This window comes from Ranitomeya variabilis, chromosome 1 (assembly GCF_051348905.1).
Source record: "Ranitomeya variabilis isolate aRanVar5 chromosome 1, aRanVar5.hap1, whole genome shotgun sequence".
Classification (NCBI taxonomy): domain Eukaryota; kingdom Metazoa; phylum Chordata; class Amphibia; order Anura; family Dendrobatidae; genus Ranitomeya; species Ranitomeya variabilis.
In genome coordinates this window covers 834,816,391-834,888,479 of record NC_135232.1, presented here as the reverse complement: position 1 = coordinate 834,888,479, position 72,089 = coordinate 834,816,391, and positions in this window count along the sequence as shown.

The window sequence follows — 72,089 nt, the reverse complement described above, 5'->3', positions numbered from 1 at the left end:
CAACAAACTATTAGTGGCCGTAGGCTTCCGAAAGATGGTTGTGTTGAGAAGGCCATCACTCTGTCTCGAGATGAGGACGTCCAGAAAAGCAATTTCATCCTTTCCAATCTCATACGTAAATTTAAGGCCCTCAATATTACTATTGAGGTACCGTATAAATTCAGCGAAGGACTCTGTCCCCCCTCTCCAGAACACCAGAATATCATCTATATATCTGCCCCAGAAAATAATCCTGGGGCACCAGACATCATCCTCATCTCGAAACACAAACGTGTCCTCCCACCAGCCCAGGAGCAAATTAGCATATGTGGGGGCACATGGGCTCCCCATTGCTGTGCCCCTGAGCTGGTGGTAGAATTTCCCATTAAAGAGAAAAAAATTATGCTGCAAAACAAAACTCAATAACTCAATCAGGAAATCATTATGTGGACCCAAATGGACCCCCCTACTACTCAGAAAGAACTTAACGGCCCTCAGGCCATCTTGATGCCTAATGCTGCTATACAGCGCCTCAACGTCAATTGAGGCAATGATTGTGTCTGGATCAATTATAATACCCTCCAGTTTTGTAAGGAGGTCTCCCGTATCCCTGATATACGAGGGTAAAGCCGTCACAAACGGGCGTAATACTTTGTCCAAATAAATGCTACAGTTTTGTGCAAGAGCACCCACACCTGACACAATAGGGCGTCCCCTAAGTGGGGTGACACCCTTGTGCACTTTTGGTAGTGCATAAAACGTAGCTGTCGTCGGACATTTAGGCAACAGAAAATCAAATTCACTTTTGGAGATCAATTTTTGTTGTAAAGCTGATGTTACAATACCTGAGAGTTCCAACAAAAATTCTTCAGTTGGATCACGTCTAAGAACCTCATATGAGTCCTTATCTAAGACAATAGCAGAGCACATATCCACATATCCACCACAGTCCATCACGACGATGTTACCGCCCTTATCAGAGGGCTTAATCACAATGGAGTGATTATTTTTCAGACCTTCAAGCGCCCTCCTTTCCATATAGGAGAGATTGGGATAGGCAGAATCAAGGGATGGATCAATCTTGTTTAACTCCTCAGTGACCAATTTTTGAAAAATTTCAATTCTCCCATAATCACCCGGGGGGGGGGGGGCATTTTTTTACTGGTAAGTTTGAGTTCTGAAAAGGGGCCCTCACCCGGTTGCCTAGACCCCTCCTCAGCCAAGCTCTCAAGTGTCTCCAAATCAGCCAGGTCACTGAGTGGAATGCCCAATTGTTGACATTTTTGTGCATCATTTTTTTGAAAAAAACGCTTCCACTTTAGTTTTCTGGTAAACAAATTCAAATCCTTGATCCAATTAAATGGGTCAAACCTAGTAGTTGGGACAAAACTCAAACCTAACGCCAGAACTCTATTCTCAATAGGTGACAATACATACGAGGACAGGTTCATAATACGATATTTATCAACAGTCTCTATCTTGGTCTCAGATAGTACGGGAGGGTCCCTCGATCCTCTAAAAAAGAGGATGAGGAAGAGGCAGAGGTATAACCCCTTTCTGTACTGCGAGTCTGCCATCTCCGACCCCTTTTTCCCCGACCCCTCGATCTAGGTTGTTGCCGAGTCAAAAACACTCTTGGGGCTGAATCCACGTCAGAGGACTCAATATCTGACGATGATACCTCAGTATTCATTGTTGATGTAATTTGCAACGAAGGATATGCCCGTTTCTCTTTAAATTCGGCACAATCTTTTAAAAATCGTTTATGTTTCCTATCCTTAATCTCAAGATGGAACCTGTCCACCCCTATCTTTAAGGATTCTTCTCTAGTCACAAAATCAGGGTCAGTTTTAAATTTCAACGTTTTCTCGATTGATTCCTTTAAAGCCGTAGTTGTTTTTTCAAAGGTTTTTTTCTCCTCCTCAACCAAGATCTTCATAAATCTGATTGACGACGAGATGGATTCTTCCTCCCACCTCTTTAAAAGAGTTGGGGATGCACACCTAGGTGCTGGTACTAAATGTATTCTCAACCCAAACGGAATGATCTTATTTCTTATATAATTTTCAAGCGATTGTACCTCCCACCATGATTTAATATTATTTTTATATGCAGTAAGGAGGTCCGAAAACAAATTCTTCAGAGTGGGAGTAGCCGCTGTGCTCCCTGAGCCCTCAATGTCGGAGAAAGCCTCCCTCGCATCATCTAGCCATCTATTAGTATCTAGGGGTCCCGACAAGAAACCTGCCATACCAAACAATTTTATCAAAAAAAGACCACTCAAAAATTATTAGTGGAATCCTAGAAACAACCAAAAAACCAAAACACAAGGATCCCTAAAATGTAACCTTTATTGTTTATAAAAGCTAAAATCAGTTTGCTCCAATATAAGAGACAATAATGTTAGGAGAAAAAAATTCCAAAAGATTAAAAACTAACTTACCCTATCAGGTGTCCTAATTACTGCACCCTACCTGACAGCGGAGGTTGGCACCCTAAGTTTCTGCGGTAGGCGCCCCCACTCCTCGACGGCTGGCCCTAATAGCCCTATTTACACCCTATATTCCCTAGTAGAGACCTAATCGTTCTCAGAAAAAATGAAATAAATATAAAAAAACAAGAAAATGCACAAATGAACTAGAAAAAAGCAAAAAATTGAACTCAGCAAAAAAACAAAATTATTTTTATCATATTAGACAAAAAAGGTCCCTAGTAGGGCATAGCAAAACAAAATTATTGGATAACAATGCCAATATTTTGTAAAAATAAAAAATATCAATGTCTCGTTTATCCAACAAATATATCAGCGGGCCACTTCATCTCACACTGTTCCATATAGTCATATATATCCCGGGTTTTCAAACAATCAAATAGTACCCAAAGAAGATATAATGTCCCTAATAGGACTACAGCCCACAAAAACAAAAACATCCCCGCAGGGGACCACCAGAGCAGATTGAGCAGTCAAAAAATAATAATAATAATGTCACTCCACAGTATATTACTGTAGCATATGTTTCTACTCATCTGCATCCCAGAAGCGTTGTAGGTCCTGTGGTCATCCAGCTCCGCTGGTCTCCTGCCGGGATATTCACCCTAGATTGCCCGACGCATTTCCCCCCTGTGGAAATCCTGGGGGTTCATCAGGGGACATGGAACAATGCCACAAAAAAAGATAGAGATGCAGGAGCGTATTCCATACCATTGCCGTGTTATATGCCTGTCAGCTTCCTCCACGTGGGGATAGGCCACGCCCTCTCCTCGCGCACCCGGAAGTGTGTCATTGGAACGCACAAGCGTCGCCGGGCGCCTGATATGACGCTCCAAACAGGAACGCATACCAAGGGAATCACCCTCAATGGATACCTCTGCGCCTGCGTGTAGTCACAAACGAAAGTGCGTCCGCTGTCAGGTAGGGTGCAGTAATTAGGACACCTGATAGGGTAAGTTAGTTTTTAATCTTTTGGAATTTTTTTCTCCTAACATTATTGTCTCTTATATTGGAGCAAACTGATTTTAGCTTTTATAAACAATAAAGGTTACATTTTAGGGATCCTTGTGTTTTGGTTTTTTGGTTGTTTCTAGGATTCCACTAATAATTTTTGAGTGGTCTTTTTTTGATAAAATTGTTTGGTATGGCAGGTTTCTTGTCGGGACCCCTAGATACTAATAGATGGCTAGATGATGCGAGGGAGGCTTTCTCCGACGTTGAGGGCTCAGGGAGCACAGCGGCTACTCCCACTCTGAAGAATTTGTTTTCGGACCTCCTTACTGCATATAAAAATAATATTAAATCATGGTGGGAGGTACAATCGCTTGAAAATTATATAAAAAATAAGATCATTCCGTTTGGGTTGAGAATACATTTAGTACCAGCACCTAGGTGTGCATCCCCAACTCTTTTAAAGAGGTGGGAGGAAGAATCCATCTCGCCGTCAATCAGATTTATGAAGATCTTGGTTGAGGAGGAGAAAAAAACCTTTGAAAAAACAACTACGGCTTTTAAGGAATCAATCGAGAAAACGTTGAAATTTAAAACTGACCCTGATTTTGTGACTAGAGAAGAATCCTTAAAGATAGGGGTGGACAGGTTCCATCTTGAGATTAAGGATAGGAAACATAAACGATTTTTAAAAGATTGTGCCGAATTTAAAGAGAAACGGGCATATCCTTCGTTGCAAATTACATCAACAACGAATACTGAGGTATCATCGTCAGATATTGAGTCCTCTGACGTGGATTCAGCCCCAAGAGTGTTTTTGACTCGGCAACAACCTAGATCGAGGGGTCGGGGAAAAAGGGGTCGGAGATGGCAGACTCGCAGTACAGAAAGGGGTTATACCTCTGCCTCTTCCTCATCCTCTTTTTTAGAGGATCGAGGGACCCTCCCGTACTATCTGAGACCAAGATAGAGACTGTTGATAAATATCGTATTATGAACCTGTCCTCGTATGTATTGTCACCTATTGAGAATAGAGTTCTGGCGTTAGGTTTGAGTTTTGTCCCAACTACTAGGTTTGACCCATTTAATTGGATCAAGGATTTCAATTTGTTTACCAGAAAACTAAAGTGGAAGCGTTTTTTTCAAAAAAATGATGCACAAAAATGTCAACAATTGGGCATTCCACTCAGTGACCTGGCTGATTTGGAGACACTTGAGAGCTTGGCTGAGGAGGGGTCTAGGCAACCGGGTGAGGGCCCCTTTTCAGAACTCAAACTTACCAGTAAAAAAATGCCCCCCCCCCCCGGGTGATTATGGGAGAATTGAAATTTTTCAAAAATTGGTCACTGAGGAGTTAAACAAGATTGATCCATCCCTTGATTCTGCCTATCCCAATCTCTCCTATATGGAAAGGAGGGCGCTTGAAGGTCTGAAAAATAATCACTCCATTGTGATTAAGCCCTCTGATAAGGGCGGTAACATCGTCGTGATGGACTGTGGTGGATATGTGGATATGTGCTCTGCTACTGTCTTAGATAAGGACTCATATGAGGTTCTTAGACGTGATCCAACTGAAGAATTTTTGTTGGAACTCTCAGGTATTGTAACATCAGCTTTACAACAAAAATTGATCTCCAAAAGTGAATTTGATTTTCTGTTGCCTAAATGTCCGACGACAGCTACGTTTTATGCACTACCAAAAGTGCACAAGGGTGTCACCCCACTTAGGGGACGCCCTATTGTGTCAGGTGTGGGTGCTCTTGCACAAAACTGTAGCATTTATTTGGACAAAGTATTACGCCCGTTTGTGACGGCTTTACCCTCGTATATCAGGGATACGGGAGACCTCCTTACAAAACTGGAGGGTATTATAATTGATCCAGACACAATCATTGCCTCAATTGACGTTGAGGCGCTGTATAGCAGCATTAGGCATCAAGATGGCCTGAGGGCCGTTAAGTTCTTTCTGAGTAGTAGGGGGGTCCATTTGGGTCCACATAATGATTTCCTGATTGAGTTATTGAGTTTTGTTTTGCAGCATAATTTTTTTCTCTTTAATGGGAAATTCTACCACCAGCTCAGGGGCACAGCAATGGGGAGCCCGTGTGCCCCCACATAAGCTAATTTGCTCCTGGGCTGGTGGGAGGACACGTTTGTGTTTCGAGATGAGGATGATGTCTGGTGCCCCAGGATTATTTTCTGGGGCAGATATATAGATGATATTCTGGTGTTCTGGAGAGGGGGGACAGAGTCCTTCGCTGAATTTATACGGTACCTCAATAGTAATATTGAGGGCCTTAAATTTACGTATGAGATTGGAAAGGATGAAATTGCTTTTCTGGACGTCCTCATCTCGAGACAGAGTGATGGCCTTCTCAACACAACCATCTTTCAGAAGCCTACGGCCACTAATAGTTTGTTGAGGTGGGAGAGTTACCATCCGTGTCCTCTGAAAAGGGGTATCCCCAAGGGACAATTTTGCAGATTGCGGAGGAATTGTTCCAGGATGGGAGATTTTGAAACAAGGTCCTTGGACCTGAAACAAAGATTTGAGGATAGGGGATACCCCAGGGATGTGATTGATTCCGCATATCAGGCTGCATACAAGACTAATCGTACCTCTTTACTGGTACCAAGAAAGAAGGAGGATACTGCTCCCATCACACGGTTAATTGGCACGTATGATGACCAATCAGGTAGAGTCTGTGAAATCCTGAGAAAATATTGGCAGATCTTAAAATCGGATCCAGACATTGGCGGGCACATATCCCCATATCCCTCAGTCACATATAGGAGGGGTAAATCTATTAAAGACATGGTCGTACATAGCCACTATACACCCCCTAAAAGATCTGGTACCTGGTTAGAGAATAGGTCTTTTGGGACATTCAGATGTGGACACTGTGCATTTTGCAAATATGTTTTGCCGTCCAAGACTTTTAGTAGCTCGTCGATTGGAAGATCATTCCAGATGAGGTGTTTTGCAAATTGCAGAACAGTGGGAGTGGTCTATGTATGTACTTGCTCTTGCCCAAAAGACTACGTGGGGAAGACGAAGCGGGAACTCCGTGTACGTGTAGGGGAACACCTAGGGGACATCAGACACAATAGGGATACCCCATTGGCACGACATGTGAATGATACACATGGGGGGAATCCCGCGTCCCTTGTCTTTAGGGTGATTGAGGTGATTTCCCCTTCGGTGAGGTTGGGGGATTGGGACAGAAAAATTCTACAACGGGAGACGAGATGGATTTATCTGCTGAAGTCGGTGAGCCCTCTGGGCCTCAATGAGCAGATTTCCTTTGCGAGCTTCATCTGAAAACCATCTTGGTCCCTATGAGTATTTAACCTGTCGGGTAGATTCGTACCCTTAGGGCCCCTTCACACTGGTCGATTCTGCTACGATTACGACGCATTTGCGTCATATTCGACATCGCAGTACGAGCTCGTAGCCAGCGGTCACACTCTACGATGTTAACGCTTTTTCTGACGTAGTTGCGATGTGAACGTCACGCGTCGCAATCGTACGCTACCCTTCACACCGCCATAGTCCTACGACTCCGAGCGTGATGTATTACCAGCATGGGCGTGCTAAAACGTCACGCCCAATCAGGAGACAGGTATGCGGAAGCCCAACCCACGTAGTCGCATTACGAGCTCGTATGACCGCCGTCACATACTACGATTTCGACCGCCACAGCGAGACATTTACGACGAAAGAAAGTTCTGCTCTTTCTTTCACATCGTACGATGCTGGGCTGCGTCGCAAATCGTAACGCCATGTCACACTTTGCAACCTCGGAACGAGGACGGATAAACGTCACAAATCGAACGCTCGTTCAGACTTTGATTGCACAGTGTGAAGGGGCCCTTACAATAAATGGGGATATTAATCTCTTTCTTTTTTATGTATTAGTTTGTTCTTCTGTGTTTGTTCATTCTATTATGTTCTTTTTTGGAGTGTTGGTTCATCATGTTGCCGGTCTGATATCCAATGGGTGCTAGTTTATGGTATCTGGGCATAATATACCTACTTTTTGGTGAATGTCGGTTTATTCATTGTAAAATCTGTGTGTTCCTCTTTATAAGGAGTGAGGGGTTCGAACCTTTTTTATTTACATCGTGTAACAGTGTGCTCCCCATACCCCGTATCCGGCTTTGTGGTGGTTGGATCGGTGCATACGTTATTCTCTGGTGGGGTATGTAATTTGCAGCCCCGCAGCGTTGTATACCGCTACGCTATAGCTCCACGCATGCGTGGTGTGTTATATTAAGTGAGGGTGATTTCCTCGGTACACGTCACGTGAGATGGCTGGAGCGCAGGTGCGTTCCAGTGACGCACTTTCGTTTGTGACTACACGCAGGCGCAGAGGTATCCATTGAGGGTGATTCCCTTGGTATGCGTTCCTGTTTGGAGCGTCATATCAGGCGCCCGGCGACGCTTGTGCGTTCCAATGACACACTTCCGGGTGCGCGAGGAGAGGGCGTGGCCTATCCCCACGTGGAGGAAGCTGACAGGCATATAACACGGCAACGGTATGGAATACGCTCCTGCATCTCTATCTTTTTTTGTGGCATTGTTCCATGTCCCCTGATGAACCCCCAGGATTTCCACGGGGGGGAAACGCGTCGGGCAATCTAGGGTGAATATCCCGGCAGGAGACCAGCGGAGCTGGATGACCACAGTACCTACAACGCTTCTGGGATGCAGATGAGTAGAAACATATGCTACAGTAATATACTGTGGAGTGACATTATTATTATTATTTTTTGACTGCTCAATCTGCTCTGGTGGTCCCCTGCGGGGATGTTTTTGTTTTTGTGGGCTGTAGTCCTATTAGGGACATTATATCTTCTTTGGGTACTATTTGATTGTTTGAAAACCCGGGATATATATGACTATATGGAACAGTGTGAGATGAAGTGGCCCGCTGATATATTTGTTGGATAAACGAGACATTGATATTTTTTATTTTTACAAAATATTGGCATTGTTATCCAATAATTTTGTTTTGCTATGCCCTACTAGGGACCTTTTTTGTCTAATATGATAAAAATAATTTTGTTTTTTTGCTGAGTTCAATTTTTTGCTTTTTTCTAGTTCATTTGTGCATTTTCTTGTTTTTTTATATTTATTTCATTTTTTCTGAGAACGATTAGGTCTCTACTAGGGAATATAGGGTGTAAATAGGGCTATTAGGGCCAGCCGTCGAGGAGTGGGGGCGCCTACCGCAGAAACTTAGGGTGCCAACCTCCGCTGTCAGGTAGGGTGCAGTAATTAGGACACCTGATAGAGTAAGTTAGTTTTTAATCTTTTGGAATTTTTTTCTCCTAACATTATTGTCTCTTATATTGGAGCAAACTGATTTTAGCTTTTATAAACAATAAAGGTTACATTTTAGGGATCCTTGTGTTTTGGTTTTTTTGGTTGTTTCTAGGATTCCACTAATAATTTTTGAGTGGTCTTTTTTTAGACTCTTTGCATGGAACAAGACAACTACAGGACACAGTTTTATAAGTGGTAAAGTCTATATTATCACACGGTGATTCAAACAGGTGCAGAGAGAAACTCAAGTCCACAGCACTTGGAGCAAATATCAAATGCAGCTCAGCAGTCTATAGGAAACTTCAGAGGAAAATGCAATCACACAGAAAGTCTATGAAGCACAATTATTCTTGAGGATACTTGACACGAATAAGTCCCTGCTTAGTCCAAAACACAGATAGATATGCTTATAAGGCAGTTCAAATAATATCTTAGCTCAACTAGGAAGGTCTGGGTAATAGTCTCAGTTTCTTGCAGAGCAGCAACAGCTTACATGTCCAGCAAATGCAGATGGAAGTAAACACGAGCAGCAGATGAAGGAGGATTACTGGAACTGGTGTATGCAGCAGGAACTCAGAGCAGAATAGCAGGATAACCCACAGGTTTACAGGAGCAGTTATATAGCCAGGGAGTCACCAGAGGTCAGGAGCTGGATGCAAGGCAGAATACTCTAGCACAGACTGAAGGCTCGGGTGGAGTTTTATAGCAGGAAGACACAGTGCACATGAGACCAAAGACGTCATCTTGGAAAAGGGCAGTAATGCACAAAAAGGTAATAAAAAATGTTCAGAGTCCTGACATTATGACTATATGACATATCAGTACATCATATGTCGGTAGGGGTTAATCCTTCACATCTGTTGAAGGAATTTTAGGCCATACCTTCCTACAAAACAGCTTCAACTCTGTTATCTTTTTCAGTTTTCTCCAATGACCTGCTTGCTCTCATCCTTCCACAACATTTCTATAGGATTAAGATCAGAACTTTGACTTGGCCCAAAACATTAATGCCCAAAACATTAACTTTATTATTCTTCAGTTTTCTTTTGTAGAACAACTTGTGAGCTTCACGTCATTGCTGACAGCGGCATTTAAGTACCGCTTCCGGCCACGCGGCCGGAAATGCCCGCATCGCCGAACCCACGTGATCGGGGGTCAGCGATGCATCAGCATAGTAACCAGAGGTCTCCTTGAGAACTCTATGGTTACTGATGCCGGCTTGCTTTGAGCGCCACCCTGTGGTCGGTGCTCATAGCAAGCCTACAATTCAGCTACATAGGAGCGATCTGATGATCGCTGCTATGTTGCTGAGCCGATCAGGTTATGTCAGCTTCTAGCCTCCCATGGAGGCTATTGAAGCATGGCAAAAGTTTAAAAAAATGTTTAAAAAAATGTGAAATAAATAAAAAAAATCTAAAATAAAACAATAAAAAAAATCAAACATATACATATTTGGTATCGCCGAGTTCAGAATCGTCCAATCTATCAATAAAAAAAAAGGATTGACCTGATCACTAAACGACGTAGTGAGAAAAAAATTAGAAACACCAAAATTATGTTTTTTTGGTCGCTGCGACATTGCATTAAAATGCAGTAACGGACAATCAAAAGAATGTATCTGCATCAAAATGGTATCACTAAAAACATCAGCTCGGCGTGGAAAAAATAAGCCCTCGTCTGACCACAGATCACGAAAAATGGAGACGCTACGAGTATCGGAAAATGGCACAATTTTTTTTTTTTTAGCAAAGTTTTGAATTTTTTTTCACCACTTAGATAAAAAGTAGCCTAGAAATGTTTGGTGTCTATGAACTCGTAATGACCTGGAGAATCATAATGGCAGGTCAGTTTTAGCATTTAATGAACCTAGCAAAAAAGCCAAACAAAAAACAATCACGGGATTGCACTTTTTTTTGCAATTTCACCGCACTTGGAATTTTTTTCCCATTTTCTAGTACACGACATGGTAAACCCATGATGTTGTTCAAAAGTACAACTTGTCCCACAAAAAATAATCCCTCACATGGCTATATTGATGGAAAAATAAAAAGTTATGGCTCTGGACAGGAGGGGACACGGAAACACGGAAAATCCCAAGGTCATGAAGGGGTTAAACCCCTGTGCACAGTGAAAAACAAAATTTATGACTACAAGAATCTGCACAAGAGAGAATCGGATCCTGACAACTTTATGATTATGATGATGTTGTACTAAAAATATAAATTAAACTTGTAACAGATATGATTAATTTCTGTATTATATCAGGTCAGTAATGCCATTCCATGTTATATAACACAGAAATAGGCCGGCGTCACACTCAGCGTATGAAAATACGCTCGAGTTCATATGAAGACATCCAGCAGAGGGCGCATCAACGCGACTCAAGGTAAATACAGGACATTCCCCTGCTTTCCATTAATTCCCCGGGGTTTTACAGCCATGAGCTGGGTGTAAAATGAATTAACCCCTTCAGATGGATTTACATCGTGGGACATGACCTGAACAACGGAAGGTATGGGATATTGTTGTTTTTTTATTTTTCCTTTTTTTACAGAACGAGGGTCTTCAGGTGGATTACCAGTATAATAAAATATTACAACACCCTGTGTCTTTATTTCATTAAAGTACTTTGTAATAATGTGTGTGTTTTATTAACCATTTCGTACTATTGGATTAATAATGGATAGGTGTCATAATTGACGCCTCTCCATTATTAACCTGGCTTAATGTCACCTTACAATAGCAAGGTGACATTAACCCTTCATTACCCCATATCCCACCACTACACGGGAGTGGGATGAGAGTGGCCAAGTGCCAGAATAGGCGCATCTTCCAGATGTGCCTTTTCTGGGGTGGCTGGGGGCAGATGTTTTTTAAAACAGGGGGGCCAATAACCATGGTCCCTCTCTAGGTTATTAATATCTGCCCTCAGTCACTGGCTTTACCACTCTGGCGGAGAAAATTGTGCGGGAGCCCACGTCAATTTTTTCAGCGATTTAACCCTTTAAATTAATAGCTAGAGGGCCCAAATTTTGCACATACACACTACTAACATTAGTAGTGTGGAATATGCAAAAAAAAGGGATATGAGATGGTTTACTGTATGTAAACCATGTCTCATATCATGTCGGGTTTGGGAAGGAGAGAGCAAAAGCCGGCAATTGAATTACCGGCTTTTATGATATCTAGCGCTGTATGAAATATATATATATATGTGTCTCACTGACATATATATATATATATATATATGTATATATATATATACCTATTCTATGTGTAGACATTTATTCTACCTATTCTATTCTATTCTGTCAGTGTGATTTTACTGTACACCGCACTGAATTGCCGGCTTTTCTCTATAACACCGGTGCATATTTCTCGCAAGTCACACACATGGTCCGTGTGTAATCCGTATTTTTCTCGCCCCCATAGACTTTCATTGGCGATTTTTTTGCGCAATACGGTGACAAACGCAGCATGCTGCGATTTTGTATGGCCGTTCTAGACCGCATAATACGGATCAGTAAAATATGGCAGATAGGAGCTGGGCCATAGAGAATCATTGTACCGTATGCAATCTGTATTTTCTGCACCTCTCATACGTCCGTAAAACTTGCTAGTGTGATGTCGGCCAAAGGCCTACTCTTCCCTAGAATGTCCGCTAGGCTGATCCAGCCTAGTAGCGGAAGTTGACACCTTAGTATTATGGGATTTGGCACCCCTGCTCCACAGTGGCTTGCCCTCAATTGTTCTGATTGTCTCTAGACTATCAGATAACACGGAAAATAATCTAGTCTTAGGATTGCCAATAAACTGTCCAGAAGTAGGCAAGTGTTGAGATGTAACCCAGACAGAGAGTTGTAAGTGAGAATTAGGCTGTGACAGGTGTTGAGGAGCTGTTGGAGACACTTCAGGAAAATGGCACTATTTTACACAGTGCAGTAGAAAGCCACATGAAGCTTACATAACCTCGGGGGTGGTCAGACAAGCTTCTCTATAATTCCTTGCAGCTATCACATCACATTGCGTAGCACAGCCAATCAGCAAACTTTATCATAGAATGTATACAATCAGAATAAAAAAATGCATTTAAATAAGGACTTTTTTCTTATTTCCTGAAGGACAGCATTATAGGCACGTGCACAGACATGTCCTCAATTATGCCCCTTCATCGTATATACAGTTATTCATTCATGCTACAAACCAGTAACTTGACATCATTCCTTAACCCCTTCCTGACCAAGCCTATTTTGACCTTAATGACCTGGCCATTTTTTGCAATTCTGGCCAGTGTCCCTTTATGAGGTAATAACTCAGGAATGCTTCAACAGATCGTAGCGATTCTGAGATTGCTTTTTCGAGACATATTGGGCTTCATGTTAGTGGTAAATTAAGGTCGATAATTTTTGCGTTTAATTGTGAAAAAAATGGAAATTTGGCAAAAATTTTGAAAATTTCACATTTTTCAAATTTTGAATTTTTATTCTGTTAAACCAGAGAGTTACGTGACACAAAATAGGTAATAAATAACATTTCCCACATGCCTACTTTACATCAGCACAATTTTGGAAACAAAATTTTTTTTGCTAGGAAGTTATAACGGTTAAAATTTGACCAGCGATTTCTAATTTTTACAACAAAATTTACAAAACCATTATATTAGGGACCACCTCACATTTGATGTCAGTTTGAGGGGTCTATATGGCTGATAATACCCAAAAGTGACACCATTCTAAAAACTGCACCCCTCAAGGTGCTCAAAAAGACATTCAAGAAGTTTATTAACCTGTAAGGTGTTTCACAGCAGCAGAAGCAACATGGAAGGAAAAAAATAAACATTTAACATTTTAGTCACAAAAATGATATTTTAGCAACAATTTCTTTATTTTATCAAGGGTAAAAGGAGAAAGTGGACCCTGAAAGTTGTTGTCCAATTTGTCCTGAGTACACCGATACCTCACATGTGTGTTATGGACCTGGTGGTTAGGTGCACCTGGCATGACCTGATGGTTAAACTAGAAGACAGGACGAGCTCTGGGAAGTGGGAACTCTGCTGACCGCAAATCCTAATCCTATAACACAAACACTAGAAATAGCTGTGGAGCGTACCTAACTCTCCCTAGACGCCTCTTCACAGCCTAAGAGCTAACTACCCCTAAAGATAGAAAAATAAGCCTTACCTTGCCTCAGAGAAAATTCCCCAAAGGAAAAGGCAGCCCCCCACATATATTAACTGTGAGTTAAGAGAAAAGTCACAAACACAGGGATGAAACAGGTTTCAGCAAAGGAGGCCAGACTTACTAGATAGACTGAGGATAGGAAAGGGATCTATGTGGTCAGCACAAAAAACTAAAAAAAAGCCACGCAGAGTGTGCAAAAAGACCCCCGCACCGACTCACGGTGCGGAGGTGCCACTCTGCACCCCAGAGCTTCCAGCTAGCAAGGCAATATCATGTTAGCAAGCTGGACTAGAACTTAGCAAGTACTAAGAAATATATTCAGTACACAATGAACAACAAATGAACTAGCAGGGACTTAGCTTCTGCTGGAGTAGACAGGTCATCAGAAAGATCCGAGAGAGATCTGAACCAGTGCTAATACATTGACAGCTGGCATGGAGTAACGATCTGAGTGGAGTTAAATAGAGAAGCCAACCCAGCCGCAAACGAGAGCAGCTGAGGAAACAACCTCAGAACCAGCAGTTCCACTCACAGCCACCAGAGGGAGTCCACGGACAGAACTCGCCGAAGTATCATTCATGACCACAGGAGGGAGTTCAAGAACGGAATTCACAACACATGTGGGGGTAAACTACTGTTTGGGCACACAGCAAGGCTGGGAAGGAAAGGAGCGCCATTTGACTTTTTGAATGAAAAATTAGCTTCAATCATTAGCGGACACAATGCCACGTTTGGAGAGCCCCTGTGTGTCTAAACATTGGAGCTCCCCCACACTTGACCCCATTTTGGAAACTAGACCCCCAAGGAACTTATCTAGATGCATAGTGAGCACTTTAAACCCTCAGGTGCTTCACAAATGGATCCGTAAAAATGAAAAAGTACTTTTTTTCGCAAACTTTTTTTAGCCTCAATTTTTTCATTTTCACATGGCAACAGGATAAAATGGATCCTCAAATTTTTTTGTAAATGTCTCCTGAGTACAACGACACCTCATATGTGGGGGTAAACTACTGTTTGGTCACATGGCAGGGCTCGGAAGGGAAGGAGCGCCATTTGACTTTTTGAATGGAAAATTAGCTCCAACCGTCAGCGGACACCATGTCGCATTTGGAGAGCCCCTGTGTGCCTAAACATTAAAGCTCCCCCACAAGTGACCCCATTTTGGAAACTAGACCCCCCAAGGAACTTATCTAGATGTGTGGTGAGCACTTTGAACCCCCTAGTGCTTCACAGAAGTTTATAACTCAGAGCCGTGAAAATAAAAAATAATTTTTCTTTCCTCAAAAATGATATTTTATCACGCAATTTTTTTTATTTTCACAAGGGTAACAGGAGAAATTGGACCACAAAAGTTGTTGTCCAGTTTGTCCTGAGTACGATAATACCCCATATGTGGGGGTAAACCACTATTTGGGCACACGTCGGGGCTCGGAAGGGAAGTAGTGACGTTTTGAAATGCAGACTTTGATGGAATGGTCTGCGGGCGTCACGTTGTGTTTGCAGAGCCCCTAATGTGCCTAAACAGTAGAAACCCCCCACAAGTGACCCCATTTTGGAAACTAGACCCCCTCCGAACTTATCTAGATGTGTGGTGAGCACTTTGAACCCCCAAGTGCTTCACAGAAGTTTATAACGCAGAGCCGTAAAAATTAAAAAAAAAACATTTTTCTTTCCTCAAAAATGATTTTTTAGCCAGCAATTTTTTATTTTTACAAGGGTAACAGGAGAAATTGGACCCCAATAGTTGTTGTCCAGTTTCTCCTGAGTACGCTGATACCCCATATGTGGGGGTAAACCACTATTTGGGCACACGTCCGGGCTCAGAAGGGAGGGAGCACCATTTGACCTTTTAAACGAAAGATTGGCTGGAATCAATAGTGGTGCCATGTCACGTTTGGAGACCCCCAGATGTGCCTAAACAGTGGAAACCCGTCAATTCTATCTCCAACACTAACCCCAACACACCCCTTACCCTAATCCCAACTCTAACCATGACCCTAATCATAATCCTAATCCGAACACACCCCTAACCACAACCCTATCCCCAACACACCCCTAACCCTTCTCCCAACCCTAACTATAACCCTAACCACAAGCCTAACCCTAACCCCAACACACCCCTAACCCTAATCTTAACCCTAATTCCAACCCTAACCCTAATTACAAACCTAACTCTAATTCCAACCCTACCCTAAGGCTATGTGCCCACATTGCGGATTTGTGTGCGGATTTTTCTGCACCGTTTTTGAAAAATCCACAGGTAAAAACGCACTACGTTTTACCTGCGGATTTTCCTCGGATTCCCAGTGTTTTTTTTATGCCGATTTCACTTCCGGATTCCTATACAGGAACAGATGTAAAAGGTTGCAAAATCCGAACAAAGAATTGACATGCTGCGGAAAATACCAAGCGGTATTTTCCACACCATGGGCACAGCGGATTTGGTTTTCCATTGGTTTATATGGTATTGTAAACGTGATTGAAAAGTGATACGAATCCGCAGCGGATTGGCAGCCAAATCTGCACCGTGTGCACATAGCCTAATTCTAACCCTAATTCTAACCCTAACCCTAATTGCAACCCTAAGCCTAACCATAACCCTAAATTCAACCCTAACCCTAACCCTAATTGCAACCCTAACCCTAACTGCAACCCTAACACTAGTGGAAAACTAAAAATAAATATATTTTCTTTATTTTATTATGTTCCCTACCTATGGGGGTGATAAAGGGGGTTTATTTACAATTTTTTTTATTTTGATCACTGTGATAGAACCTATCACAGTGATCAAAATGTACGTGGAATGAATCTGCCGGCCGGCAGATTCGGCGCGTGCACTGCGCATGCGCCCGCCATTTTGAAACATGGCGGCACCCATAGGAGGGAGGGATACCAGGAAGGATACCGAGTCTCGGTAAGTATGGGGGGTGGGATCGGATGACAGGGGGCGGAGGGGAGGACAGGGGGCGGAGGGGAGAGGAGGGCACGGAGGACAGGGTGGAGGGGTAGGAAACACTGATGGTGGCTGCAGATTGCCGCCGTCATTCGGTGGCGGGGTCAGATCGGGGACTCCAGCCAATGACGATGATATTGCAGCATCTGCCACGGCTGAATTGTAATATTTCACCAAGTTTCATAGGTGAAATATTACAAATTGCTCTGATTGGCTGTTTCACTTTCAACAGCCAATCAGAGTGATCGTAGCCATGTGGGGCAAAGCCACCCCCCTGGGCTGAAGTATCACTCCCCCTGTCCCTGTAGGTCAGGTGAAATTTTAGTTAACCCTTTCACCCAATCTGCAGGAACGCCATCCTGCCATGATGCCACATAGGTGTCACTGGTCGGATTGGTACAGACTTTCATGACGCCTACGTGGTGTCACAGGTCGGAAAGGGGTAATTATTTGTAGGACATGTTTGACATCCCACTAAATTCTACCGAGCTATATGTGCCTCCCTAGGTTTATATGCTAAAGAAATGATTGTCTTCCAGTTGCTGCAATGCTTTGCTAAAATAATTTGTGTTCTCATTAGAAAGGCTAATCAAAAAAGTGGAAATACACATATAAAAGATCAATTGCACTTCCTAAATTTAAACAATGTAAATATTTATTATGTAGCAAACACAAAAACCTAGACAAGACAAACAAAAACATTTTAAATTGCGCATATTGTGCAAATTGACACTGGGAAATAACCAATATGTCCAGCATGATAACGAATAAAGCCATGCAGATGCAGTGGATATCTGAGATAAATATGAATGGACACTACAATAGAGCGAAAACTATGTTCTTTATAATAAGCATCTATGCCTAAGGAATCTCATGATCAGAGATGATCAAACTTGTTCGGAAAATGTTCGCCAATCTCAAATTTGGCACTAGTGATGAGCGCGTATACTTGTTACTCGGGTTTCTCCGAGCATGCTCTGGTGGTCTCCGAGCATTTCAGCGTGCTCAGAGATTTAGTTTATGTCAACGCAGCTGCATGATTTGTGGCTGCAAGACAGCTTGAATACATGTGGGGATTGCCTAATAAACAGGCAATCCCCACATGTATTTAAGCTGTCTAGCAGCCACAAGACGTGCAGCTATGTTGACATAAACAAAATCTCAGAGCACGCTGAAATACTCAGAGACAACTCGAGCGTGCTCGGAGAAACTTGAGTAACGAACATACTCTCTCATCACTATTTGGCATTAACGTTGCAAATTCGGATTCATGTTCGGATTCTCAAGCTTTTTTCCTAAAATTGCCAAAAGTCGGGCAAAGTTTGGTAAATGACTGAGTTCACTAAGAGCTGTTTCAGAAGTCATTGTAGCAGCACGGATCGCAAAACATCCCACACACACGTGCACAATGATGACACATGGATAACATCCCTGTTTCTTCAGTGTGACATGTTTCGGTGCCTGGAAATCAGCGATACTGTTTGCACTGTTCTCCATTCCTGGGTGCTGAAGATGACAGCTCACAATACAGAGCAGGCCAGAGCGAGCCATCCCCTCCCCCACAGATGGCGTACGTGCAGGCCGTCATGACAGGGATTTGGGAGCAGAAGGGTAGAGGGTGGGGTGATTTAGTGGGAGGGGGGACTTATGCATGAAGAGGGGGTTTATAGGGAAGGGAGGGGGTGGGGCTTACCAGTTCCCACTCTGGAGGCCACACGAAGATACCTGTAGGATGGCGTCTGTGGAAGGCGTGCTGCAGCAGCTGCGGGTTGCGGCGGAGAATCAGCCTCCCGGCTGGCTGGAAGCTCAGGTGGCCAGAATCCCAGGCAGCGGGGACGTACAGGCGGTGTTAGGCGGTGAGCGGCGCTCTCGGCGGGTACGGCCTCTGGAGCGGCTGTCCCCAGATGTGCTTCAACCCCAGCGCAGGTGCAGGAGCCCCTCCAGGGACCCTCCGGACCAAACGCCCGCCCGCAAGCGCCCAAGCAGGGCCCGGTCCAGGAGGAATCCACCTGCCGTGGTGGGGCCTGCGGTGGTGGAGAGGCCTACTTTGCCCTCACTTTGGGGGGCGGGGCCTCCACGCGCCGGACCGTCGACTTCCTGTGATGTCACGGCAGATCGCCACGGTGCTGCTCCCGCTGGGCGACCTGCTTCCACTGCAGCACAGAGACAGCGGGGGAGAGCCTCTACCATAGCGGCTGGCAGACCCGCCGGTTTTCCGGGGTTGCTGGGCCCATACAGTGAACCGGGATCGTCGCCAGGATCGTCAGCTGGATCTGGAAGGAGCCGTGGTCGAGGGTCTGGTGAGCCAGCATCCTGCGGTGGGCCTGCGCTGGGTGTCCTTTCCCACCAGGCCGCATCAGGATCGTCAGCAGCGGGCCTGGACAGGGCCGGATCTTCACGTGCCTCATCACGTGGTGAGCCGCAGCCTCACGGGGTTCCACGGAGTGGATCGGGAGCAAGTGACGGCTGGATGAGCGGGATGTCTGTGGCTGGGGGACCCCAGCTCCCCTGCAGCCTGGTGAGCAAGACTCTATGTCTGTTTTCTTATCGGCGCTATCTTTTTCCCTGGCTGTTCGGGTTAGTCAGGCGGGTGGGGCAGCGATTACGTGGGAATAGGCGAGAGTTCGGTCGGATTTGGGGAATGAAGGGGTGGGCGAGTTGTTGTCTAGCGTCTGTGAGTTGCTCACACAATTAGGAGGCATTAGGTCGGTGCCGTCCCCGTTGGCCGCATGGGTTGGTTCTACAGATTTGGGTTTGGGGGTGTCAAGTGGGGGTGCCTTGGCGCCGAGTAGCTCATCGGAGCCCGTGTCGGTGTCCATGCAGACCGAAAAGGAGAAGGAAGGCGGGATTCGTTTGGATGATAAAGCGCGGGGCGAGATTTATGTCTGTTTTGAGGGGCTGCTTTGGGCTCATTTGAAAAAGAAAGTGAGGGAGAAGATCTGGAAAGATGAGTACGTGGAAATTTTTTCGCTCCTTCCTTTGAAAAAATTTAATCTAGATAAGAGCAAGAAGGAGGACAGTAATAAGGAGGATGAGGAGAAACGGAGATGGCGTCTTATTCCGCAGACTTTTGTGAACTGGTTGCAAGCCTTTGCGATTCTGGCGAGCGTAGTTGGCAAAAAGGCGCCTGAGAATTGTTCAGAACTAGTGTTGAGCATTCCGATACAGCAAGTATCGGGTATCGGCCGATATTTGCTGTATCGGAATTCCGATACCGAGATCCGATACTTTTGTGGTATCGGGTATCGGTATCGAAACAACATTAATGTGTAAAAGAAAGAATTAAAATAAAAAATATTGCTATACTCACCTCTCCGACGCAGCCTGGACCTCACCGAGGGAACCGGCAGCGTTGTTTGCTTAAAATGCGCGCTTTTCCTTCCTTCCGTGACGTCACGGCTTCTGATTGGTCGCGTGCCGCCCATGTGGCCGCGACGCGACCAATCACAGCAAGCCGTGACGTAATTTTCAGGTCCTTCTAGGCATTCAGTATTTTAAAATTACGTCCCGGCTTTGTGATTGGTCGCGTCGCGGTCACATGGGCGACGCGACCAATCACAAGCCGTGACGTCACGGGAGGCAGGAGATGCGCGCATTTTAAAATGCGCGTGTGTCCAGCCTCCCGTGACGTCACGGCTTGTGATTGGTCGCATCGCCCATGTGACCGTGACGCGACCAATCACAAGCCAGAACGTAATTTTAAAATCCTGAAGGACCTGAAATTACGTCACGGCTTGCTGTGATTGGTTGCGTCGTGGCCACATGGGCGACGCGACCAATCACAAGCCGTGACGTCACGGGAGGCTGGACACGCGCGCATTTTAAAATGCGCGCGTCTCCTGCCTCCCGTGACGTCACGGCTTGTGATTGGTCGCGTCGCCCATGTGACCGCGACGCGACCAATCACAAAGCCGGAACGTAATTTTAAAATACTGAATGCCTAGAAGGACCTGAAAATTACGTCACGGCTTGCTGTGATTGGTCGCGTCGCGGCCACATGGGCGGCACGCGACCAATCAGAAGCCGTGACGTCACGGAAGGAAGGAAAAGCGCGCATTTTAAGCAAACAACGCTGCCGGTTCCCTCGGTGAGGTCCAGGCTGCGTCGGAGAGGTGAGTATAGCAATATTTTTTATTTTAATTCTTTATTTTACACATTAATATGGTTCCCAGGGCCTGAAGGAGAGTTTCCTCTCCTTCAGACCCTGGGAACCATCAGGATACCGTCCGATACTTGAGTCCCATTGACTTGTATTGGTATCGGGTATCGGTATCGGATTAGATCCGATACTTTGCCGGTATCGGCCGATACTTTCCGATACCGATACTTTCAAGTATCGGACGGTATCGCTCAACACTATTCAGAACTATTCTGTTATATGGATTCGATAGGCGAGGCACACAGGGCATATAGGGGTCAGGCTTGGCTCTGGTGCGATGAACAGTTTAGGCAGTGGAAGGCGGTTCGTCCAGTGATCAGGTGGGATCAGAAGGACATTTGTTTGTGGTTGCGGGTAATGGCACCGACAAAATTTGGTCATTCCTCTCAGGGCGGGGCCAGAAATGCCGGCCAAACCGCTTCACAAGGAAGTTCTTTGGGATCAGGGAGTCAGTCCGGACAATCAGGGGGCCAGAAGCACGGTTTTTGTTGGCAGTTTACCGACGGCCAGTGCAAATTCGGGGCTACTTGTAAGTTCAAACACGCATGCTCACATTGCAGTGGATCCTCCCATGGCGCCGCCAAGTGCTTCAAGAAAAAGGGAAAGCCCGAAGGCAATTCAAAAGGGGGTGACACCGGCGAGGCTGGACGCGATGGTCCCCTATCTAAATAGGTTCCCCGATAGGCGGAAAGCAGAGTTGTTGTTACTGGGTTTTCGTGATGGTTTTCGGATACCCGCCCCCCCATTTGGTATCCCCCAAGTTTTGAGGAATTTGTGATCAGCCATGTTGCACGCTGCGGTGGTTTCTGAAAAGTTGAACAAGGAAGTTGCATTGGGGAGGATGTCTGGTCCTTTCCCCGTCCCATCCTTTGAGGATTTCGTTGTTTCTCCGTTGGGTGTAGTTCCAAAGAAGGAGCCTAACAAGTTTAGGTTAATTCAGCATTTGTCATACCCTCGGGGGTGGTCAGTGAATGACGGGATAGATCCAGAGCTTTGCTCTGTGGTTTATACATCTTTTGACGAGGCAACACGCTTGGTGCGTAGTTGCGGCAGGGGCGCATTGTTGGCCAAAACCGATATCAAGTCGGATTGTAGATAAGAAGTCCCTTTCCTGCCTAGTGCCACTTCCACTTGACTGATGTCTTCTTTGCCTGTAGTCACAAAGCATAGAGTCTATTAGTCAAGCAGTAAGTGGCTATGATGGGTGGGGAATAGAGCTGGAGTGGCAGATGCTTCAGATCTAACATAGCCCTTCAGCTTCATTTGCATATCATTTCAGGTGCCAATTTTTCAGTAATGGAGGGACGAACTGGCCATGTAAAGGTATTTCTGAAATTGTCTTTGAAAGAGCTTAATGCACATCTAAATAGTTTGTGAGGTGAAATCCTGCTGACAGATTCCCTTTTATAAATATAAGATAAAGTTTAATATTATTTATCATCTTAAAAAGAGCTTTAAAAAGTTGTGAGCTGAACATGAAAATCTACTTTTCAATTACTACCATCTAAATCAGAGGAGTAGCTAGGGTTTTGGTTCTGGGGAGCGAAGCTTCCGAGTGGGCCCCTAACCAGGAAACCTTAATTACAACTTGGTGAAGCACCCTAATAGTGGATGACTGGAAGAGAACCTCAGTAGATGACCACACTGTTGCTGAAAATAAACTCTATACAATAATCAACATTGATATTACTGCCATATGATGAATGGTAAATACCAGCCCTACAGAACATATACATGATTACAGCACATGGTGATTTACAGAGGACGTTCTTTCTGATGGAATCGTTCACTTTTCCCATCTTTTCCATCTTTTCCAGATCCACATGACAACTTCATCCAGTCAGTACTCGGCTGCAGAGATTACAACAAAAGACTTATTTCACTTCTCATATTCCAGCCATCACCATCTATTCCCAACTTGCACAAACTGCTTATCCTGCTGATACCCTAATGCTGAGCTGCTGCTGCACCTACTGTGTGGTTCTGTATGCCCTCTAAATTCTAAAGCAACACTCTAGAATATAGAAATGTCTGGTGCAAGTGCCCTAGAAAACAGAGCCCACATTTTGCCCACTAGAAACCTAGAAAGTAATAATGCCTTGTGTGCCCCTTTGACAGTCACAGTAACCCAAGTTCCCCTATAACAATAAGTGCCCACTTTACATTTAAGAATGTCCCAAGTCTCCTCCCTGTACAGCTCCCCTTTACACAGTACAATGACCCCTCGCTGTATAGTACCACACACACAGTATACCCCTTCGTAGCCATAAAACGATTTACTGGCTGTAACACTGTATGATGTCCTCCTAGATATCCACCATATAGTATAATGTGCCAGATAGTTCTCAATATAGTATAATGCACTCCCCATAGGCCTCCATATAGTATAATGTACTCCCTATAGGCCTTTATAATATGATACATTCCCAATGTGCACACTCTATTTAGTTTAATACACTCCCCATAGGCAGACTCTATAGTATTCTGCACCTCCATAGGCAGAATCTATAGTATTCTGCACTCCCCATAGGCAGACTCTATCTATATATATAATTGTCTAAGGGTTTTTCCGTCTGTCTGTCTGTCTGTCTGTCTGTCTTTCTGTCTGTCTGTCCTGGAAATCCCGCGTCTCTGATTGGTCGAGGCCGCCAGGCCTCGACCAATCAGCGACGGGCACAGTATCGACGTAGATATCATAATGGTTGCCATGGCGACAATGATGTCATAAAGGTTGCCTCGACCAATCAGCGACGGGCACAGTCTGCCGCGAATTCTGGAATCATCATTGTCCATATACTATGGGGACATGAATATTCTAGAACACCCGATGCGTTAGAATCGGGCCACAGTCTAGTATAGTATAATGCACCCCCATAGGCAGACTCTATATTGTATAATGCACTTCCCATAGGCAGACTCTATATTGTATAATGCACTCCCATAGGCAGACTCTATATTATATAATGCACTCCTAATAGGCAGACTCTATATTGTATAATGCATCCCCCAAAGGCAAACTCTATATTATATAATGCAGCCTCCATAGGCAGACTCTATATAGTATAATGCACCCCCATAGCCAAACTCTATATAGTATACTGCACTCCCCATAATCAGATTCTATAGTATAATGCAACCCCCCATAGGCAGACTCTAGTATAATGCATCCCCCATAGGCAGACTCTATTGTGTAATGCACCCTCCATAGGCAGACTCTATAGTATAATACACCTCCCCCATTGGTAGACTCTAAAGTATCATGCAACCCCCCACACAGGCAGAATCTATAGTATAATGTACCCCTCCATAGGCAGACTCTATAGTATAATGCACCTCCTCGATAGTCAGACTCTATAGTATAATACAGCCCCTATAGGCAGACTATATAGTATAATGCAGCCCATATGGGCAGACTATATATAGTATAATGCAGCCCCTATGAGCAGACTCTATAGTATAGTGCAGCCCCCATAGGCAGACTCTACAGTATAATGCAGCCTCCCGTGGGCATACTCTATAGTAGGCAGACTCCATAATGAACCCCCCACAGGCAGACTCGATAGTATAATACAGCCCCCCTTAGGCAGATTCCATAAAGCACTCCCCCACCGGCAGACTCTATAGTATAATATAGCTCCCCACCATAGGCAGACTCAATAGAAGGCAAACTCCATAATGCACCCCCCACCCTACCCCACCCCACCGGCAGACTCTATAGTATAATGCAACCCCATAAAAACAATAAATAAATGCTCACCTCTAGTCCTCCTGGTTCCTCCGCTGCTCCGAGTGCCCACACATCTCCGGAATGCAGGTGCTAAGTAGTGATGTCATCGCGCTCCCTGTTAGTGTCGGCATCGGTGACGTCAGACGCTGAGAGGTGAATGACTGGAGAGGGAGCGTAATGCTCCTTCTCTCATCGTTACTGTCAGCTGTATTGGCATCTAACTGATAAGTTGAACCTGTAATGACGGGCAGCGGGCCCACTGCTGGCACGAGGGGCCCACTACTGGCACCGGGCCACCCCGCCTGCTCAGGGTCCCAATTACGGCTGGGTGGCAGGGCAGGGAGATCGTGTCTCCCTGCTCTGCCATAGCATAACTGTATGGGTGCGTTGTACATGCCAATACAGTACAGTAGCGTAGCTCTGGGTGGGTCCCCTCACAGCGTGGGACCCGGGGAGACCACCCCCTCTGCCTCCCCAGTAGCTACGCTACTGAATTTTACATCACTGCTCTCTTGCAAGTTTAATGGAAACCTGTCATGTGAAAAAAAACACCATTAACCTACAGAAATGGGATAAATGTGCAAGTTAATAGCGTTCTGAATTTGTGAGGCCGCCGCACTGAAAGCCAGGTTACCAGGAGCAAATGAACTTTATTCCTCCCGACAGCCTCGGGGTTTCAGTCTTAGTGGTGCAGCCAATGTGGTTTCAGTGACCACTCAATTCATAGTTAGAGGTGGCTGTAACCACACTCCGGCAATGACTAATGTACTGATGCACTTCTGAGCCAGCTGTCAGTCATAGTGTGGGGCGTTGTTATGGCCGCTGCTCAAACTGTACTGAGTGGTGATTGAAACCGTGCCGGCTGTGCCTCTGTGACTGAAAGGTTGTTGGGAGGAATAAAGTTTATTTTCTGCCAGTGCGGCAGCCACACGGCTTCAGAAAGCTATTAACCTGCAGATTAACCACGTATCGGCAGGTTAATAGTGTTTTTTCACATGACAGGTTCCCTTTAAATACTAGAAGGTTGTCTTGAGGAAAAGTCTCACTCTTTATGATAAAATCTTGGTAATATTCCTTAACTCCCACAGCTTAATATAAGAGACACAGCTAATTGTGCCCTTTGAGTGAACACATCTTTATGTATCCTTTCTCTTTGCAAAGGGAAGATATGCTTTACGGGGTAAGACTACTGATTTTCTGGTGGATGAAGTCAGGCTATGATGGTGTGAGACTTCCATTACATTTTCAGCTAGTGTCATCTATTGTATCTTTGTCCAAGCAGCAGTCTCATCCCTCATCCTCCATTTCACAGGTAGAATAGCTTGTCTAATTTGCTAAGTGCACTTTGTCCACACATAAAAGAATGTGTCCAGTCATTGCATCTTTCTGTACCAAAGCTCTTATAAAATAGTCTCCCGCCCCCATCCTCTATACAGCTGCAACAGGATTGCTGTATCACACATCATTGTAGGAGTCCAGACTAGGCAAATAGGAAGATGAATGATTATTCAGGCAAATTTGGACCACCAGGATGGGAAAGGTTCGGAGAAAAAACATTATGGCTAGGACTCCATTGAAACAACTCGACAGTTGACAGATGAGCATCTATAAAATGACAAAGGCTCCCTGTGTAAAGCCCCTTGCTACCAACGCCTTCTCCCTGGGAAACTAATTACCTTCAACTGTCAGCGAAAATGTTATTTTTCCAGCTATCATTCTGAAGCCTTTAACAGCCACCAAATAGCTATAAATATACATTTGCATCCCCATCTTCCTCCTTCGGGTCTGTTAGTGTCATTAAGTATACTTTAATGATCATTTATAATTTACTAATCATTTCTATTAGGTAAATGAGAAAAGTAAAAACAGCATTTCCAGCACAGCTAGGGCACTCTCAATATATTGACCAGTTCAAGAATAGTTATCGGTTTGTCCCTTCCACTGTGCTTTAGCAAGCAGCAAAAACAGATTTCACTATTTTAACAGCAACAGGGGTTCCTGCAAAATCAATTTGTCAGGAATGTAGGGCAGTCTAAATGGGTTGTTACATGGTGTGACATAAAACAGTAAATGAAAAGCAGAACTGATGTTATGTTGCAATAGCAAATTTGATAATATTTTACTTTAATTGAATAGGAGGAAACTGAATTTTTCAACCCGTAGTCAATATTTTAAAAGCCATCATTTATTATAAACTTGTAATAATTGTTAACTTTCACTAGACATCTTCATAGAAGTTGTATTTAAAAAAAAAAAAAATAATATCCCATTAAATGTCTGCAATCATTTTCGTAGAATTTGATAGAAATTGCTCGAAGAGGAGTTTCCATTTAAAATACAGGCTTATTTGAGGATTGGATATAGCGTGGATGGGGATATATGATCTGATCTTGACAGGTACATGTAATATTTTATTATACATTTTTGCATTCATTTGGAACTAGTCAGTTATCTTTTCATTAAGTTTAAAAAAAATGGCTAAAAACTCATCACTATATATTTTTAAGTTAAAGAAGATTTTTTTTATGTAGTTTCATGTTTCTAGACTAATATACAAAACCTTATAAAAATGGTTCATGAAGTTCTTTAATTACTGTACATTACTTATTACCTTTCGACATGACAATTCCAGAACTGAAACTGCCCATATTTACAGAGATTCCAGCGATATGTCATTTACTGGGCTGCTGGCTGGAGTTTTGATAAAAATCACTGTTTTATATGCTGCAGATCTACCAGTTATCTTAAAGTCGCCCCACAGCTGATTTACAGCTTTCTGTGAACAATGTGGTTAGGCTGATCTGGCAATCAATGGTGGGAATGGGGATAGAGAGATCTTTGATATGGAGGACTTGTCCTCTAATGATGATCTCCTGAAGATAAAATAGAGATTTTTTTTATCAAAACTACAGCAAGCAGCCCAGTAAGTTATGCATTGCTGGAATCAAGGTTTTCATCTTTACACTTTGTTGCTCTCAGATTAGGTGTCAAAAACCTGGTAATATATTCCTTTTAAAGGGTTATAGCCATCTATAGAATAATCACCTAGCCAAAAGATATGCAATAACTTCCTTATCGGTAGGAGTATGTCTCTGCGATGATGTGGCTCTACAGTACCCTACATGAATGAAACAGTGACCTGGAATGCACACCATCACTCCATTCATTCTTTATGGTACTGTTGGAAAACGTTTAGCACTGTACTTTGCTACAGTATCTCCAGTAGCCCCATAGAGAATTAATGGATGTCTGGTGCACATGTCTGACCATCACTCCATTTAGACAGGGCTCTTCAGAGCCTGATACTGGTGTCAGTGGTTGGACCCCACCACTTAACAAGTTATTATCATCTATGCTGTAGATAGGAGACTACTTCTAAAGATGGGTATAACTCTTTAAGGTGGTCACACACATCAAATAGTTGGACGCTCAGCTTTCTCTCATGAAAGTAGTACACATGCCACAACGGAGAGAGAAGTAATCTTTTGGCATACACCAATGCAAGATTATCTGTAGGGAAAATAAAAGGATTAAATGATCCTTCACTCCCAATATACAGCTGGTGAAATAAGTATTGAACATGTCACCATTTTTTTCCTGTTCATTCTCATTATTACACATAACAGTTCTCATTATTACACATAACATAATTTCTGGACATCTATGGTTTAATTCATTGTCTGTGTAGATTGGATGTTTTGTTACTGATATCTGGTGAGAATTTCATGTCAATAGCACCTTCTGAACTATATTTACTTAGAAAATTGGTGACATGTTCAACACTTTTTTCCCTTTTTTATGGGGAGCAAAGGAACATTTAATCATTTTATTCTCCCTAGAGATAATGTCACAACTCTGTTGACGGATGTCCCGGAACAAGGGGCTCCTTCCCTATCCCTAATGCTAGGGGCACCTTAGCTTGGCCTACTCTGCAGATTACTTCTGAAGGTGAAGACGCTGGGGCCAAAGTACCTTGTCTTAGCTCCTGAATCCGCTCTCATGCACCGGGAGTGGAGGATGGGGTTAAACCAAAGTAGGAGAAGAATGGGAGTTATCACACACTCAAAACCTAGCAACAGTCACAGATAAATCCCCCAAACGCATTCTTCAATAATAACCAACAACAACCTCCAGCCATGCGGCATAAGTTTGCTCTGAAAAATGAGTGCTAGCCAGGTCCCAGATTATATAGGTGATGGGAGTTCCTAACAGGGCAAAGCTGAAAGCCTTAACTAAGCCTTTCAACTGAGCATATTAACCCCTGCACTGGTAAAATAAATTTACACTGTTTAATGAAGGTAAAGCACTTCTAATCAGTGCAAGAGTAGGCAAAATAAGATGCTGTTGTCTTCTGGCTCCTCTATGTCACGGTAAACCCATGACAGTACCCCCTTTTACGTGGGAGCTCTGGAACATCAGAACCGGGTCTATAAGGGTGTGCCACATGAAAAGCTCAGATCAGCCCGGCCGCATTGATATCAGTTGCTGGTACCCACATACTCTCTTCAGGACTGTATCCCTTCAAGTGTACCAGATACTGAAGCAACAATGAACTAAGTGAGAATCAACTATCTTGGCTATTTGAAATTCCATATTTCCATCCAAAATGACTGGAGATGGTGGAAGCAGTGATGGTACAGAGGAGGCAACATATTTTTTGAGTAGAGAGCAATGAAACACTTTATGGATCCTAAAAGTGAGCGGCAAAGCAAGGCAGAATACTACAGGATTGACGACAACCACAATATTATAAGGACCAATGAACCTGGAACCCAGTTTCCAAGAGGGAACCTTCAACTTAATGCTACTTGAGAATAACCATGCCAAGTCACCAACACATAGGTTCGGACCCAGCAAATGTCTGCGATTAGCCACTCACTTATAATTGGATCCTATCTTCCTCAAATTATTAATCACCCACTGCCACACAGACCTAATTGATGATGAAAATTGTTCTTCTTCAAGTATTCCAGAAGAACGATTCCTATTAAATGAGATAAACTGAGGATTAAACCCATATGCCTTGAAAAACAGGGACTTACTAATAGAATCATGACAACAATTATTTACCGCAAATTCAGTTAGCGGTAAGTAGATAACCCAATCCTTCTGATTCTAAGACACAAAGCACCTAAGATAAGTCTCAAGATTCTGATTATCCTGTTCAGTTTGCCCATTAGACTGTGGGTAAAATGCTGAACAACAGGTGTATCCCCAAACCAGTGCAAAACGCCCTCCAGAATTTGGAAATAAATGGCACCCCCAGGTCAGACACAATATCGGTAGGGATCCCATGTAATTTTACAACCTCACTGATGGAAATCTGCGCCATAGTCTTGGCGTTAGCACAATTAAATGTGACATTTCACTGAATCTGTCCACCACCACCAACATTACAGTATTACCTACCAACATGGGTAGATCAGTGATAAAATCGACCGGTAAATGAGTCCAAGGTCTACTGGGAATCGCCAATGGTTGGAGACACCTGGAAGGACAAATATGAGAAGTTTTAGAATGCGCACAGATACTGCAGGTGGCCACATTCTCCCAGACATCCTGATGTACCTCTGACCACCAAAAACGCAGAGTAAGAAGATCTGTAGCAGCTTTATTAGCTGGATGTCTGGACAAAACCGAATCATGATGCTCACTAAGAACTCAGAGACGGAGATTCACAGGCAAAAACAGTTTACCTAATGGACAGGCAGCAGGGGCATCCCCCTGAGCGTCAACAACCTCTTTTTCAAGATCGAAGCATATAGACGCAATAACCACCCCTTTTGTACTATAGGAATCGGTTCATAATTGTCTCTATCCCAAGCAAAACGACGCGATAAGGCATCCGCCTTAATGTTCTTGTTCCAATCTATATGTAATAAAAATGTTAAACCTGGTGAAGAAAAATGCCCATCTTCCCTGTCGAGGCATTAGATGTTTCGCAGACTCTAGCTATATGAGATTCTTATGATCCGTGATTACCATAACTGGATGAACTGCCCCCTCCAGAAAATGACACCACTCTTCAAAGGCCCACTTGATTGTCAAGATTTCCCTGTTAGCAATATCATAATTTCTCTCCACAGATATCATTTTTTTTAAAGAAAAGATTGCCCATAGATGCCATTAACCAGGAGACACACCCTGCAACAATATAGCTCCCACCTCCACTTCAGATGCATCAACTTCTACAATAAGAGCCTGAGTGACATCAGGCGGCACAGATTAAAAACACTCCTTCAAAGTATCAAATGCCTCCCTGGCTGGACTGGATCACTTGGAAAAGTCTGTCCCTTAACTGGTGATAACTGTAAGAGGCTTGGCCACTGCTGAAAAGTTTTTGTTGAACTTATGATAGGGGTTGGCGAAACCCCAAAACCTTTGTAACGCCTTCAAATCCTCAGGACTATCCCAATCCAATACTGCCTGGACTTTTGCTGGATCCATGCAAAAACTTGTAGATGATAACACATATCCTAGAAAAGGGATCTCCTCACATACATTTCCCTGGTTTGACAAATAATTTATATATTTGTATCTGTATGACCTGCTTGACATGTACCTGATGTTACTCAAGGTCAGGTGAATAAATTAATATGTCATCAAGATAGAAAACAACAAATCTACCTACCAGGTAACTAAAAATATCAGTTACAAAGTGCTGAAAGATGGCGGGAGCATTAGTCAACCCACAAGGCTCTCATAGTGTCCCTCAGGCATATTGAAAGCTGTTTTCCACTTATCCCTTTCTTTAATACAAATGAGATTACACACTCCCCTGAGATCCAGTTTAGAAAATCAGTTTGCTCCTACAATCTTCATGGCTTGACTCTGTGAACCAGAGATATTATATAATCTGCTCTTTGGCAGCTTGGCCCCAGGGACAAGATTAGCATCCCAGTCATAAGGATGATGGGGAGAAAGATCTTGGCACCCTTGCTTCGAGAACACATCCCCAAAGTCAGACAGTTATTTAGGCACAGACTGGGTATCCACCCTTGCAAGTTGGGTGCCCAAGCAGTGTCTTTGACAATATTCACCCCACTTTACCACCTCCCAAGTCTGCCAATCTACTACAGGGTTGGGCAGAGTGAGCCAAGGAACTCCAAGAACCAAAGGAGGTAGCAGACTCTCTAACACATAACAGTCAATATCTTCTGAGTGCATGGCCCCTAGAGATGAGCGAATATTTCAATATTCGATTCAGCTCACAATTGCTGAATTTGAAATATTTGCCGATGTAATCGCCAAATATAGCCGAACATACACAGCACAAAAGCTAGTGTTTCCCACGCTGTGTGACAGCGTGGAAAACACCAGAATGGCACTTCTGATCGGAGGTAACGTTATCGCCGGTAGATTGTTACCACAGTCAGAGCCCTGCGGGGTCACGCTGTCAGATGTTGTCGTGACCCGCAGAGATTCGGTTACTCGCGGTAACAAACTTACCGTAACTCAGCAGGCTATGGCTGATGAGATAATACTTCTCCCATCAGCCTGCATCTGACAGCAGGTGCCACTGATAGGAGAAGTAGTCTCTCGTCAGCCGGCACCTGTGGTCAAAGTTAAAAAAACCTTACCACTGTCAGATTGCTGCGGGGTCATGCTGTCAGATGTCAGCGTGACCCTGCAAAGATACTGTGTCCTGCAGCAGTGACCAGGGGTAAAAAGCTTACTGCAGGTCAGTCCGCAGAGGCTGATGAGAGACTACTCCTCCCATCAGGCTATGTCTGCTGTCACTGATAACAGTGATATCAGGAGCTGCTGATGAAATAAGTAGTCTCCCGACAAGCCAGCGCCTGTGCTCAAAGTTAAAAAAAACAAATAAAAAACACATTATACTTACCTAACACCAAATCTCCGACGCCCTCCTATGAAAAATGTAAAATAAAAATAACAGCATATACTCAAGCCTAATTCTCGATGTCCATGTCTCCTTGAAAAAATAAAAATAAACCATAAACTCACTTGTCCACCGTAGTCCATGTAATCCCGAGTGTCCCACAGCAATCTCACTTGTAGAACAGTCACATCAGGTGATGTGACTGCTCTACCTGTCCGCCAGAGATACACTGACAGGAAATAATCACTCCTGCAGTGTATCACTGAGCTGCCGTGAGAGAGGTCACATGAGTTCATGATGAACTCTGGTGAACTTTCTCACGCAGCAATGGTACCATAAGTGAGCTACCGGAGTTCATCAGCTGATGAACTCGCGTGACCTCTCTCATGTCAGCTCAGTGCTATACACTGCAGGAGCGACTACCTCCTGTCAGTGAATAGGTGGCTGTCTTTGAGAGCAGTCATATCAAGATCACTGTGGGATATTATGGATTATCTTCTCTATGGACAGGTGAGGAATATTGTGGTTTATTATTTATTTTTGCTGCAGGAGACGTTGGCTTTGGTGGATTAGATGTTCGGTGAGTATGGTTTAATTTAGATTCAATAAAGGAGTCGGTGTCATTATTTCAAATAAAGAACTTTCCTCTGGGTGTGTTTTTTTTTATATCACTATGGGGATGCCTCTCCAATATCCATTACTAAACTGTGGGCTTGATGTCACCTGTATAAATAACAAATGGGTTGGTGTAGTGATCAAACATATTATTCAAAAACAACTATTACCAAAAATACCTTTATTTAGAAAATTATTTAAAATTGTAGTAGACAAAACCCGTAGCCCTACAACAATGTGACCAAAAATTTAAAACCAAGTACTTAGGACTACCGTTACCATATCCTTTCTTAATGTACTTTTCTTATCTGTTAGGGGTGATACCACATCTGATATCTCATATCACCTCCCTACTTATTAGTTGTTTGTACCCAAAACAATAGTCGGCCCTAATGCTCCCGGGACTACAACATATCCCATACCCATAGGGGCATGCCGCTACAGAAATGTGCAAACAGACGATAGATGGTACAAAAAGAAGAAATGTGCAATAATGATAACAAATTGTCACGATACCACAGACCTCTTGCTTTATCTATGGTTTAAAGTACACACTAGCCTAGTATTGTCAGATGATGATCGGACACCCGCGATATATGGAATAGGGGTTAATAGTGTGCTGTTGAGGTGCTATAATCTAGCCCTACCAATCCCTATAACCCCTGTCCCTACCTATCATGCGGAGGTTGGCACCCCTAAATAATCACGCAAATGGCGCCCCCGGTCTCGTCGACTATCCCTTAATAACCCTATTTTGCTTAACCTGACCCATATGCATACAATGGGATAATGGGTCTTAGAGAGGGGATAAGGGAGGATAGGTATGGGATAATAATATAGGGACCAAATATAACACCGGTAGGTATGGGGAGTATTTAGATACGAATATGGTCAAAGCACAGAAAAACGTTACTTAATGCCACACTGATACCATCATTCCATGTCATGTGCATCCATTAGTATACTCATATGCTTTGTGTTCGACCAACCGAACCACCTCCTATTGTTATACCCTACCCCGCACTTAAATGTACCACATAATGAGTGATAATGTTATGCATTTATCTTATCTGGTGTCCAGACGATCATTTTGTGCCTCAACGCGTTTCCCTGCCACGATACCAGTTCATCAGGAGGCAGATGGGGAGACCGCTATGCAGAGATGCAGCATACGGCCATCATCATACACTGCTTGTAGGCGTGCAGTGCCCCTAATTGTGGGGATTTTAAAGTTGCCGCTGTTATCTAAAGGACCGCCCACCTCCAACATCCAGTCGGCGCTAGGGGGAATGTGCAAACGGGCGATATATTATACTGATGTCCTCTCATTCAAAGTGCGCATGTCCAAACACCCTATGCGCTAGAGGCACATCAGTTTCTTCCCTGTTCCAGCTCATCTTACGTCGCTCTGCGCGGTCATGCGCAGTACACACCCAGACGCTATAATCACGGCCAGTCTGCTTACAGCGGTGGCTATTACTTCATCATCAGCCCCACTCACCGCTTAGCATATGCGTCTAAGTAGCGTTTGTTACAGTATATCTGCTGCAGTGCCATCTAAGCTTGGTCCCAGCACACGTCAGGACCAATTATAGGCGCTATATGTTAATTAGAGAGCTATTCTCGGCTGGTTACATATATGATGTAAATGTACATATCAAAGGGGAAGTATATTTCATATTAACCCTTACTTCACTGTGACGCCCAGACCCCACTCGCCGCTTAGCGCATGCCTATATGTAGCGCCTATTACAATGTGCCTGCTTTAGTGCTACATGGCCTAGATCCCAACACAACTCAGGACTAATTATGAGCGCTATATGTTAGTTAGAGGGCTATTTCTGGCTGGTTGCACATATATTGTGCCTGTACATAAATAGGGTGAATTCATTATCTGTTAACCCTTACTTTACTGTACTGCCCAATTCTTCATATATCCCCGACCTTAGGGGTCACTGAAAAATTTGTCAAAATACTTTATAATACTTTATAGTACTCGTAATCAGATACATACATAATGGGAACACACAGATGGTTAGTTATCCCCTGATCAATTATACACTCACTCTCTCCTAAGTGTGTGTATCCAAGACTGGATTTCTAAAATACGAGGGTAGAGTGGTCAGTACAGATTGGCCTGACCAGACAAGCACAGTAATCTCAGATAAAGCAGCTATAGGTCAGTTGTTCATTTAGCCCCCTGGGGGTTATTGACTCCATTCTAAAGATCCACTGGGACTCTCTTTGTAATAGCAGCCTGTCCCAGTCGCCTTGTCTACCATTTGGCCTAACAACCTCTAGAACACCAAATCTTAGGGTATCCGCATCTCCCTGATGGCGCTCCCAGGTATGCCTAGCCACCGGCGTATCCCTTTTATTTCTTACATCGCCTAGATGTTCCCCTATCCGTTTCCTTAATTCCCTCTTTGTCTTCCCTATATAATTTAGGGGACAGGAGCAGGTTGCCATATAAATAACTCCCGTACTTTTACAATTGGCGAAGTCTCTCAAGAAATATTGGCGATTGGTTGATGCACTAGAGAAGCATTTTCCTGGTGTAATGACCCTACAAAACGAACAGTTTCCGCATTTGAACATGCCACATATCTTTGTATCTAGCCACGTGCCTTCTGATTTCTGTCTAACATAGTGGCTATGTACTAAACGGTCCCTGAGGGATCTCCCCCTTCTGAATGTAATCTGTGGCCTAGGGGGGATAAACTCTTCCAGAGTGTCATCAGCCCTTAGGATCTGCCAATGTTTTCTCAAGATCCTATAGATGTTGTCCGAATGGGAATCAAACGTTCCGATCACTCTGCAAATATCTTCCCCCTCCTGTTGTTCTCGAGGTCGAAGGAGTGTACCCCTATCTTTCTCGAGGGCATTTCTAAAAGCTGGATTGAGTACCTCATCAGGGTAACCCCGTTCTCTGAATCGGCTTCTCAAGTCATATGCCTGTGCTCTAAATGTTTCAACCTGGGAACAATTCCTCCTTAGGCGTAAATATTGTCCTCGTGGGATGCCTCTCTTGAGGGGCACAGGATGGTGGCTGTCCCATCTCAGGAGGGCATTTGTAGATGTTAGTTTGCGGAATACCTTGGTTTCCAACTGGCCCAAATCATTTTTGCTAATCATGACATCCAGGAAGGGTAACTCTAATTGTTGACATTCAAAAGTGAAGTATAGGCCAATAGTATTGATATTTAGCTCTCGTATTAAGGTCTCAAACTCATGCTCCGATCCATTCCACATTACAAAGACGTCATCTATATAGCGATACCACGCCAAAATTTTGTCATTCCACCAACATTCAACATCAGGAAAGATGGTTGTTTCCTCCCACCAGCCCAGGAGGAGATTACTAAACTGTGGGCTTGATGTCACCTGACAATACAAAGGCCCCCAACCATTACCCCACTTGTCACCGCTACAGGGCAAGTGGGAAGAGTGAGTCTAAGTGCCAGAATTGGCACATCTTAGAGATGCGCCTTTACCGGGGCAGCTGAAAGCTGATGTTTTTAGCCTGGGGGGCAGTATCCATGGCCCCTTCCTAGTCTATTAATATCAGCCTGCAACTGTCTGCATAGCATTTGCTGGTTATTAATTATAGGGGACCCTACGTCATTCTTTTAGGGTCCCCCATTTTAATAGCAGTAAAGGCTGAGTATAAAGTTGTGAGCTACTTTTAATAGCCGGGGTAGCTCCATGGGTATTACCCCCTTCCCAGACTATAAACATCGGCCCCCAGCTGTCGGCTTTCCCTCTACTGGTTCCAAAAATTATGCGGGAGCCCAAGCCATTTTTAAAAAAGATTATTATAGTAAAATAATCTTTTTTTAATTAAATATATCATACAATTTGTTGTTAGTGATGAGTGAGTATATTCGTTGCTCGGGTTTTCCCGAGCACGCTCAGGTGATCTCCGAGTATTTGTTAGTGCTTGGAGATTTAGTTTTCCTTGCTGAAGCTGCATGATTTACGGCTACTAGACAGGCAACCCCCACATGTACTCAGGCTGGCTAGCAGCTGTAAATTATGCAGCTGAGTCAACAAAAACTAAATCTCCGAGCAGTCACAATTCACAAATACTCAGAGACCACCCGAGCGTGCTCCAGAAAACCCGAGCAACGAGTATACTCGCTCATCGCTATTTGTTGTGCAATTTCTCCTGAATACACAGATACCCCATAATTAAATATATGTACAGTAAGCTGCACACACTGCACTAATTGTATTTGTCACAGACATCTATATATCTACCTATTCGATGTGTATTTACTGTATGTAATCCATCTATTCTATACTGTCGGCTCATGCTGTTGAAAGGGATAAAAGAAGAGACCAATCAGTGGCTCTCCCTGCTGAACCTCCAGCCGGGTCTCATTGTGTGCAATAATGGGCGTAACTTGGTGGCGGTTTTAAAGCTCAGCAAGCTGGTACATGTTTCATGCATGGCCCATGTGCTGAACTTGGTTGTACAGCAGTTTTTAAAAACATACCTTGATTTGTGTGAACTGCTTGCCAAGGTACACCGTGTCAGTGCACATTTCTGAAAGTCATTGCAGGATTTTGCTGGTCTAGCTTCGCTGCAGCAGAGCTTTAATTTGTCTCATCAATGACTGATTTGTGACCTGTCCATATGTTGGCAAGGCTTAGTGAGCAACAGAGGGCAATCTTTGAATTCCAATAACCACCCACTCCTCTGTTTATTAAAACGTTCGCTGCAGAAACTGAAAGAGGAAGCTTTGAATGCTGAGCAGGTGGCTATGGAACAAGATTGTACAGTGGCTGATACCACACAGCCTAGCCTCACACAGTATTCTCTGGCCACATTGGGTGATGACGAGGAACAGGAGGAGGAGGATGAGGAGGAGGAAGAGCAGGATTTTTTGCTCTGCACTGCAGAGTGGACTCCCAATCCCAACGTCATGCCTGTCCAGCATGGATGGCAGAGGAAAAGGCTATGCATCGTGAGGAGGAGAAGATGCTTAGTGTTGTTCCTGGTGAGAACACTGAACATTTGACTCTGTAGTCTGCCACACATGGCAGAGTTCATGTCTAGATGCCTTTCCCAAGACCCTCATGTGAAAGACATTTTTTCCACCATAAAATACTGGCTGTGCACCTTTCTTGACCCACGGTACAAGGAGAAATTTGCTTCACTAATGTCAGAGGCAGACGTGCCATTTTCAGTGCATGCATGCCAGCGGGCTGTAGTGGAAGACTTGCTCAAAAGATTACCCTCAAACAATGCTGGTAGCAGAGGTACCGGCTCTTTTCACCCACAAGGATTACAGTGGAGGAACAGAAATGCCTGTTGCACCTCAGGGGGGGAATATCCACCACCTGGGCCATTTTCATGAGACCTTCCCATCAGCAAGGGTTATCTGTGGTCATAATTCTGACGAGGAGGGAGAAATTGTCCAAGATGGTGAAGGACTACTTAGGTGTTCATACCAGCATTGGTTGTCCAAGCTGCACATTTGGTCCGGCCTCTCCATGTATGTCTTGGAGGTGCTGCCATGCCCTGCCGCAAGTGTGCTGTCTGAGCGGGTTTTTAGTTCAGCTGGTACAGTCATAATGGATAGGCGCATACAGCTGTCAATGGAAAATGCAGACAGGCAGACTCTTCTAAAATTGAACAAGGGTTGGGTTTTCTCTGTCTTTGTAAGCCCTATGACAGCAACATTATGTAAATGCAGGCCAAATTTTTTTTAGAAATTGTCTTAACATCCATCTCTTACCACCCAAAACTAATTTGTTCAGGAAATCGACTCCTCCTCCTCCTGCTTCTGCAACAAGTACTTAGTATTCTGTTATGAACTGGTGGTTTAGGAGCAACATGGGACGTGCTCTGGAGGAGGTGGTACCTGTACTGACCGCAGTTCCTGAGCTTAACACAACACTAGAAGTAGACATGGGATGTTCCTGTCACTCCCTAGACACCTCGTCACAGCCGGAGGACTAACTACCCCTAAAGATAGAAACTGGAAAGCTATCTTGCCTCAGAGAAAATTCCCAAAGGACAGACAGCCCCCCACAAATATTGACTGTGAGTGGAGAGGGAAATGACATACACAGAATGAAACCAGGATGTAGCAAAAGGAGGCCACTCTAGCTAGATAGATAGAACAGGACAGAATACTGTGCGGTCAGTATTAAAAACTAGAAAAATCCACCACAGAGTTTACAAAAATCTCCACACCTGACTAAAGGTGTGGAGGGTAAATCTGCTTCCTAGAGCTTCCAGCTTAACTGAATAAATCCATACTGACAAGCTGGACTAGAAAAAACATATAATGTGCTGAACGATTAAGTCCACAAAAAGTGGACTGCAAAAGAACAAAGCAAGGACTTATCTTTGCTGAACTGGTCAGAATATCAGGGAAATCCAAGAGAGATGTGAATCCAACCAGGAACCATTGACAACTGGCACTAGCTGAAGGATAGAGCCAGGATAAATAGCCGAGCCAGAAAGACGATCAGTGGAAGCAGCTGCTGACTGCTAAATCCAAGGAGCAGCAGTTCCACTTTAAACCACCGGAGGGAGCCCAAGAGCAGAACTCACAAAAGTGCCACTTTCAACCACCGGAGGGAGCCCAAGAGCGGAATTCACAACAGTGTTCATCCATGTATACCCCACGTGGGTATTGTTTTGTACTTTTTGAAACTTTTGCACATGGTGCAATGATGAAACTTGTACTCTCCATCTCTACCTCTTGTAATAACTGCTAAGTGTATTGTTATGTGCCATCATGGCGTCTTTCAGCTGGTCTGAGAGAGAGACCCCTTGGCTAATTTTTTTCAAAGATTTTCACATTGTGAAATAGTGAAACTTGTACTCCCTGTCTTTGTCGCTTGTAATAACTGCAAAATGTATTGTGAGGTCCCCATCACGGTCTCTTTCAGTGTGTATGATACAGCCCCCTTGGGGAAAATTTTGGAAACCTTTGTACATTGTGCAAAGTTCTATGTCAAATGTCTACTCTCAATCTCTACATATTCTATTATTATACTTTTTTTTATTGTGTTGCCCTTCTCACGGTCTCTTTAAGCGTGTATCTGGTAGCCTGATGTTTTTTGGGTCTGCACTTGGACATTTTTGAACATAAATGCATTAATATGCTCCACACAATTCTTCAGGTTTTAGTCTTACACAGAATAATAATATAAATAATGAAACATGCTCTATATACACTCACCGGCCACTTTATTAGGTACACCATGCTAGTAACGGGTTGGGCCCCCTTTTGCCTTCAGAACTGCCTCAATTCTTCGTGGCATAGATTCAACAAGGTGCTGGAAGCATTCCTCAGAGATTTTGGTCCATATTGACATGATGGCATCACACAGTTGCCGCAGATTTGTCGGCTGCACATCCCAAAGATGCTCCATACAAGGCAGGATGGATCCATGCTTTCATGTTGTTTACGCCAAATTCTGACCCTACCATCCGAATGTCGCAGCAGAAATCGAGACTCATCAGACCAAGCAACGTTTTTCCAATCTTCTACTGTCCAATTTCGATGAGCTTGTACAAATTGTAGCCTCAGTTTCCTGTTCTTAGCTGAAAGGAGTGGTACCCGGTGTGGTCTTCTGCTGCTGTAGCCCATCTGCCTCAAAGTTCGACGCACTGTGCGTTCAGAGATGCTCTTAGGCCTACCTTGGTTGTAACAGGTGGCGATTTGAGTCACTGTTGCCTTTCTATCAGCTCGAACCAGTCTGCCCATTCTCCTCTGACCTCTGGCATCAACAAGGCATTTCCGCCCACAGAACTGCCGCTCACTGGATTTTTTTTCTTTTTCGGACCATTCTCTGTAAACCCTAGAGATGGTTGTGCGTGAAAATCCCAGTAGATCAGCAGTTTCTGAAATACTCAGACCAGCCCTTCTGGCACCAACAACCATGCCACGTTCAAAGGCACTCAAATCACCTTTCTTCCCCATACTGATGCTCGGTTTGAACTGCAGGAGATGGTCTTGACCATGTCTACATGCCTAAATGCACTGAGTTGCCGCCATGTGATTGGCTGATTAGAAATTAAGTGTTAACAAGAAGTTGGACAGGTGTACCTAATAAAGTGGCCAGTGAGTGTATATGCTGGTAGTTCTAAAATCTTACCCACACAACCGTTTATAAAAGAAAATTCTAAATAATACCTCTGTTAGCACACGCCGTATACTGCTTATATACGCAGCACCCTAGTAGGTGGGCGGAATGCCTGGGTACAAAATATGTGTCTGACAGTGCATAGACTTGTGCAGATTCGTCAGTGGCACTCCTGTCTATTTAGAAATTTGAAGAAAGTTCATTCCAGCTCTTCTTGATAAAAAATTATTGACTATATTTCATAAGATTAAAATACAAACAGCCCCTCGGACATAACTATAACGTACAGGAGGACATGAGCTACGTGTTTCGATCACTGCCGTTATCATTTTGAACTCCTGTTTATTTCCCTTGAGGAGGCTGTTTCCAAGTAGAATGAGGCTTGAGCATGTTCGTGACTTGGGTTTTAGGCCTGACAGACTGACCACAATACAGGCCCTCACTTGCATACACTGCATTCCAAATTTAATTCTAATGCTTTTGGTGTTTGGTAGAATCATATTTACTGATATTGATCATACAGCTCACCCAATTCCTGTATTATATTCACCTTACAGCAGCTTCACCCGCTGTGACAGTGGTTCAATTGGGATCCGGTGGCAGAAATGAACTGTGGACCTTGCAAAATGCAGGTTTCATTGCACCTGCTGGCCCTCTGAAAATAAAAAGCAAGGGCCGCATAATGACATGGTGGTGTTGGTGGGCAAAGCCCAAAGTTCAAATGGGCATATTTGAAATGGCATTATAAAGTGATGGGGAATATGTATTCCACTATGTGGCTAACTATTTGCCATGAGGGAGGGACCTCCTGAATGTAGGAATGAGAGCTCTCCCAAATGTATGATACATGGCCACCTGAGGGCCCATACCAAACTCAGGTTTCTCGGCACCTGCTGGCACTCTGCTAATTGTCACCGAGGATCATATAATGACATGGCGGTGGACATGGTGGTGTTGGCGGACGATGCCTAAAATTCAAATGGGCATGTTTGAAATGGCATTGTAAAGGGATTGGGAATATGTATTCCACTATTTTACTAAGTTTTTGCATGAGGGAGGATCATCTCGAATGTAGTAGTGACAGCTCTCACAAATGTTAAAGTAGAACATAAAGCCAAAACACTCTGTGTGAACATATACTAAAAGAGAGGTATAATTTTTTTTTGCGTTATATATCGTATATACTCCTGTATAAGCTGAGTTTTTCAGCACATTTTTTGTGCAGAAAATGCCCCTCTCGGCTTATACACGAGTCATTGTCCAGAAAGCTGGAGGGAGAGTGGCGGAGCAGTGGCAGAAGACGGCGGCTGTGGCTGTAACTGTGCAGCTGCTAAGGAAACATTAATATAAATTTCTCTTATAGTGCACAGTGACAGCTGAAGCTGCAGCCGCCGGCTTCCAGAAGACATCATACTCACCCTCCTCTGCACCGTCGCAGCATCTCTTTGGTCCTGGTGTCTGCAGCTCTTCCTGTGCTGAGCGATCATGTGATACCACTCATTGAGGAATGAAATATACACTTGTCTCCCCTCCCATAGCCATGGAGGCGCATATTCATTACCTTAATGAGCGGTGCCACATGATCGCTCAGCACAGGAAGAGCTGCTGGAAGTCGGAACGACGTGGAGGGTGAGTAGGATTTCTTTTTTGTAATAGGAAGCATGCTTACCAGGACAGGGGGAGCCATGCATGCAAAGACGGGACTGGGAGAGCCATGCATACGATGGGACCAGGGGATCCATGCATACAATGACGGGACTGGGAAAGCCATGCATACAATGATGGGACCGGGGGAGCCATGCATAAAATGATGGGACGGGGGAAGCCACCGATACCAGGACACAACAGGGGGAGCCACGCATACCAGGACAAGATGGGGAGTGAGCCACGGATACGGGGGAAGTCACACATAGTAGGACAAGGATGAGGGGACAATGCATACCCGGCTTATACTCGAGTCAAAAAGCTTACCTAGTTTTCCATGCCAAAAATTAGGTGCCTCGGCTTATACTCAGGTCGGCTTATACTCGAGTATATACGGTACAAGTTATTATGAAGGAAATAATGTTTCTTTAAAAAAAGGTAGGTCTTTTTAAAAATCCATAAAACCAGTGTAATATTCTGACAACATTATTCCCAGATACCATATGTGATTCAGAAAGTCATGCAGGCATCTTCTCCATGTTGTTCCCATTTAGTTTTAGCTCTTTCACATCCATTTCTGTTTTTTTCTCATGCCCTTAGACCTGTTTGTTGGGTCCAGCAGAAAAATATTCTGCTTTCCCATTGACTTGCATTGGATTCATTATTCGGTACGAATACACGGATATTAGAAATTATATATGCCAATTTTTCCGAATCCAAATATTTTACTATTCGATCATCACTAGTCTTTACCCTTTCCCCACCCAGGGAAGAGGGGAGTAGTAGCATACCATAATACACCCACCAGACTAACAAGATAATATGAACAGGCTTAATGAAAAATACCAAACATAGAAATATGCTCACATATACAACAGAGGAATGCACAGAGGAGTGAGGGACTGGATTAAACCAAAGTAGGAGAAGAAAGGTAATTATTATACACTCAAAACCTAGCAACATTCACATATAAATCCACCAAACACCTTCTCCAATAATAACCAACAACAACCTCCAGCCATGCAGCATAAGCTCTTTCTGACTATGAGTGCTAACCAGGACCCAGTTTATATAGGAGATGGGAGTGGCTAACAGTGCACAGCTAAGAGCCTTAACCCCTTCCCGACCCATGACGCCACATAGGCGTCATGAAAACCTGTGCCAATCCGACCCATGACGCCTATGTGGCGTCATGGAATGATCGCGTCCCTGCAGATCGGGTGAAGGGGTTAACTCCCATTTTACCCGATCTGCAGAGACAGGGGGAGTGGTGCTTCAGCCCAGGGGGGGTGGCTTCACCCCCCCGTGGCTACGATCGCTCTGATTGGCTGTTGAAAGTGAAACTGCCAATCAGAGCGATTTGTAATATTTCACCTAAAAAACAGGTGAAATATTACAATCCAGCCATGGCCGATGCTGCAATATCATCGGCCATGGCTGGAAAACCTGAAGTGACCACCCCCCACCCCACCGATCGCCCCCCCAGTGCTCCGGTGCGTGGTCCGGTCCCCTCCGTCCTGTGCTCCGCTGCCCCGTGCTCCTGCCCGCTCCCCCGTCCTGCTGTCCGCTCCCCCCGTCCTCCGATCACCCCCCCTGTGCTCAGATCCACCCCCCCACCACCCCTTCATACTTACCGATCCTCCCGGTGTCCGGCCGTCTCCTCGCTGGGCGCCGCCATCTTCCAAAATGGCGGGCGCATGCTCAGTACGCCCGCCGGCCGGCAGATTCCTTACAGGTACATTTTGATCGCTGTGGTAGTTTCTACCACAGCGATCAAAATAAAAAAAATAATAAATAAACCCCCCCTTTATCACCCCCATAGATAGGGACAATAATAAAATAAAGAAAATATTTTTTTATTTTTTTTTTTTCCACTAGGGTTAGGGTTAGAACTAGGGTTAGGGTTAGATCTAGGGTTAGGGTTACGGGTAGGGTTAGGGTTATGGCATGTGCGGATTTGGCAGCGGATCCGCAGCGGATCGGCCGCGGATCCGCAGCGGATCGGCCGCGGATCCGCAGCGGATCGGCCGCGGATCCGCAGCGGATCGGCCGCGAATCCGCCGCGGATCGGCCGCGGATCCGCCGCGGATTGGCCGCGGATCCGCAGCGGATTGGCCGCTGCGAATTCGTAGCAGTTTTCCATCAGGTTTACAGTACCGTGTACACCTATGGAAAACCAAATCCGCTGTGCCCATAATGCGGAAAATTCCATGCAGAAACGCTGCGTTGTATTTTCCACAGCATGTCAATTCTTTGTGCGGATTCCGCAGCGTTTTACACCTGTTCCTCAATAGGAATCCACAGGTGAAATCCGCACAAAAAAACACTGGAAATCTGCTGTAAATCCGCAGGTAAAACGCAGTGCCTTTTACTTGCAGATTTTTCAAAAGTCGTGCGGAAAAATCTCACACGAATCCGCTACGTGGGCACATACCCTTAGGGTTAGGGTTGGAATTAGGGCTAGGGTTGGAATTAGGGTTACGGGTGTGTTGGGGTTAGGGTTGTGGTTAGGGGTGTGTTGGGGTTAGGGTTGGGATTAGGGTTATGGCTACAGTTGGGATTAGGGTTAGGGGTGTGTTGGGGTTAGTGTTGAAGTTAGAAATGAGGGGTTTCCACTGTTTAGGCACATCAGGGGTCTCCAAACGCAACATGGCGCCACCATTGATTCCAGCCAATCTTGCATTCAAAAAGTCAAATGGTGCTCCCTCCCTTCCAAGCCCCGACGTGTGCCCAAACAGTGGTTTACCCCCACATTTGGGGTACCAGCGTACTCAGGACAAACTGGGCAACAACTGTTGGGGTCCAATTTCTCCTGTTACCCTTGCAAAAATAAAAAATTACTTGCTAAGACATAATTTTTGAGAAAAGAAGAATGATTTTTTATTTTCACGGCTCTGCGTTGTAAACTTCTATGAAGCACTTGGGGGTTGAATGTGCTCATCACACATCTAGATAAGTTCCTTGGGGGGTCTAGTTTCCAAAATAGGGTCACTTGTGGGGTGTTTCTACTGTTTAGGCACATCAGGGGCTCTGCAAATGCAACGTGACGCCTGCAGACCATTCCATCAAAGTCTGCATTTCAAATGTCACTACTTCCCTTCCGAGCCCTGACGTGCGCCCAAACAGTGGTTTACCCCCACATATGGGGTATCACTGTACTCACAACAAACTGGGCAACAAACATTGGGGCCCAATTTCTCCTGTTACCCTTGTGAAAATAAAAAATTGCTTGCTAAAACATCTTTTTTGAGGAAAGAAAAATGATTTTTTATTTTCACAGCTCTGCGTTGTAAACTTCTGCGAAGCACTTGGGGGTTGAATGTGCTCATCACACATCTAGATAAGTTCCTTGGGGGGTCTAGTTTCCAAAATGGGGTCACTTGTGGGGTGTTTCTACTGTTTAGGCACATCAGGGGCTCTGCAAATGCAACGTGACGCCAGCAGACCATTCCATCAAAGTCTGCATTCCAAAACGTCACTACTTCCCTTCCGAGCCCCGGCATGTGCCCAAACAGTGGTTTACCCCCACATATGGGGTATCAGCGTACTCAGGAGAAACTGGACAACAACTTTTGGGGTCCAATTTCTCCTGTTACCCTTGCAAAAATAAAAAATTCTGGGCTAAAAAAATATTTTTGAGGAAAGGAAACACATTTATTATTTTCACGGCTCTGCGTTATAAACTTCTGCGAAGCACTTGGGGGTTCAAAGTGCTCACCACACATCTAGATAAGTTCCTTGGGGGGTCTAGTTTCCAAAATGGAGTCACTTGTGGGGAGTTCCTACTGTTTAGGCACATCAGGGGCTCTGCAAATGCAACATGACGCCCGCAGAGCATTCCATCAAAGTCTGCATTCCAAAACGTCACTACTTCCCTTCCGAGCCCCGGCATGTGCCCAAACAGTGGTTTACCCCCACATATGGGGTATCAGCGTACTCAGGAGAAACTGGACAACAACTTTTGGGGTCCAATTTCTCCTGTTACCCTTGCAAAAATAAAAAATTCTGGGCTAAAAAAATATTTTTGAGGAAAGGAAACACATTTATTATTTTCACGGCTCTGCGTTATAAACTTCTGCGAAGCACTTGGGGGTTCAAAGTGCTCACCACACATCTAGATAAGTTCCTTGGGGGGTCTAGTTTCCAAAATGGAGTCACTTGTGGGGAGTTCCTACTGTTTAGGCACATCAGGGGCTCTGCAAATGCAACGTGACGCCCGCAGAGCATTCCATCAAAGTCTGCATTCCAAAACGTCACTACTTCCCTTCCGAGCCCCGGCATGTGCCCAAACAGTGGTTTACCCCCACATATGGGGTATCAGCGTACTCAGGAGAAACTGGACAACAACTTTTGGGGTCCAATTTCTCCTGTTACCCTTGCAAAAATAAAAAATTCTGGGCTAAAAAAATATTTTTGAGGAAAGGAAACACATTTATTATTTTCACGGCTCTGCGTTATAAACTTCTGCGAAGCACTTGGGGGTTCAAAGTGCTCACCACACATCTAGATTAGTTCCTTGGGAGGTCTAGTTTCCAAAATGGGGTCACTTGTTAGGGAGCTCCAATGTTTAGGCACACAGGGGCTCTCCAAACGTGACATGGTGTCCGCTAATGATTGGAGCTAATTTTCCATTCAAAAAGCCAAATGGCGTGCCTTCCCTTCCGAGCCCTGCCGTGTGCCCAAACAGTGGTTTACCCCCACACATGGGGTATCATCGTACTCAGGACAAACTGGACAACAACATTTGGGGTCCAATTCCTCCTATTACCCTTGGAAAATTAAAAAATCCTGGGCTAAAAATCATTTTTGAGGAAAGAAAAATTATTTTTTATTTTCACGGCTCTGCGTTATAAACTTCTGTGAAGCATCTGGGGGTTATAAGTGCTCACTATGCATCTAGATAAGTTCCTTGGGGGGTCTAGTTTCCAAAATGGGGTCACGTGTAGGGGAGCTCCAATGTTTAGGCACACAGGGGCTCTCCAAACGCGACATGGTGTTCGCTAACGATTGGAGCTAATTTTCCATTCAAAAAGTCAAATGGCACGCCTCCCCTTCCGAGCCTTGCCGTGCACCCAAACAGTGGTTTACCCCCACATATGAGGTATCAACATACTCAGCAGAAATTGCCCAACAAATTTTAGGATCCATTTTATCCTGTTGCCCATGTGAAAATGAAAAAATTGAGGCTAAAAGAAATTTTGTGTGAAAAAAAAGTACTTTTTCATTTTTACGGATCAATTTGTGAAGCACCTGAGAGTTTAAAGTGCTCACTATGCTTCTAAATAAGTTCCTTGGGGGGTCTACTTTCCAAAATGGGGTCACTTGTGGGAGCGCTCCAATGTTTAGGCACACGGGGGCTCTCCAAACGTGACATGGTCTCTGCTAGCGATGGAGATCATTTTTCATTCAAAAAGTCAAATGGTGCTCCTTCCCTTCCGAGCCTTGCCGTGCACCCAAACAGTGGTTTACCCCCACATATGAGGTATCAACATACTCAGCAGAAATTGCCCAACAAATTTTAGGATCCATTTTATCCTGTTGCCCATGTGAAAATGAAAAAATTGAGGCTAAAATAATTTTTTTGTGAAAAAAAAGTACTGTTTCATTTTTACGGATCAATTTGTGAAGCACCTGGGGGTTTAAAGTGCTCACTATGCTTCTAGATAAGTTCCTTGGGGGGTCTAGTTTCCAAAATTGGGTCACTTGTGGGGGAGCTCCAATGTTTAGGCACACGGGGGCTCTCCAAACGCGACATGGTGTCCGCTAAAGATTGGAGCCAATTTTTCATTCAAAAAGTCAAATGGCGCTCCTTTCCTTCCAAGCCCTGCCGTATGCCCAAACAGTGGTTTACCCCCACATATGAGGTATCAGCGTACTCAGGACAAATTGGACAACATCGTTCGTGGTCCAGTTTTTCCTTTTACCCTTGGGAAAATAAAAAAATTGTTGCTAAAAGATCATTTTTGTGACTAAAAAGTTAAATGTTCATTTTTTCCTTCCATGTTGCTTCTGCTGCTGTGAAACACCTGAAGGGTTAATAAACTTCTTGAATGTGGTTTTGAGCACCTTGAGGGGTGCAGTTTTTAGAATGGTGTCACTTTTGGGTATTTTCAGCCATATAGAACCCTCACACTGACTTCAAATGTGAGGTGGTCCCTAAAAAAAATGGTTTTGTAAATTTTGTTGTAAAAATGAGAAATCACTGGTCAAATTTTAACCCTTATAACTTCCTAGCAAAAAAAAAATTTGTTTCCAAAATTGTGCTGATGTAAAGTAGACATGTGAGAAATGTTATTTATTAACTGTTTTGTGTCACATACCTCTCTGGTTTAACAGAATAAAAATTCAAAATGTGAAAATTGCGAAATTTTCAAAATTTTCGCCAAATTTCCGTTTTTTTCACAAATAAACTCAGAAATTATCGACCTAAATTTACCACTAACATGAAGCCCAATATGTCACGAAAAAACAATCTCAGAATCGCTAGGATCCGTTGAAGCGTTCCTGAGTTATTACCTCATAAAGGGACACTGGTCAGAATTGCAAAAAACGGCAAGGTCATTAAGGCCAAAATAGGCTGGGTCATGAAGGGGTTAACCTCCAGGAGCTCTCAACTGAGCAGATTAACCCCTGCACTGCTATAAGAAATAAACACCTTTTAATATGAAGGTAAAATGTGTTTCTAATCAATGCAGGAATAGGAGAAATCAGAAGCTGTGGTCTTCTGGCTCCTCTTTGTCATGGTAAACCCATGACAGTTAACCTTCCATTATAGGTGTATGACAGCAGATTACTTCCTTCTGAATTGCAGCATGTATACGAAGAAGTCATGAGAAATATTTTATTTCACCTTCTGTATCATCTGTTGGAGCAAAGTAAGAAACTAACTGTACACATTAGATATATCTTTACATTTTGGTGGCTTAATGTCTAATTCTCCTTGAATTGAATGTCCCTAATTATGATCTGGGGTCTCTTCCACTGCCCTTCCGTTCCTCACCATAACCCATCCAGTTCTCGCTGTATCTTCTGATCATCGTCGTGAGCACTACATCCCAGGGCCTCTTCATACTAGGCCAGAACTTTCTATTCTGATGGTTCTGATGAGGCCCAGTATAGTTCTTTGAAAGTACACTTGAGGTTACATACTAATGACGACACAACATGATCTTGCATGTGAATGCACAGCAGTGATTAGAAAATGTGACCAGAACTGTATTGGGGACTGTGAGGAGCAGAATGGTTGGAGAGATGAGAAGGTCATTATATTTTTTTTTTCACTTTTTAACCTTTTGATGGCCCTTTATGGTTCAACAAAATAGTGGACAGAGGTTGGCATTTTTCTGAATCCGCCCAGAAGGTGAATTACAGAAAATCTGCAGTTTGACGATTCTGGATTTGTATGATATTCAAGTAGAATTCAATCCCACTTAAATATATTCGCTAATCTCTAATATGGGCATTTAAAAACTTGGAAAAAGAGATACTGTAGTCGTGGTAAGGCTCTAAATGTAAGTGAACTTGATCAATTGGCCATTAGTATATATACCTGCTTAGGACTTTGTCTAATTTTTAATCATTCAATACTATTTTTAGAGTAAGAAATGTACAGCCAAATAAATAAAATTAGGCATAAAGCAATATCTAGGTGAAACAACTAGAGTTGCATACTATCTTAACAATGCTTATAGCAACAGATGCAGGAGATCATTCAATGTGAAAGGCTGGGCAATGGTGCCGAGATTTATCTGGCAGTTTAATCAGAGAGAAGAATTGCAAAAGAAAAGAACAGAGACGGCTAGAGGCTGCAAAGTTATGTGTTTGACCTTTTTACAACTGATTCCCCCAAGCACGGGGAGAAATGGAAAGGGCAAGTGAATTTTAATGCATCAACATTGCAATTATCCAATGAGTATGTTCTGATGCCTCTTTTTGCAAGGATGCAGATGAAGTCAAGGAACATGATGGATGCTAAATGCCATTAAAGTAGGTTTGCTACTTGAACTAGCTTCTTCTCACTTTAAAAGAGATATCAAAAGACACATGTTAGGTCAAGCAGCTTCTATGATAAGCTTTGCAGAGAAACAGACCATAATCCTAGCTTCAGCTAAAAAAAAGTTTGTAGGATATTTTTTTGCGTCTATTTGTTCTATTCAAATACAATGCCAGTACATGAATAAAGTCCATTACACGTGGAAACATAACATGTAAGAATTACAGATGGCATTAGGGTTAGTCTATCATGGGGCCAACAAGCATTAAGGAATTAAGATTATAAGTCTAGATCCCTACATCAGATATACTGTAAATGAAGAAAACTATCACTAATGTGTAAAGTACAACATATTAAGCCAGTTTTGTTGGATGATTTGCTCCGGTGCACAAAGGTGTCAAATTGAGAATAAGTGCAATGTGATAGGTAGAATACAAGTTTAAGGCTTTATTAACATATCAGTATTTTTGATTAGTAGTTCATCAGTTTTTGTATGCCAACACCAGGAGTGTCTTTAAAACACAGAAGAGGTGTTATTCTGTGGTATACTGGGACCATATTGGTAACTGGAAATACCCACCATAAAGAGAAAACTTATACCCTCTGGCAATAAAAATGTCCAGGAATAAAATCATTATGGATAAATAAGAAAGTACAAAGTTTAATAAGACTAAAACAAAGGGCATTCAAAATCTTGAAGGCCGAGAATACAGAAATTGCATTTCAGTAGTATAAAAATCTCAATAAAAAATGTAAAAAGAAATAAAGCTAGCAAAGATATCCAAAGATAAACAAATCGCCAGCGACATTAAAATATATCAATGCCAAAAAGAAAGTAAAAGATAGTATAGGCCCCATAAAATACATTAATAAGATAATTATACAGGAGAAAGAAAAGGCTTAGATATTAAACAGGCACTTTTCAACCATGTTCACCAGTGAATTGACTGTTTCAGGGATCATTCAACAAGACAAAAACCAAAGTTCACCACTCAACTAGTTTAGCACAAGAAGAAGTACGCTTGCATCTGAGCAAATTAAACATCGAAAAATCCCCAAACCCAGATGGCATTCATCCACGGAGACTGAGGGAATTAAACTCAGTAATTGACAGACCACTGTATCTCATATCATCTGTGACGTTGCCCCGGATGCTCATAGCGGCTCTGTGGGTCAGAGGGAAATTCCCAGTGATGTCAGTGACCCGCACGCGTCATCTCGAATTCATCATGAATGCAGTAGTGAGGATCATATTTCTGTCCAGGTGCAACACAGATGCCTCCACCTTGTGCCAGTCATTGCACTAGTTACACATCCACTACAGAGAATTTTATAAACTCATAGCTCTTACCCACTAAGCTCTCCATAGTTCTAGCTAGCTTCTAGCTACATTCTGCATCTGATATAAGACTACCATACTATGATCCTCACACTTCCATCTCCAAGACTTCTCTTGTGTGGTGCCACTTTTCTGGAAAGTACTACCCCTGAAGATCCAATAAATACCCAGCCCCATCATTTTTAAGTGTGCTTCAAAACACATTTCTTTACACAGTCTTATCTCCTCAATTTACGTATTAACTCTCCCATGCTCCACCTTCTATTTTTCCTCAGAATCCGCTACCTCTTATTTATCTGTTGTCACATTCTCTATGCACCCAATGGCACATGGTAACTGTACACACATTTTATATATATATACATAGTGTTCCAAATTATTATGCAAATTGGATTTAAGTGTCATAAAGATTTAATTGTTTTGCTTTTCAAATAAACTCATGGATGGTATTGTTAGGAGTCAAGTTCCTGCTGCTGCACAGGGGGAATCTCGAGCCGTGTCTGCTGCAGTCTCCCATTCTGTATCAGCCGCAGTGGAGCCTGCTTAGCAGAGACGTCAGTCCCAGCGTCTCACTGAGTCTGATACTGTGCAAAGGGTTACTGCTGCCTCTCCAGGCTCTGCTATTGTACCCTGCACTGATCTGCGGTGAGCAGGCTTTTCTGAGACTAAGTCCTGCTTTGCACACACTGAGCATGCCCAGGGTAAGATCTCTCAGTGGAGATCAAGGGTCTCATGCTCAGGTACTGCAGCAACTTCCATTGGTCCTCCAGGAAGGTCCTGTACCTGATCAAGTTCTGTGGCAGCCTTCCATTGGTCCTTCTTGGAAGGTCCTGTAGATGCTGCAGCTATATAAGGTTCTCATGACCACATGGCCATGCGCTAGTGCCAAATATGTACGAGCTCAGCGCCAGTGTGGTCGTGTGTGTGGTCAGGGACCCGGCTGAAATAAGCCCCTAGAATGCTGGCACCTCCGGCGAGGAGTTTTGTGTATGCAGTCAGGGACCCGGCTGAAATAAGCCCCTAGAATGCTGGCACCTCCTGCGAGGAGTTTATGTGTGAATTCAGGGCTGGCTAATAGCCGATAGAATTCCGGCTCCACCGGAGAGGAACTGCGTGTTGGTTGGACTGCATGACCACTGTCGGCTCTACACAGTAGCTGTGTCCCCTGTGAGCTAAACAGGGCACAGAGTTCTCTTTACTATGGGCTCTGTGAAGTAACAGACTTTGTTTATTCTAATTTGCTTCACTGCCTTACTTAGCAGCAGGTTCTTTGCTGCACGGTGGATCCTGGGTTGCGAACGCACCTATCCCATCTAATAAATATATGCGGTGCGTTCCACCAACCCAAACAGTACACTAGCGCCAGGATCTGGCTAAGTAATGGCTGATGAACAGCGATTGCAGGGGTACATCCAGCTGCTGGAGGGCCGGTTGGCGTCTCTTGAGCGTGCAACCTCGGTGGTGGATGTTACCGCAATAGCTGTTCAGGCTGCTAGCGTGGCTGCAGCAGCTTTACCCACTGCCACCTCTGTTCCGACTTTATCTCACCTCCCATTGCCTGAGAGATACTCTGGGGACAGTAAGTCCTGTAGGCGTTTCGTGAGCCAGTGTGGTATACACCTCGAGCTCCTGGCTGCACATTTTCCCACAGAGCGGGCAAAGGTGGGATTCATAATCTCTCTCCTGTTGGACAGAGCATTGGAGTGGGCTACGCCACTGTGGGAGCGCAATGATCATGTGGTGCGGAGTGTTCCTCGGTTTCTGGACACTCTGAAACAGGTCTTTGCAGGACCTCAAGTCACCCATGATACAGCGCTCCAACTGCTGGCTTTGACTCAGGGTTCAACCATGGTCAGCCATTTTGCTGTTCACTTCCGGACATTAGTGTCTGAGTTGGAATGGCCAGATAAAACCCTCATTCCCGTATTTTGTAGGGGGTTGGCTGACCATGTGAAGGATGCTTTGGCCACTAGGGAGATTCCCGCCACACTGGAGGAGCTCATAGCTCTATCAACTCGCATAGACCTTTGTTTTCACGAGCGAAGGTTGGAGCGAGCCCAGTGTAGGCAGAGGTTTCGGCTGGCTCCCACCTTCGCCAGACCTTTGGAATCTCCAATTCAGGCGTCCGAGTCACATGAGGCCATAGAGGTGGCACGAGCAGGATCCAAGTCCCAGTCCGCTCGTGCACTTAAGGTCTGTCATGTTTGCCGGCAGTCAGGACATCTTGCCTCCAAGCGTCCTCAGCGGTCGGGGAAACATCAGCATCTAGTGGCAGTTGGAGGAGGTACACTAGACATGGCGACGTTTGCCTCTAAGTTGTCCTTCAAGGGGATAATTACCATAGGCCCATCCACTCTTATGGTAGAGCTATGCGTGGACTCTGGGGCGGAGGGTAATTTTAGGTCATCCGCTTTCGCCCAGCGTCACGCAATACCCCTGGTGATGCTCGCCAAACCTGTAACCGTTCGAGTGGTAAATGGGTCGACTCTACCCTCACAGATTACCCACCAAACCATTCCTTTCACTCTTTCTGTGTCTCCATCACATCAGGAGATTATCTCCCTATTAGTCATTCCTGAGGGAATTGATGAGGTCCTGTTGGGGATACCATGGCTACGCTATCATTCTCCTCATATAGAGTGGTCCTCAGGGAGAATTTTGGGATGGAGTAAATCCTGTGAGGGTAGATGTCAGAGGGAGTGCATTCAGGTTGCTACAACAGAGGTACCCGCAGATCTTTCCTCTCTCCCCAATCACTATTGGCCCTATGCGGATGTGTTCTCCGAAAGGGCTGCGGAGACCCTTCCGCCTCACCGCCCCTATAACTGTCCTATTGACCTCTTGCCTGGTGCTGAGCCTCCCCAGAGTCGAGTCTATCCGTTATCTCTCCCGGAGATGGAGGCAATGTCTCAGTACATCCAAGGGAATTTGGCAAGAGGATTCATTAGGAAGTCAGTTTCACCTGTAGGGGCTGGGTTCTTCTTCGTACAGAAGAAGAGTGGAGACTTAAGGTACCGTCACACTCAGCAACTTTGCAAAGAGAACGACAACAATCCGTGACATTGCAGCATCCTGGATAGCGATCTCGTTGTGTTTGACACGCAGCAGCGATCTGGATCCCGCTGTGCCATCGCTGGTCGGAGCTAGAAGTCCAGAACTTTATTTCGTCGCCAGGTCGGCGTGTATCGTCATGTTTGACATCAAAAGCAACAACGGTAACAATGGATGTAATGGAGCTAACAACCAGCGAGAACGAGAAGTGAGTCGCCGTTACGTCACTGGATCGCTCCTGCATCGTTCTGGATTTGCTGTGTTTGACGGTCCTACAGCGACCTAAACAGCGACGCTCCAGCGATCTAGTTTAGGTCGGCTCGTTGTCTATATCGCCGCAGCGTCGCTGAGTGTGACGGTACATTTACATCCATGCATAGACTACAGGGGTCTTAACGCCATCACCGTTAAGAACAAGTACCCATTACCCCTGATATCTGAGCTTTTTGATAGGCTACGGGGAGCAAGGGTATTTACAAAATTAGATCTGCGGGGAGCTTACAACTTGATTTGCATCCGTGAGGGGATGAATGGAAGACGGCTTTTAACACCAGGGATGGGCACTATGAATATCTGGTGATGCCCTTCAGGCTCTGTAATGCCCCAGCCGTTTTCCAAGACTTTGTGAACGACATCTTCCAGGATATGCTCACCACCTCGGTTGTAGTCTATCTGGATGATATTCTCATCTACTCTCCAGATATTGACTCCCATCGGAGAGATGTTCGCAAAGTCTTCGACCTCTTACGGGCAAACTCCCTCTACGCCAAGTTGGAGAAGTGTGTGTTTGAGTAGGAGTCCTTGCCTTTCCTTGGTTGTATCATCTCTGCCCAGGGTTTGGCTATGGATCCTGCCAAGCTACAGGCTGTGATGGACTGGCAGGAACCCCATTCACTTAAAGCAGTGCAGCGCTTTATGGGGTTCATTAATTACTATCGTGAGTTCATCCCACACTTCTCAACTTTGGTAGCTCCCTTAGTTGCCCTCACCAAGAAGGGAGCAAATCCCAAGTTGTGGTCAGAGGATGTCTCCAAGGCTTTCCTCTCAGTTAAGTCACACTTCGCTAGCGCTCCCATTCTACATCTCCCCGATGTAGATAAGCCATTTATCATGGAGGTGGAAGCCTCATCCGTAGGTGCTGGAGCAGTCCTTTTCCAAAAGGATGCTCAAGGTCGGAAGCATCCATGCTTCTTCTTCTCCAAGACCTTCACACCGGCGGAGAGTAATTATTCCATCGGGGACAGGAAGTTGCTAGCCATGAAGTTGGCTTTCTCAGAGTGGAGACATCTCTTGGAGGGAGCTCGCTTTCCCTTCCAGCTTTTCACTGACCACAAAAACTTGGTATATCTACAGACGGCCCAGCGGCTGAATTCTCGCCAGGCTAGATGGTCCCTGTTCTTCTCCCGGTTTCATTTTACTCTTCATTTTCTCTCCGGGGAGAAGAACATTCGCGCCGATGCTCTCTCCCGCTCCGTAGTGTCAGCTGAGGAGGAGGAGGAGGAGCCTCGGCTTATTGTCCCTTCTGAGAGCCTGAGAACTGTAGCTCCGGTTTCGCTAGAGTCTGTGCCCCCGGGCAAGACTTTCGTGACAGTGAATTTGCGACCAGAGGTTCTCTCTTGGGCTCACTCGTCCAGAGTGGGTGGGCATTTTGGGACCAAAAGGACATCCGAGCTTTTGGCGAGAACGTACTGGTGGCCACATATGGCCCGTGATGTCGGTGACTATATTCGGGTGTGCGTTTCCTGCGCCCAGAAACGGTCTCCTCGGCAATGGCCTGCTGGGTTGCTTTACCCCCTACCGGTGGAAGACAGGCCTTGGGAAATGGTCGGGATGGAATTCATGGTGGGCTTAGTCACGTAGCTGCACCGTTATCTGGGTTGTCACTGATCATTTCTCTAAGATGGTGCACTTGGTGCCGCTTCCTCGGTTACCTTCTGCACGGGCCTTGGCGGCGTTATTCATAAAGCACATTTTCCGTTTACATGGAATGCCTGATAAAATTGTCAGTGACCGGGGTCCCCAGTTCGCATCTCGGTTTTGGAGAGAGCTCTGCCGTTTACTCAGCATAGAGTTGAATCTCTCCTCTGCATACCATCCCGAGACGAATGGGTTGGTAGGGAGGACCAACCAGATTCTGGTGACATACTTGTGACATTTTGTCTCTGCTATGCAGGATGATTGGGCATCTTTGCTACCTTGGGCGGAATTTGCCTTGAACAACGCCGTAGCCGATTCCACTGGGGAGACGCCTTTTCTCCTTAATTACGGCCAGCATCCGCATGTCCCTGTGCCCATGCCCGTGTCATCCACCAATTCTAGGGTAGCAGACTGGGCGGTGGAGGCACGTGACATCTGGGACCGCACACAGAATGAGGGTTTCTGCTGATACACACCGGCGCCCCGCTCCGACCTTTGCTCCTGGCGACTTAGTGTGGCTTTCCGCCCGTAACATCAGGCTGCGAGTTGAGTCCACTAAGTTTGCGCCTCACTACATTGGCCCGTTCAAGGTTCTGGAACAGGTCAACCCTGTGGTCTACCGTTTGGCTATGCCTCCAAGCCTTGTTATCACCGACACTTTTCACGTTTCCCTCTTAAAGCCCGTTCATTTGTCCCGGTTTTCTGAGTCATCTGCCGGGACATCGGGTTCATCCTCTGATGAGTTTGAGGTGAATGCTATTGTGGGGAGCAAGGTGGTACGTGGCAAGAAATTTTATCTGGTGGACTGGAAGGGTCATAGTCCAGAAGATAGAACCTGGGAACCTGTGGAGCACATTCAGGCTCCGCTGCTCATTGCAGCTTTTGAGCATAGCGAGGCTCAAGGAGGGGGGCCCTCGGAGTGGGGGTAATGTTAGGAGTCGAGTTCCTGCTGCTGCACAGGGGGAATCTCGAGCCGTGTCTGCTACGGTCTCTCATTCTGCATCGGCCGCAGTGGAGCCTGCTCAGCGGAGACGTCGGTCCCAGCGTCTCACTGAGTCTGATACTGTGCAAAGGGTTACTGCTGCCTCTCCAGGCTCTGCTATTGTACCCTGCACTGATCTGCGGTGAGCAGGCTTTTCTGGGACTAAGTCCTGCACACACTGAGCATGCCCAGGGTAAGATCTCTCAGTGGAGATCAAGGGTCACATGCACAGGTACTGCAGCAACTTCCATTGGTCCTCCAGGAAGGTCCTGTACCTGATCAAGTTCTGTGGCAGCCTTCCATTGGTCCTTCTTGGAAGGTCCTGTAGATGCTGCAGCTATATAAAGTTCTCATGACCGCACGGCCATGCGCTAGTGTCAAATATGTATAAGCTCAGCGCCAGTGTGGTCGTGTGTGTGGTCAGGGACCCGGCTGAAATAAGCCCCTAGAATGCTGGCACCTCCGGCGAGGAGTTTGGTGTATGCATTCAGGGACCCGGCTGAAATAAGCCCCTAGAATGCTGGCACCTCCGGCGAGGAGTTTATGTGTGAATTCAGGGCTGGCTAATAGCCAATAGAATTCCGGCTCCACCACGGAGGAGCTGCGTGTTGGATGGACTGCATGACCACTGTCGGCTCTACACAGTAGCTGTGTCCCCTGTGAGCTAAACAGGGCACAGCATTCTCTTTACTATGGGCTCTGTGAAGTAACAGAGTTCGTTTATTCTAATTTGGTTCGCCGCCTTATTTAGCAGGAGGTTCTTTCCTGCACGGTGGATCCCGGGTTGCGAACGCACCTATCCCATCTAATAAATATCTTAACCTAACAGGTATTGTGTCTCAGGGTTCAATGGATCACTGAAATCAATCTTAAACACTTGTGATACCGTAATTAGTTTTCCAGGTGATTCTAATTAAAGGCCACAGGTTTCAAGCAATATGGGAAATAAAAAGGATCTCTCTGTTGCTGAAAAGCATCAAATAGTGCAATGCCTTGGTCAAGGGATGAAAACATTAGATATTTCCCGAAAACTTAAGCATGATCATCGTACTGACTGTTAGGGTACCGTCACACATTGAAATTTCCATCGCTACGACGTTACGATTCGTGACGTTCTAGCGATATCGTTACGATATCGCAGTGTCTGACACGCAGCAGCGATCAGGGATCCTGCTGAGAATCGTACGTCGTAGCAGATCGTATGGAACTTTCTTTCGTCGCTTGATCACCCGCTGACATCGCTGGATCGTTGTGTGTGACAGCGATCCAGCGATGTCTTCGCTTGTAACCAGGGTAAACATCGGGTAACTAAGCGCAGGGCCGCGCTTAGTAACCCGATGTTTACCCTGGTTACAAGCGTAAACGTAAAAAAACAAACCGTACATGCTCACCCGTCGGTGTCCTTCAGGTCCCTTGCCGTCTGCTTCCTGCTCTGAGTGCCGGCCGGAAAGTGAGAGCAGATCACAGCGGTGCTGCGATCTGCTCTCACTGTACGGCTGCACTCAGAGCAGGAAGCAGACGGCAAGGGACCTGAAGGACACCGACGGGTGAGTATGTACTGTTTGTTTTTTTACGTTTACGCTGGTAACCAGGGTAAACATCGGGTTACTAAGCGCGGCCCTGCGCTTAGTTACCCGATGTTTACCCTGGTTACCCGGGGACTTCGGCATCGCTCCAGCGCCGTGATTGCAACGTGTGACCGCAGTCTACGACGCTGGAGCGATATTCATACGATCGCTGCGACGTCACGGATCGTGCCGTCGCAGCGATGAAAATTTCAATGTGTGACGGTACCCTTAAGAGATTTGAGGCTGAATCTGAGCACAGACGTGTTCATGCTGATAAAGGCATAATGAGAAAGGTTTCTGTCAGGTAAGTTAATCGGATTAAGAGATCAGCTGCTAAAAAGCCATTACAAACCAGCAAACAGATATTTGAAGCTGCTGGTGCCTCTGGAGTCCCTCGAACCTCAAGGTGTAGCATGCTTCAAAGGCTTGCTGTGGTGCATAAACCTACTATTCGGCCACCCCTAAACAGTGTTCACAAGCAGAAATAGTTGCAGTGGGCCCAGACATACATGAAGACTAATTTTCAAACAGTCTTGTTTACTGATGATTCTCGAGCAACTGTGGATGGTCCAGATGGATGGAGTAGTAGATGGTTGGTGTTGTGAATTCCGTTCTCCCTCTGGTGGCTTTGAGCGGAACTGCTGGTCACTGAGGTTGGCTTTGTCAGCTGCTCTCGTTTATTGCTTGCTGGCTTCCCTATTTAACTCCACTCAGATCGTAACCTGATGCCAGTTGTCATTGTTTCAGTATTGGTTCAGATCTCTCTTGGACTTCTCTGAGGACCTGTCTACTCCAGCAGAAGCTAAGTCTTTGCTAGTTCATTTGTTGTTACTGCTTCCTGAATATATTTCTTAGTACTGCTAATTTCTAGTCCAGCTTGCTATCATGATATTCCCTTGCTAGCTGGAAGCTCTGGGGTGCAGAGTGGCACCTCCACACCGTGAGTCGGTGTCGGGAGTCTTTTTGCTTACTCTGCGTGGTTTTTTGTAGTCTTTTGTGCTGACCGCATAGTTCCCTTTTCTATCCTCTGACTATTTAGTGAAGTCTGGCCTCCTTTGCTAAAACCTGTTTCATTCCTGTGTTTGTGACTTTCCTCTTAACTCACAGTCAATATATGTGGGGGGTTGCCTTTACCTTTGGGGAATTTCTCTGAGGCAAGGTTAGGCTTCTATTTCTATCTTTAGGGGTAGTTAGCTCTTAGGCTGTGAAGAGGCGTCTAGGGAGAGTTAGGTATGCTCCACGGCTATTTCTAGTTTTTGTGATAGGAGTAGGGTTTGCGGTCAGCAGAGTTCCCACTTTCCCAGAGCTTGTTCCGATTACTAGTTTACTCATCAGGTCATTCCGGGTGCTCCTAACCACCAGGTCCATAACAGTACAGCTGGCCAACAAAGTGTTAATGCATCTCAAAAGAGGGATAAAAGAAGTTCTGAACCAATTTTTTTTTCTTTGCAGTGTGTTTTGTCTCTCTTTTCCCCTTAATCTCTGAGTGGTTCAAGACTGGGCATTCTCCCTTGCGCCAGGAGATCCTGCATTGCTTAATGTAGATGCGTTTTTTCTGGCGCTTGGATTGCTTTATGACGAACCGAATTCAGTGGAACAGGCAGAGAAAATCTTTGTGTCAGGGTCAGGATGAAGCGGAGATATATTGTCAGAAGTTTAGAAAATGGTCGGTGCTTACTCAATGGAATGAGTGTGCCCTGGCAGCAATTTTTAGAAAGGGTCTTTCTGAAGCCCTTAAGGATGTTATGGTGGGATTCCCCACGCCTGCTGGTCTGAATGAATCAATGTCCTTGGCCATCCAAATTGATCGGCGTTTGCGTGAGCGCAAAATTGTGCACCATTTGGCGGTGTCCTCTGAGCAGAGGCCTGAGCTTATGCAATGTGATAGAACTTTGACCAGAACTGAACGGCAAGAACACAGACGTCAGAATAGGCTGTGTTTTTACTGTGGTGACCCCACTCATGCTATCTCTGATTGTCCTAAGTGCACTAAGCGGTTCGCTATGTCTGTCACCATTGGTACTGTACAGCCTAAATTTCTTTTGTCTGTTACTCTGATTTGCTCTTTGTCATCCTACTCGGTTATGGCATTTGTGGATTCAGGCGCTGCCCTGAATTTGATGGACTTGGAGTTTGCCAGGCGCTGTGGTTTTTTTCTTGGAGCCTTTGCAGTATCCTATTCCATTAAGGGGAATTGATGCCACGCCGTTGGCCAAGAATAAACCTCAGTACTGGACTCAGTTGACCATGTGCATGGCTCCTGCACATCAGGAAGATATTCGCTTTTTGGTGTTGCATAATTTGCATGATGTGGTCGTGTTGGGTTTGCCATGGCTACAGGTTCATAATCCAGTATTGGATTGGAAATCAATGTCTGTGTCTAGTTGGGGTTGTCAAGGGGTACATGGCGATGTTACATTGGTGTCAATTTCTGCTTCCACTCCTTCTGAAGTCCCTTAATTTCTGTTGGATTACCAGGATGTATTTGATGAGCCCAAATCCAGTGTCCTACCCCCTCATAGGGATTGTGATTGTGCTATAAATTTGATTCCTGGTAGTAAGTTTCCTAAGGGCCGACTTTTCAATGTATCTGTGCCAGAGCACGCCGCTATGCGGAGTTATATAAAGGAGTCCTTGGAGAAAGGGCATATTCACCCGTCTTCATCACCGTTGGGAGCAGGGTTCTTTTTTGTGGCCAAGAAGGATGGTTCTCTGAGACCCTGTATAGATTACCACCTTCTCAATAAAATCACGGTCAAATTTCAGTACCCTTTGCATCTGCTGTCTGATTTGTTTGCTCGGATTAAGGGGGCTAGTTGGTTCACCAAGATAGATCTTCGAGGGGCGTATAACCTTGTGCGTATTAAACAGGGCGATGAATGGAAAACAGCATTTAATACGCCCGAGGGCCATTTTGAGTACCTGGTAATGCCATTCGGGCTTTCAAATGATCCATCTGTGTTTCAGTCCTTTATGCATGACATCTTCCGAAAGTATCTGGATAGATTCATGATTGTATATTTGGATGATATTTTGGTCTTTTCGGATGATTGGGAGTCTCATGTCAAACAGGTCAGAATGGTATTCCAGGTCCTTCGTGCTATTTCCTTGTTTGTGAAGGGGTCCAAATGTCTCTTCGGAGTTCAGAAGGTTTCCTTTTTGGGCTTCATTTTTTCCCCTTCTACTATCGAGATGGACCCTGTTAAAGTTCAGGCCATTTATGATTGGACTCAACCTACATCTGTGAAGAGCCTCCAGAAATTCCTGGGCTTTGCTAATTTTTACCGTCGCTTCATCGCTAATTTTTCTAGTGTGGTTAAACCTTTGACTGATTTGACAAAGAAAGGTGCTGATGTGGTGAATTGGTCCTCTGCGGCCGTTGAGGCTTTTCAGGAGCTGAAACGCAGTTTTTCTTCGGCCCCTGTGTTGCGTCAGCCAGATGTTTCGCTCCCTTTTCAGGTCGAGGTTGATGCTTCTGAGATTGGAGCAGGGGCTGTTTTGTCTCAAAGAAGTTCTGATGGCTCTGTGATGAAGCCATGTGCCTTCTTTTCTAGAAAGTTTTCGCCTGCTGAGCGTAATTATGATGTTGGCAATCGGGAGCTGCTGGCTATGAAGTGGGCATTCGAGGAGTGGCGACATTGGCTTGAGGGAGCCAAGCACCGCGTGGTGGTCTTGACGGATCACAAAAATCTGACTTATCTCGAGTCTGCCAAGCGGTTGAATCCTAGACAGGCTCGATGGTCGCTGTTTTTCTCCCGTTTCGATTTTATGGTTTCATACCTTCCAGGTTCTAAGAATGTGAAGGCGGATGCCCTTTCTAGGAGTTTTGTGCCTGATTCTCCGGGAGTCCCTGAGCCGGCTGGTATTCTCAAAGAGGGGGTAATTCTGTCTGCCATCTCCCCTGATTTGCGGCGGGTGCTGCAGGAGTTTCAGGCTGATAGACCTGACCGTTGTCCAGCGGAGAAGCTGTTTGTCCCTGATAGATGGACTAGCAGAGTTATTTCTGAGGTTCATTGCTCAGTGTTGGCTGGTCATCCTGGGATTTTTGGGACCTGAGATTTGGTGGCTAGGTCCTTTTGGTGGCCTTCCTTGTCACGGGATGTGCGTTCTTTTGTGCAGTCCTGTGGGACTTGTGCTCGGGCTAAGCCCTGCTGTTCTCGTGCCAGTGGGTTGCTTTTGCCCTTGCCAGTCCCGAAAAGGCCTTGGACGCATGTTTCCATGGATTTTATTTCAGATCTTCCTGTCTCTCAAAGGATGTCTGTCATCAGGGTGGTTTGTGATCGCTTTTCTAAGATGGTTCATTTGGTACCCTTGCCTAAATTACCTTCCTCCTCTGATTTGGTGCCATTGTTTTTTCAACATGTGGTTCGTTTGCATGGCATTCCGGAGAACATTGTGCCGGACAGAGGTTCCCAGTTTGTCTTTAGGTTTTGGCGGTCCTTTTGTGCTAAGATGGGCATTGATTTGTCTTTTTCTTCGGCTTTCCATCCTCAAATAAATGGTCAAACCGAACGAACCAACCAGACTTTGGAAACCTATCTGAGATGCTTTGTTTCTGCTGATCAGGATGATTGGGTGACCTTCTTGCCATTGGCTGAGTTCGCCCTTAATAATCGGGCTAGTTCGGCTACTTTGGTTTCGCCTTTTTTCTGCAATTCTGGTTTTCATCCTCGTTTTTCTTCGGGGCAGGTTGAGCCTTCTGACTGTCCTGGTGTGGATTCTGTGGCGGACAGGTTGCAGCAAATTTGGACTCACGTAGTGGACAATCTGACGTTGTCCCAGGAGAAGGCTCAACGTTTCGCTAACCGCCGTCGTTGTGTTGGTCCTCGACTTCGTGTTGGGGATTTGGTTTGGTTGTCTTCTCGTTATGTTCCTATGAAGGTTTCTTCTCCTAAGTTTAAGCCTCGTTTCATTGGTCCTTATAAGATTTCTGAAATTCTCAACCCTGTGTCATTTCGTTTGGTCCTTCCAGCTTCTTTTGCCATCCATAATGTGTTCCGTAGGTCGTTGTTGCGGAGGTACGTGGCGCCTATGGTTCCCTCCGTTGATCCTCCTGCTCCGGTGTTGGTTGAGGGGGAGTTGGAGTATGTGGTGGAAAAAATTTTGGATTCTCGTATTTCGAGACGGAAGATTCAGTACCTGGTTAAGTGGAAGGGCTATGGTCAGGAGGATAATTCCTGGGTTGTTGCCTCCGATGTCCACGCTGCCGATTTAGTTCGTGCCTTTCATTTGGCTCGTCCTGATCGGCCTGGGGGCCCTGGTGAGGGTTCGGTGACCCCTCCTCAAGGGGGGGTACTGTTGTGAATTCCGTTCTCGGACTCCCTCCTGTGGTCATGAATGGTACTTTGGTTAGTTCTGCTCTTGGACTCCCTCTGGTGGCTTTGAGCGGAACTGCTGGTCACTGAGGTTGGTTTTGTCAGCTGCTCTCGTTTATTGCTTGCTGGCTTCCCTATTTAACTCCACTCAGATCGTTACCTGATGCCAGCTGTCAATGTTTCAGTATTGGTTCAGATCTCTCTTGGACTTCTCTGAGGACCTGTCTACTCCAGCAGAAGCTAAGTCTTTGCTAGTTCATTTGTTGTTACTGCTTCCTGAATATATTTCTTAGTACTGCTAATTTCTAGTCCAGCTTGCTATCATGATATTCCCTTGCTAGCTGGAAGCTCTGGGGTGCAGAGTGGCACCTCCACACCGTGAGTCGGTGTCGGGAGTCTTTTTGCTTACTCTGCGTGGTTTTTTGTAGTCTTTTGTGCTGACCGCATAGTTCCCTTTTCTATCCTCTGACTATTTTTAGTGAAGTCTGGCCTCCTTTGCTAAAACCTGTTTCATTCCTGTGTTTGTGACTTTCCTCTTAACTCACAGTCAATATATGTGGGGGGCTGCCTTTACCTTTGGGGAATTTCTCTGAGGCAAGGTTAGGCTTCTATTTCTATCTTTAGGGGTAGTTAGCTCTTAGGCTGTGAAGAGGCGTCTAGGGAGAGTTAGGTATGCTCCACGGCTATTTCTAGTTTTTGTGATAGGAGTAGGGTTTGCGGTCAGCAGAGTTCCCACTTTCCCAGAGCTTGTTCCGATTACTAGTTTACTCATCAGGTCATTCCGGGTGCTCCTAACCACCAGGTCCATAACAGTTTGGTGGATGGCCACCATGTCCCAACAAGGCTGCAACATCAGCAAGGAGGTGGAGGAGTCATGTTTTGGGCTGGAATCATTGGGAATTAGCGGGTAGGGCCCTTTAAAGTTCCTGAAGGTGTGAAAATGACCTCTGCAAAGTATATAGAGTTTCTGACTGACAACTTTCTTCCATGGTATAAAAAGGAAAAACATGCCTTAAGGAGCAAAATCATCTTCATGCATGACAATGCACCATCTCATGCTGCAAAGAATACCTCTGAGTCATTGGCTGCTCTGGGCATAAAAGGAGATAAACTCATGGTGTGGCCACCATCTTCCCCTGACCTCAACCCTATAGAAAACCTTTGGAGTATCATCAAGCAAAAGATCTATGAGGGTGGGAAGGAGTTCACACCAAAACAGCAGCTCTGGGAGGCAATTCTGACTTCACGCAAAGAAATACAAGTAGAAACTATCCAAAAACTCACAAGTTCAATGGATGCAAGAACTGTGAAGGTGATATCAAAGAAGGGGTCCTATGTTAACATGTTACTTGGCCTGTTAGGATATTTTGGAGTTAAATAGCTTTTTTGTTCAGTGAATGTGACCTCCTAATGCCGCAAATTCCACAAATGAGCATTTTAAGTTCTTTAAAACATATCAAATATTTAGAAATTCTACTGTGCCTAATAATTTGGAACAGTGCATTTTGAGTTTGTATTTATTTTGGAGATTATACTGTTATCATTGGGAGGTTTCTCCAATAAAATTCGATGTATACTCTAAACGGTGATGACTTTTATTAGACTGACTGTCATTTGCACCGACCATTTAGGAAAATCCTAGAAAAATGTAATTTACATAATAATTTGGAACATGGTGTATATATACAGTACAGACCAAAAGTTTGGACACACCTTCTGATTTAAAGATCTTTCTGTAGTTTCATGACTATGAAAATTGTACATTCACACTGAAGGCATCAAAACTATGAATTAACACATGTGGAATTATATACTTAACAAAAAAGTGGGAAACAACTGAAATTATGTCTTATATTCTAGGTTCTTCAAAGTAGCCACCTTTTGCTTTGATGACTGCTTTGCACACTCTTGGCATTCTCTTGATGAGCTTCAAGAGGTAGTCACCGGGAACTATTATTATTATTCATTATATATAGCACCATTAATTCCATGGTGCTGTACATAAAAAGGGTTTACATCAAAACACAAATATCACTTACAGTAAACAAAACTAACAAAGACAGACTGGTACAGAGGGGAGATGACCCTGCCCTTGCGGGCTTACATTCTACAGGGAATGGTTTTCACTTCACAGATGTGCCCTGTCAGGTTTAATAAGTGGGATTTCTTGCCTTATAAATGGTGTTGGGACCATCAGTTGTGTTGTGCAGAAGTCTGGTGGATGCACAGCTGATAGTCCTACTGAGTAGACTGTTAGAATTTGTATTATGGCAAGAAAAAAGCAGCTAAGTAAAGAAAAACGAGTGGCCATCATTAGTTTAAGAAATGAAGGTCAGTCAGTCTGAAAAATTGTGAAAACTTTGAACATGTCCCCAAGTGCAGTGACAAAAACCAACAAGCGCTACAACGAAACTGGCTCACATGAGGACCGCCCCAGGAAAGGAAGACCAAGAGTCACCTCTGCTTCTGAGGATAAGTTTATCCGAGTCACCAGCCTCAGAAATCGCAGGTTAACAGCTGCTCAGATTAGAGACCAGGTCGATGCCACACAGAGTTCTAGCAGCAGACACATCTCTTCAACAACTGTTAAGAGGAGACTTTGTGCAGCAGGCCTTCATGGTAAAATAGCTGCTAGAAAACCACTGCTAAGGACAGGCAACAAGCAGAAGAGACTTTTTTTGGCTAAAGAACACAAGGAATGGACATTAGACCAGTGGAAATCTGTGCTTTGGTCTGATGAGTCCAAATTTGAAATCTTTGGTTCCAACCACCGTGTTTTTGTGCAACGCAGAAAAGCTGAACGGATGGACTCTACATGCCTGGTTTCCACCATGAAGCATGGAAGAGATGTGATGGTGTAGGGGTGCTTTGCTGGTGACACTGTTGGGGATTTTTTCAAAATTGAAGGCATACTGAACCAGCATGGCTACCACAGCATCTTGCAGCGGCATGCTATTCCATCCAGTTTGCGTTTAGTTTGACCATCATTTATTTTTCAACAGGACAATGACCCCAAACACACCTCCAGGCTGTGTAAGGGCTATTTGACCAAGAAGGAGAGTGATGGGGTGCTACGCCAGATGACCTGGCCTCCACAGTCACCAGACCTGAACCCAATCGAGATGGTTTGGGGTGAGCTGGATGCAGAGTGAAGGCAAAAGGGCCAACAAGTGCTAAGCTTCTCTGGGAACTCCTTCAAGATTGTTGGAAGACCATTCCCGGTGACTTCCTCTTGAAGCTCATCAAGAGAATGCCAAGAGTGTGCAAAGCAGTCGTCAAAGCAAAAGGTGGCTACTTTGAAGAATGCAGGAAATAGAAAAAAATCCAGCTCAACGAGGTGGTGAAAAAGCAAAGTCTTGGTACTTTATTCACTTCATATCAAAAAATAGAGGATAAAACAACAGCACAATATAATTAAAAACACTATCTACGCGTTTCTGGTGACAAGCACCCTTAGTCATGACTAAGTGACCACATCTATCACAAAATACCTTGAATTAACTCTAATCCTTTAAGTATACAAACTTATTATAACTCTTTACAAAATCGTACCTATTTGCGGAACAATAACAAGCGGGCATGCGCAAGGTTAATAGCCATAGAGCATATAGAAAATAAGAAATAAAAATAATAAGGAACAACGGACAATCAGAAGCCACGAGGAAAATCCACCTGTATAAATCTTTTCTCTCTAGCTCTAATACCACTACTGCATTGGAAGGTGAGTCACCCTGCAATATAGGACCTCTTGGTTTTATGGCAGGCACTCATACAGGGGCTATGGCGGACATCCGAGAGGATGCCGCACTACTTCTTAGCCTCTCTGAGACCATATGTGAGAATAGTAAACCAGGGGTTATAGAATATTCACCCTTCACTGGCGGGATCCCCTCTACATATATGCCTCAAATATCTCCGGGTAACATGGTAGATCTGTTCGAAGCCTTAGTATTAAAGGATATTGAGGCTTTGATGTACAAAAGAGCGCCCTCTAATCTTACTAACACAGAGAAAAAAGCTTTGAATGATATAGCCAGCTGGTCGGACGTTACTATACGCCCAGCTGACAAGGGGGGTAAGACTGTTCTGATTTCCAGGGAGGCTTATTTAATGGAGGCTGACCAACAACTGTCAGATACGACCACTTACATTAAACTCCATGGTGACCCTACACAAAAATTCAAAAAGGAATTGTGCTCCTTCCTCAGGAAAGCGGTGGAAACAAAAGTAATCACTCAGAGGAAAGCAGAGAAATTATTCCCTGCTTTTCCTACTAAACCACATTGGTATTATTTGCCCGAAGTCCACAAATCGATGACGCACCCTCCGGGGAGACCTATCGTGTCTGGGATAGGGTCGCTCACCGAGCCCCTATCCCAGTACATTGATTGGCTTCTGCGCCCCCTCCTCAAGGACGTTCCGTCCTATGTAAAGGACACTAATTCTTTCCTCCATCACATACAGAGTTTCACCTGGCAGCCGGGGTTCTCCCTGGCGTCCATTGATGTGGTGAGTCTGTACACGAGCATACCGCAGTCTCTGGGGGTCAATGCTATCAAACGCATTCTTGAGACCACAACCAAGGGCCATGATTACTTGAATTTTGTTTGTGGTGGCCTTGATTTCATTCTGACCCACAATGCGTTTACATTTCTTAATGATTGGTACAGACAGACCACTGGGACTGCCATGGGGACCCCGGCTGCTTGTACTTTTGCCAATCTGTTTATGGCCGTGTTTGAGGAGGATTATGTCTATTCAAACAAAAATATTTTTTTGAAGCACATTAAACTCTACTTGAGATATGTGGACGACGTCTTTCTGGTATGGGATGGCACTGAGGAGGAATTCACATCATTTGTGGAATACATGAACACCATAAATAATGCGGGTATGACTTTCACATATTGTTTGGGAGGTGACAAATTAGAGTTTTTGGACGTGTTAATAGAGATTCAGGAGGGGAAAATATGTACATCTATTTTTCGTAAGCCTACTGCCATCAATTCAGTCTTACATTTCAATAGCTATCACCCGACTCACATTAAAAAAGCGTTACCTTATAGCCAGCTACTGAGGACACGGAGAGTGAATAACACTCAGAGGGGCTTTGATCAGCAGTCTAATGAACTATGCCAGAGGCTGCGAAGTAGGGGTTATCCAGATTCAGTTTTGCAGAGAGGTTTGGAAAGAGTTAATAAGTGCTCCCAGGATCCCGAAATGAATACCTCTAATACACCAGGACAACGGTTTACCTTCTGCTTCCAATATGGTCCTATGGATCGGGAGATCAGATCCACAATTAGGAAGCATTGGCATGTACTTGAAAGGGATAGGGACCTGGAAGGTAGAACGGTGAATAGACCTTTGATTTCTAATAGGCGTAGCACCCGTATTAGAGATGTAATTGTCCAAAATCGAATCATGAAACAAAATACTAATTGGCTTACCCAAAGAACACCAAAAGGCAATTTTCGTTGTGGTCACTGCCAATACTGTCAGTACCATCTCATTGGACAGGTGCTTAATATTGGTTCAGTGACGCATACTGTCCAACAGCCTATTTCATGTAAATCTGAATATGTAGTTTACGTGGTATTCTGCCCCTGTAGGAGATTTTACATTGGGAAGACCATCCGCAAAATGTATGTGCAGTTTAGAGAGCATTTTAAGTCGATCTCTACAGGAAAAGGGGTACCCAGATTAATTAGTCATATTAAAGAAGCTCATGGAGGGAACCCGAAGGTATTAACATTAGCAGGTGTCGAGAAGGTAACTTTGCCGACACAAGGAGGAGACTTGCATAGATTACTACTAAAAAAGGAGTCAAGGTGGATTTTGCGCACTAGAGCCACTGGCCCAGCAGGGCTTAATGACAGGGTCGATATGTCGGTTTTTCTATAGGAAAATTCATATATAAAAAATTCTTTTGATATAATGGAATATTGGATATTATGTCACGTTCTGGCTTACCATTCTAGTATGCGACCTCTTCTTCTGATTGTCCGTTGTTCCTTATTATTTTTATTTCTTATTTTCTATATGCTCTATGGCTATTAACCTTGCGCATGCCCACTTGTTATTGTTCCGCAAATAGGTACGATTTTGTAAAGAGTTATAATAAGTTTGTATACTTAAAGGATTAGAGTTAATTCAAGGTATTTTGTGATAGATGTGGTCTATTTAACTTATGATTGTTTTTAACAGTTTTTATTATGCACGTGCACTTGTTAGACATCCAATGGGAATGGGACACGGGAGGAGTTTGATTGCACGTACCTATTTCTCCTGGCGTCACTTCCCTTGGTTGTGGACCCGTAGAAGCGCTGACCTTAGTGCGAAACGGCCATCGTCTCTCCCCGCACACTCCAGCCACTATTCCTCCCCTCTGAGCTGTGAAGATGTACCATGATGTATAAATAAAGGCGTTTTATACTCCAGGATTGGTGAGTGCTGCCGCAGTTTGTTCTTTGGACTGTATGCTGTAATTGCTTCTTTCTATGCGAGCACCTCCGTTGCTAGCGTCAGAGCATTAACTGTTTGAGTACGTATTTTTCTTCCCCGGACAATTGGGCTGTGCTGCCATACTTTAACCTTTTTTGGAATATATATATATATATATATATATATATATATATATATATATATATATATATATATATATATATATATATATATATATATATATATATATATATATATATATATATATATATATATATATATATATATATATATATACTGGCTAATGACCAAATCATGCAGCTTTATATCATAACCCCTATTTATTATAATAATGACTGGACCATACATGAAAAGCACCTTGTACTTATTGTGTCCCCCTATTTCCTTACAAATTGTTAGCTTGTGAGCAGGGCTCTCAGTCCTCCTGTAACTGTTGAACTATGTGTTACTTTGCAATATCTTTATTATCTGTACGTGTA